Here is a 72,089-nt window from a genome sequence, read left to right on the forward strand (position 1 = left end):
AGGCCACACCTGGACTTCCATATCATATCATCATGTCATAACATATGAGGGCTAATGGATCATTCAACATTCATCCACATCAACAACATATTATGCAATGCAACATATTCGTGATTTCTAATGCAAGCATCCTAAAATATCACATGGCATCTGTGATGCATGAACATGCTCAAAACTGATTTATTTATTTAAAAGCATAAGAGTCATTCCACTCACCTCTGGCTAGCTCTGACACTGACAGAAACAGCTGACTCACTGCTGGGGTCCTCGGTTCCTCGGGTCCAAACCTACACAGGTGGACTCAAATGAGGGACCAACATACTAAAACATAACTCTAAAAACATCCCCCAAAAATCCCCTAAAACATCTCAAAACATCCATGCAAAACATGCAAAGAAAGGCTGGACAGGGCACTTTCGGCGGCAGGTTCGGCGGCCGAAAGTCCCTCCAGAGCCGAAAGTCAGGCAGGTTCGGCGGCACCTTCGGCGGCCGAAACTCCCAGACAGAGGCGAAACTCATGCATGTTCGGCGGCACTTTCGGCGGCCGAAACTCCCAGACAGAGACGAAAGTCCCCTTTCGGGGGCAAGCTTCGGCAGCCGAAAGGCCTGCCTCCCCAGCCATGTTCGGCGGCCGAAAGTTCCTTCGGCTGCCGAACCTGGTTTCTGCCAAAGGGCAGAAACTTGGCTCTTTTATGCACATTTGCCTCCCACAACTTCCAATCATGCATATAACTTATCCAAAACATGCAAATATACATACATTGGCTCCTAGGGGCTTCAAACTAACTTAAACCCCAACTACAACACACAACAACAACACAAATCCAACATACATGCTCAAAACATAACATTAACTCAAAAACCTAACTATGAGCTAAACATGCATTCTACCCCATAGATCTTGCATAAAACTTTCTTTAAACATGAAATGAGCTTAAGATCGGCTCTTACCTCTTGAAGATCGAGAGAGAGACGTCCTAAACTCGGAGGTGGGAGATTTTGAGTTCTTGAACCTCAAAGCTCCAAAACTTGCTCAAATCTCTTCAAAACGACATAAACCTTGTTAAAACATGAGGGATTGAAGGAAAATCATCAAAAACGAACCATGGAGGAGCAAGAACTCACCGTGGCCGAAAATGGGGAGAAAGCTCGCCCGTTTCGGCCATGGAGCTCTTATATAGGGGGCTGGCCAGTTCACGTTCGGGGGCCGAACGTGCCCCCACATCTCATGTATGTTCGGCGGCCGAACATGAGGTTCGGCAGCCCAACCTGGTTTCTTTCAAACCAAACTTTCGGAGGCCAAAAGTGCTCCCAAAACCTATCCACGTTCGGCGGCCGAACATGACTTTCGGCGGCCGAACCTGGTAAAGGTTCCATGGTCTTTTTCATTTGAAAACTCAAATTCATTCTTACTTAAAAATCATTAAAACATGAAAACATTTGTGAAAACATGATTCTACCCTACTAGAGGCTTCCGACATCCGAGATTCCACCGGACGGTAGGAATTCCAATACCGGAGTCTAGCCGGGTATTACATTCTCCCCCCCTTAAGAACATTCGTCCCCGAATGTTCCTCAACTAACACATAGCATGGCATACACACATCATACACATAAAACACATGAAACAATTCCGAAACTAACCTTAGAAAAGATAAGGGTATTGCTGGAGCATGGACTCCCGTGTCTCCCAAGTGCATTCTTCCAAATTGTGGTGGTTCTATAGGACTTTCACCATCGGGATTTCCTTTTTTCTTAGCTTTCTGATCTGGGTGTCTATGATCCGCACTGGCTGCTCAACATAAGTGAGATCCTCTTGGTGGCTCCGGGGTGAATGTTGTATCTTGCATTATGAGCCTCTCTCATAATGTCTCCTTTTAGCCCTATGTCATCTGGTACACACAAACGACTCCCATAGCGGAGGATCCCCTTATTGTCAAATCTGAACTCACTGTCCTTGCCTGACTGAACAGTCCTGGCAATCTTTACTAACTCTAGGTCCTCATGCTGTTTCTGAGCCACTTGCTCCAGAAACACAGGTGTCACTTTCATCTGAGCAACTAAAGCACCTGTACCAGACAACTCCAACTGTAGACCTTCATCAATGAGCTTGTAAAACTCCTTCACCACTGGTCTCCTCTCTGCCGTGATGTGGGATAGACTGCCTAGTGACTTCCGGCTTAAGGCGTCCGCCACGACATTCGCCTTACCCGGATGATACTGAATCTTGAAATCATAGTCACTCAGCAGCTCCACCCATCTCCTCTGTCTCAAGTTCAAGTCTCTTTGACTCAGGATGTATTGCAGGCTCTTATGATCTGTGAAGATCTCACATTTTACCCCATAGAGGTAGTGCCTCCACATCTTGAGTGCAAAGATTACTGCTGCCATCTCAAGGTCATGTGTGGGGTAATTCAACTCATGCTTCTTCAGCTGCCTAGAAGCATAAGCAATCACCCTCTCATTCTGCATCAGTACACAACCCAGTCCCACACGGGACGCATCACAAAAGATTGTAAAGTCCTCATCACTAGATGGCAAAGCTAAAACTGGTGCTGAAGTCAACCTCTTCTTAAGCTCTTCAAAACTCTCGGTCCACAGAAACTTCTGATTCTTCCTGGTTAGTCTGGTCAGAGGAGCTGCTATTTTCGAGAAGTCCTGAACGAACCTCCTGTAGTAACCTGCCAAACCCAAGAAAATCCTGATCTCCGTCACTGAAGTGGGTCTAGGCCAGTTAGCCACAGTTTCTGTCTTCTTGGGGTCCACCTCTATCCCATTCTCTGACACTACATGCCCCAAGAATGAAATGCTCCTCAGCCAGAACTCACACTTGGAGAACTTGGCATACAAGCCATGTTCCCTCAAGGTCTGTAGAACTAACCTAAGATGATGGGCATGCTCCTCTGCATTCCTAGAATACACTAGGATATCATCTATGAAGACAATAATAAAGTGATCCAGGTACTGACTAAACACACTGTTCATGAGATCCATGAATGCTGCAGGGGCGTTAGTTAACCCGAACGGCATTACAAGGAACTCAAAATGCCCATATCTGGTCCTGAAAGCCGTCTTTGGCACGTCCTCATCTCTGATCCTCAGCTGATGGTACCCAGATCTCATATCTATTTTGGAGAAACATCCCGCTCCTGCTAGCTGGTCGAATAGATCGTCGATCCTTGGCAAAGGGTACTTGTTCTTGGTAGTGACTTTGTTCAACTGTCTGTAGTCGATACAAAGTCTAAGGGATCCATCCTTCTTTCTGACAAACAAGACTGGAGCACCCCAGAGTGAGGTACTCGGTCGGATGAAGCCCTTGTCTACCAGCTCCTGTAACTGCTCCTTCAACTCTTTCAATTCTGCTGGCGCCATCCTGTAGGTAGGGATAGAGATCGGTCGGGTTCCAGGCATTAGTTCTATCTCGAACTCTATCTCCCTAGCAGGTGGTAAACCTGGCAGCTCGTCTGGGAAGACGTCTAGAAACTCTCTAACCACTGGCACCGAGGCGGGCTCTCTAACCTGACTGCTAAGCTCTCTCACATGAGCCAAATACCCCTGACATCCCCTCCTAAGCAACCTACGAGCCTGAAGAGCTGATACCAGACCTCTAGGTGTACCCCTCCTGTCTCCTCTGAAGACAACCTCAGACCCATCCTGACCTCTGAACCTGACTACCTTGTCCCTGCAGTCCAAGGTAGCACCATGGGTAGATAACCAGTCCATCCCTAGAATGACGTCAAAATCTGTCAAGTCTAGAACCACAAGGTCGGCGGACAAGCATCTTCCCTCAACAAACACAGGACTACACTGGCAGACTGACTCTGCCACTGATGGATCACACTTGGGTCCACTGACCCAGAGAGGACACTCTAACTCAAAGATCATCAACCCTAACCTCTGGACGGCTCTCGGTGTAACAAAAGAATGAGATGCACCAGGGTCCATCAAGGCATACACATCTGAACAACCAATGACTAAGTTACCTGCCACCACGGTGTTAGATGCATCTGCCTCCTGCTGAGTCATCGTGAAGATCCGTGCTGGAGCTGATGGACCTTCACCTCTGAAACCCACTGAAGAAGAGGTTGCCCCTCTCCCTCTGCCTCTGCCACTGGCCTGCATCATGGCTAGAGCTGCTGGCTGCGGTACACTGCCTGAAGCTGTCTGCTGGGACTGAGCCATCGGGGCTGCTCTTGGACATTCTCGAGACATATGCCCCTCCTGACCACATCTGTAACAGGCCGTCGTCCCAAACCGACATACTCCTCTGTGTGGCTTACCACACCTTGCACAAACTGCATTATCCGCACCAGAGCTTGAGCCACTCCCTAGTCCCAGACTGGATTTAACCTTGTTCCAGAACTTGTTCTTCTTAGACTTCCTGGGACCTCTGTCCCACTTCTTGCTACCTGAAGTTGCTGCACTCATTGAAGAAGAGCCTGGGGTCTTAGAACCAGAAGGCTGTGCCACTGACTGTTTAACTGTCCCCTGAACGATGGCACTGGCCTCCATTTTCCAGGCCATATCCACTATGGCATGGAAGCCCTCCCTATCTGCTGACTGGATCAAGGAGGAATATCTGGAGTGGAGTTTCATGATATACCTCCTTGACCTTTTCTGGTCTGAGTCAAGGCTTTGCCCTGCAAAAGGCAACAGCTCCAAAAATCTGTCTGTGAACTCCTCCACACCCATCTCATCAGTCTGCCTTAACTGCTCAAACACTATCATCTTCAGCTCCCTTGAACTATCTGGGAAAGCCCATCCTGCAAACTCGTTTGCAAACTCTTCCCAAGACATGCTATCCACTTTCGGGTTCACATAATTCTTGAACCACTCTCGTGCCTTCTTGCACTTAAGTGTGAACCCAGCCATCTGAATGGCTCTACTATCATCAGCCCCAATCTCATCTGTGATCACCTTGACCCTCTCCAGATACATAAACGGGTCATCCCCTTTTTCATACTGGGGAGCACCCAACTTCATGTAGTCGGTCATCTTGACCTTGCTCCCACTGGCTGAGCTAGGTCTAGGAGGTTGGGTAACTGGGGCTGCTGTTTCTGCTGGAGGAGGAGGAGGTGCAGCATCCCCTGGGGTAGGGTTTGCTGGATTTGGATAGTAAGGTGGAGGTGGATACATTGGGTACTGTGAATATGGTGGGTATGGCATCTGTGTGGGATAAGGGCTAAAGTTGTGGTAGTCCGATGTGCCTCCCATTGAATACCCAAGGTTTTGTGAGAAGGGTGGGTAGTAAGGTGGCTGAACAAATCCCGAGGCCTGAGTGCCTCCTTGGGATTCTCCCATTCCTTCTTCTGACATACTGACTCCCAAACTGCCATCCCTCCTCTGCTCTACATCCATATCATCCCCCATGTCCTCTGACGCTCCTCCCTGAACTGTTCCTCTGACTGATCTGCTTCTACCCAGATCCAAAGACCTTCTAGGGTCTCTCACTGCTCTTTCTCTGCCAGACCTACTAGACATTGCCCTAGCCAATGCTGGAGGACGGGCGCTCGTGCCCTCATCCTTAGGTGGTACTCCAGTCAATCTTGCTGATCGACGAGTTCCTCTCATCCTGTTTTCTGAAAACAGTACACATCACATAAACATTAGCATCATATGGTTCATGTGGGCACACATGAACCCCCATCACACATCATAGCATATCATTCATATCATAGCGTTTCACATCATCATGTAAGACAGGACTCCACATCCTATCCTAGTGGACATGACCTTTCCTACTGTGCTTGACCTTCTATAACGTCTATGAGCCCGACACTCTAGGTCCGACCATATGAACCTAGGGCTCTGATACCATTCTGTAACGACCCAAAAATCGGACCGCTACCGGCGCTAGGATCCAGATCGGCTTAAGGCCGCCGGGACCCGTAGCAAGCCTGACATGCAACCTGTAAACCTGTTTAATCCCATACATGATCAACAAACATACATAAAAATTTAAAACTTTTCTTTCATACATTCTATCAAAAGCCAAACTCAACCTGTGCATGCACTGAACATATACATAATCATGAACTTGACCCCTCTGTGGGATCTCATCACTGCCCCCAATGGGTGGCAATACATGTGTTGAGTTAGCTAAACATGGACATCAATAACATTAAGATCATGATTCAAAAGGGATTACATCATACCATGGTCAAGCACACTTCTAACCTCAATATCATTACATTACATATCTATACATCATTATACAATCTGTCATGTCCACATTCTAACTATTACATACATAAGACTTCATTACTCTTCTTGACTTCTCTGTCTAACCCGCACCTGCAAACCTGGGGAATTTGGGAGAGGGGTGAGCTACTAGAGCCCAGTGAGCAGAATAGTAAAGCATTTAAAAACATATGATAACATGAAATGCATCACATCACAACTAATCATATCAAGGATGAACTTGTCACCATTTAGCCCTCTACATAATCCAATCATGCCAGGGGTGTAGTGCAGGCCACACCTGGTCTTTCTCTTATACATAACATAACATAACATACATAATCCATGATGCCGAGGGCATAGTGCAGGCCACATCCGGTCTTTCTCTTACATAGTGCCAGGGGCGTAGTGCAGGCCACACCTGGACTTCCATATCATATCATCATGTCATAACATATGAGGGCTAATGGATCATTCAACATTCATCCACATCAACAACATATTATGCAATGCAACATATTCGTGATTTCTAATGCAAGCATCCTAAAATATCACATGGCATCCGTGATGCATGAACATGCTCAAAACTGATTTATTTATTTAAAAGCATAAGAGTCATTCCACTCACCTCTGGCTAGCTCTGACACTGACAGAAATAGCTGACTCACTGCTGGGGTCCTCGGTTCCTCGGGTCCAAACCTACACAGGTGGACTCAAATGAGGGACCAACATACTAGAACATAACTCTAAAAACATCCCCCAAAAACCCCCTAAAACATCTCAAAATATCCATGCAAAACATGCAAAGAAAGGTTGGACAGGGCGCTTTCGGCGGCAGGTTCGGCGGCCGAAAGTCCCTCCAGAGCCGAAAGTCAGGCAGGTTCGGCGGCACCTTCGGCGGCCGAAACTCCCAGACAGAGGCGAAACTCATGCATGTTCGGCGGCACTTTCGGCGGCCGAAACTCCCAGACAGAGACGAAAGTCTCCTTTCGGGGGCAAGCTTCGGCAGCCGAAAGGCCTGCCTCCCCAGCCATGTTCGGCGGCCGAAAGTTCCTTCGGCTGCCGAACCTGGTTTCTGCCAAAGGGCAGAAACTTGGCTCTTTTATGCACATTTGCCTCCCACAACTTCCAATCATGCATATAACTCATCCAAAACATGCAAATATACATACATTGGCTCCTAGGGGCTTCAAACTAACTTAAACCCCAACTACAACACACAACAACAACACAAATCCAACATACATGCTCAAAACATAATATTAACTCAAAAACCTAACTATGAGCTAAACATGCATTCTACCCCATAGATCTTGCATAAAACTTTCTTTAAACATGAAATGAGCTTAAGATCGGCTCTTACCTCTTGAAGATCGAGAGAGAGACGTCCTAAACTGGGAGGTGGGAGATTTTTAGGTCTTGAACCTCAAAGCTCCAAAACTTGCTCAAATCTCTTCAAAACGACATAAACCTTGTTAAAACATGAAGGATTGAAGGAAATCATCAAAAACGAACCATGGAGGAGCAAGAACTCACCGTGGCCGAAAATGCGGAGAAAACTCGCCCGTTTCGGCCATGGAGCTCTTATATAGGGGGCTGGCCAGTTCACGTTCGGGGGCCGAACGTGCCCCCACATCTCATGTATGTTTAGCGGCCGAACATGAGGTTCGGCGGCTGAACCTGGTTTCTTTCAAACCAAACTTTCGGAGGCCAAAAGTGCTCCCAAAACCTATCCACGTTCGGCGGCCGAACATGACTTTCGGCGGCCGAACCTGGTAAAGGTTCCATGGTCTTTTTCATTTGAAAACTCAAATTCATTCTTACTTAAAAATCATTAAAACATGAAAACATTTGTGAAAACATGATTCTACCCTACTAGAGGCTTCCGACATCCGAGATTCCACCGGACGGTAGGAATTCCGATACCGGAGTCTAGCCGGGTATTACATTCTCCCCCCTTAAGAACATTCGTCCCCGAATGTTCCTCAACTAACACATAGCATGGCATACACACATCATACACATAAAACACATGAAACAATTCCGAAACTAACCTTAGAAAAGATAAGGGTATTGCTGGAGCATGGACTCCCGTGTCTCCCAAGTGCATTCTTCCAAATTGTGGTGGTTCCATAGGACTTTCACCATCGGGATTTCCTTTTTTCTTAGCTTTCTGATCTGGGTGTCTATGATCCGCACTGGCTGCTCAACATAAGTGAGATCCTCTTGGATCTCCACATCAGGCTCACTAAGAACCTTGCCCGGATCTGACACAAATTTCCTCAACATTGAAACATGGAAAACCGGATGGATTCTTGCCATTGAAGCAGGCAAATCTAGCTTGTACGACACATTCCCAATCTTCTGCAAGATTTCGAAGGGTCCGATGTATCGCGGAGCTAGTTTACCTTTCTTCCCAAAGCGAACCACTCCTTTCATTGGAGACACCTTGAGCAATACCAGATCTCCCTCCTGAAACTCTACCTGTCTTCTGCGGATGTCTGCATAACTCTTCTGTCTGCTTGCAGCAGTCTTGATTCTCTCTCTGATTATGGGTACCACCCTGCTGGTGATCTCTACTAGCTCAGGCCCTGCCAAGGCCTTTTCTCCAACTTCCTCCCAGCAAACAGGTGACCTGCACTTCCTCCCATATAAAGCTTCATATGGAGCCATCCCGATGCTAGCATGATGGCTGTTATTGTAGGTAAACTCCACCAAAGGTAGATGCTGCCTCCAAGAACCGCCAAAGTCCAGCACACACATTCTAAGCATATCCTCGATAGTCTGGATGGTCCTTTCGGACTGTCCGTCCGTCTGGGGGTGGAAGGCAATACTGAAATCCAATCTAGTACCCATGGCATTCTGCAGACTCCGCCAAAACCTGGAGGTGAACTGGGGCCCTCTATCCGACACTATCGAAACCGGAACCCCATGCAGCCTGACGATCTCATCCACATATACCTGCGCCAACTTGTCCACAGAGTAGCCACTCCTGACAGGGATGAAGTGAGCAGATTTGGTGAGTCTATCCACAATTACCCATATGGAGTCCACTCTGTTGGATGCTGCCGGTAACCCCACTACGAAGTCCATAGCTATATTCTCCCATTTCCACTCTGGAATAGGTAGCGGGTTAAGCATTCCAGCCGGCTTCTGATGTTCCAGCTTCACCCTCTGACACACTTCGCAGGCTGACACAAACTGTGCCACTTCTTTCTTCATTGCTGGCCACCAGTAAACCTTTTTCAGATCCTGATACATTTTGGCGGCTCCGGGGTGAATGCTGTATCTTGCATTATGAGCCTCTCTCATAATGTCTCATTTTAGCCCTATGTCATCTGGTACACACAAACGACTCCCATAGCGAAGGATCCCCTTATTGTCAAATCTGAACTCACTGTCCTTGCCTGACTGAACAGTCCTGGCAATCTTTACTAACTCTGGGTCCTCATGCTGTTTCTGAGCCACTTGCTCCAGAAACACAGGTGTCATTTTCATCTGAGCAACTAAAGCACCTGTACCAGACAACTCCAACTGTAGACCTTCATCAATGAGCTTGTAAAACTCCTTCACCACTGGTCTCCTCTCTGCCGTGATGTGGGATAGACTGCCTAGTGACTTCCGGCTTAAGGCGTCCGCCACGACATTCACCTTACCCGGATGATACTGAATCTTGAAATCATAGTCACTCAGTAGCTCCACCCATCTTCTCTGTCTCAAGTTCAAGCCTCTTTGACTCAGGATGTATTGCAGGCTCTTATGATCTGTGAAGATCTCACATTTTACCCCATAGAGGTAGTGTCTCCACATCTTGAGTGCAAAGATTACTGCTGCCATCTCAAGGTCATGTGTGGGGTAATTCAACTCATGCTTCTTCAGCTGCCTAGAAGCATAAGCAATCACCCTCTCATTCTGCATCAGTACACAACCCAGTCCCACACGGGACGCATCATAAAAGATTGTAAAGTCCTCATCACTAGATGGCAAAGCTAAAACTGGTGCTGAAGTCAACCTCTTCTTAAGCTCTTCAAAACTCTCTTCGCACTGGTCGGTCCACAGAAACTTCTGATTCTTCTTGGTTAGTCTGGTCAGAGGAGCTGCTATTTTCGAGAAGTCCTGAACGAACCTCCTGTAGTAACCTGCCAAACCCAAGAAACTCTTGATCTCCGTCACTGAAGTGGGTCTAGGCCAGTTACCACAGTTTCTGTCTTCTTGGGGTCCACCTCTATCCCATTCTCTGACACTACATGCCCCAAGAATGAAATGCTCCTCAGCCAGAACTCACACTTGGAGAACTTGGCATACAAGCCATGTTCCCTCAAGGTCTGTAGAACTAACCTAAGATGATGGGCATGCTCCTCTGCATTCCTGGAATACACTAGGATATCACCTATGAAGACAATAACAAAGTGACCCAGGTACTGTCTAAACACTCTATTCATGAGATCCATGAATGCTGCAGGGGCGTTAGTTAACCCGAACGGCATTACAAGGAACTCAAAATGCCCATATCTGGTCCTGAAAGCCGTCTTTGGCACGTCCTCATCTCTGATCCTCAGCTGATGGTACCCAGATCTCATATCTATTTTGGAGAAACATCCCGCTCCTGCTAGCTGGTCGAATAGATCGTCGATCCTTGGCAAAGGGTACTTGTTCTTGGTAGTGACTTTGTTCAACTGTCTGTAGTCGATACAAAGTCTAAGGGATCCATCCTTCTTTCTGACAAACAAGACTGGAGCACCCCAGAGTGAGGTACTCGGTCGGATGAAGCCCTTGTCTACCAGCTCCTGTAACTGCTCCTTCAACTCTTTCAATTCTGCTGGCGCCATCCTGTAGGGAGGGATAGAGATCGGTCGGGTTCCAGGCATTAGTTCTATCTCGAACTCTATCTCCCTAGCAGGTGGTAAACCTGGCAGCTCGTCTGGGAAGACGTCTAGAAACTCTCTAACCACTGGCACCGAGGCAGGCTCTCTAACCTGACTGCTAAGCTCTCTCACATGAGCCAAATACCCCTGACATCCCCTCCTAAGCAACCTACGAGCCTGAAGAGCTGATACCAGACCTCTAGGTGTACCCCTCCTGTCTCCTCTGAAGACAACCTCAGACCCATCCTGACTTCTGAACCTGACTACCTTGTCCCTGCAGTCCAAGGTAGCACCATGGGTAGATAACCAGTCCATCCCTAGAATGACGTCAAAATCTGTCAAGTCTAGAACCACAAGGTCGGCGGACAAGCATCTTCCCTGAACAAACACAGGACTACACTGGCAGACTGACTCTGCCACTGATGGATCACACTTGGGTCCACTGACCCAGAGAGGACACTCTAACTCAGAGATCATCAACTCTAACCTCTGGACGGCTCTCGGTGTAACAAAAGAATGAGATGCACCAGGGTCCATCAAGGCATACACATCTGAACAACCAATGACTAAGTTACCTGCCACCACGGTGTTAGATGCATCTGCCTCCTGCTGAGTCATCGTGAAGATCCGTGCTGGAGCTGAAGGACCTTCACCTCTGAAACCCGCTGAAGAAGAGGTTGCCCCTCTCCCTCTGCCTCTGCCACTGGCCTGCGTCATGGCTGGAGCTGCTGGCTGCGGTACACTGCCTGAAGCTGTCTACTGGGACTGAGCCATCGGGGCTGCTCTTGGACATTCTCGAGACATATGCCCCTCCTGACCACATCTGTAACAGGTCGTCGTCCCAAATCGACATACTCCTCTGTGTGGCTTACCACACCTTGCACAAACTGCATTATCCGCACCAGAGCTTGAGCCACTCCCTAGTCCCATACTGGATTTAACCTTGTTCCAGAACTTGTTCTTCTTAGACTTCCTGGGACCTCTGTCCCACTTCTTGCTACCTGAAGTTGCTGCACTCATTGAAGAAGAGCCTAGGGTCTTAGAACCAGAAGGCTGTGCCACTGACTGTTTAACTGTCCCCTGAACGATGGCACTGGCCTCCATTTTCCAGGCCATATCCACTATGGCATGGAAGCCCTCCCTATCTGCTGACTGGATCAAGGAGGAATATCTGGAGTGGAGTTTCATGATATACCTCCTTGACCTTTTCTGGTCTGAGTCAAGGCTTTGCCCTGCAAAAGGCAACAGCTCCAAAAATCTGTCTGTGAACTCCTCCACACCCATCTCATCAGTCTGCCTTAACTGCTCAAACACTATCATCTTCAGCTCCCTTGAACTATCTGGGAAAGCCCATCCTGCAAACTCGTTTGCAAACTCTTCCCAAGACATGCTATCCACTTTCGGGTTCACATAATTCTTGAACCACTCTCGTGCCTTCTTGCACTTAAGTGTGAACCCAGCCATCTGAATGGCTCTACTATCATCAGCCCCAATCTCATCTGTGATCACCTTGACCCTCTCCAGATACATAAACGGGTCATCCCCTTTTTCATACTGGGGAGCACCCAACTTCATGTAGTCAGTCATCTTGACCTTGCTCCCACTGGCTGAGCTAGGTCTAGGAGGTTGGGTAACTGGGGCTGCTGTTTCTGCTGGAGGAGGAGGAGGTGCAGCATCCCCTGGGGTAGGGTTTGCTGGATTTGGATAGTAAGGTGGAGGTGGATACATTGGGTACTGTGAATATGGTGGGTATGGCATCTGTGTGGGATAAGGGCTAAAGTTGTGGTAGTCCGATGTGCCTCCCATTGAATACCCAAGGTTTTGTGAGAAGGGTGGGTAGTAAGGTGGCTGAACAAATCCCGAGGCCTGAGTGCCTCCTTGGGATTCTCCCATTCCTTCTTCTGACATACTGACTCCCAAACTGCCATCCCTCCTCTGCTCTACATCCATATCATCCCCCATGTCCTCTGACGCTCCTCCCTGAACTGTTCCTCTGACTGATCTGCTTCTACCCAGATCCAAAGACCTTCTAGGGTCTCTCACTGCTCTTTCTCTGCCAGACCTACTAGACATTGCCCTAGGCAATGCTGGAGGACGGGCGCTCGTGCCCTCATCCTCAGGTGGTACTCCAGTCAATCTTGCTGATCGACAAGTTCCTCTCATCCTGTTTTCTGAAAACAGTACACATCACATAAACATTAGCATCATATGGTTCATGTGGGCACACATGAACCCCCATCACACATCATAGCATATCATTCATATCATAGCGTTTCACATCATCATGTAAGACAGGACTCCACATCCTATCCTAGTGGACATGACCTTTCCTACTGTGCTTGACCTTCTATAACGTCTATGAGCCCGACACTCTAGGTCCGACCATATGAACCTAGGGCTCTGATACCATTCTGTAATGACCCAAAAATCGGACCGCTACCGGCGCTAGGATCCAGATCGGCTTAAGGCCGCCGGGACCCGTAGCAAGCCTGACATGCAACCTGTAAACCTGTTTAATCCCATACATGATCAACAAACATACATAAAAATTTAAAACTTTTCTTTCATACATTCTATCAAAAGCCAAACTCAACCTGTGCATGCACTGAACATATACATAATCATGAACTTGACCCCTCTGTGGGATCTCATCACTGCCCCCAATGGGTGGCAATACATGTGTTGAGTTAGCTAAACATGGACATCAATAACATTAAGATCATGATTCAAAAGGGATTACATCATACCATGGTCAAGCACACTTCTAACCTCAATATCATTACATTACATATCTATACATCATTATACAATCTGTCATGTCCACATTCTAACTATTACATACATAAGACTTCATTACTCTTCTTGACTTCTCTGTCTAACCCGCACCTGCAAACCTGGGGAATTTGGGAGAGGGGTGAGCTACTAGAGCCCAGTGAGCAGAATAGTAAAGCATTTAAAAACATATGATAACATGAAATGCATCACATCACAACTAATCATATCAAGGATGAACTTGTCACCATTTAGCCCTCTACATAATCCAATCATGCCAGGGGTGTAGTGCAGGCCACACCTGGTCTTTCTCTTATACATAACATAACATAACATACATAATCCATGATGCTGAGGGCATAGTGCAGGCCACATCCGGTCTTTCTCTTACATAGTGCCAGGGGCGTAGTGCAGGCCACACCTGGACTTCCATATCATATCATCATGTCATAACATATGAGGGCTAATGGATCATTCAACATTCATCCACATCAACAACATATTATGCAATGCAACATATTCGTGATTTCTAATGCAAGCATCCTAAAATATCACATGGCATCCGTGATGCATGAACATGCTCAAAACTGATTTATTTATTTAAAAGCATAAGAGTCATTCCACTCACCTCTGGCTAGCTCTGACACTGACAGAAACAGCTGACTCACTGCTGGGGTCCTCGGTTCCTCGGGTCCAAACCTACACAGGTGGACTCAAATGAGGGACCAACATACTAGAACATAACTCTAAAAACATCCCCCAAAAACCCCCTAAAGCATCTCAAAACATCCATGCAAAACATGCAAAGAAAGGCTGGACAGGGCGCTTTCGGCGGCAGGTTCGGCGGCCGAAAGTCCCTCCAGAGCCGAAAGTCAGGCAGGTTCGGCGGCACCTTCGGCGGCCGAAACTCCCAGACAGAGGCGAAACTCATGCATGTTCGGCGGCACTTTCGGCTGCCGAAACTCCCAGACAGAGACGAAAGTCTCCTTTCGGGGGCAAGCTTCGGCAGCCGAAAGGCCTGCCTCCCCAGCCATGTTCGACGGCCGAAAGTTCCTTCGGCTGCCGAACCTGGTTTCTGCCAAAGGGCAGAAACTTGGCTCTTTTATGCACATTTGCCTCCCACAACTTCCAATCATGCATATAACTCATCCAAAACATGCAAATATACATACATTGGCTCCTAGGGGCTTCAAACTAACTTAAACCCCAACTACAACACACAACAACAACACAAATCCAACATACATACTCAAAACATAACATTAACTCAAAAACCTAACTATGAGCTAAACATGCATTCTACCCCATAGATCTTGCATAAAACTTTCTTTAAACATGAAATGAGCTTAAGATCGGCTCTTACCTCTTGAAGATCGAGAGAGAGACATCCTAAACTCGGAGGTGGGAGATTTTGAGTTCTTGAACCTCAAAGCTCCAAAACTTGCTCAAATCTCTTCAAAACGACATAAACCTTGTTAAAACATGAAGGATTGAAGGAAAATCATCAAAAACGAACCATGGAGGAGCAAGAACTCACCGTGGCCGAAAATGGGGAGAAAACTCGCCCGTTTCGGCCATGGAGCTCTTATATAGGGGGCTGGCCAGTTCACGTTTGGGGGCCGAACGTGCCCCCACATCTCATGTATGTTCGGCGGCCGAACATGAGGTTCGGTGGCCGAACATGAGGTTCGGCAGCCGAACATGAGGTTCGGCGGCCGAACCTGGTTTCTTTCAAACCAAACTTTCGGAGGCCAAAAGTGCTCCCAAAACCTATCCACGTTCGGCGGCCGAACATGACTTTCGGCGGCCGAACCTGGTAAAGGTTCCATGGTCTTTTTCATTTGAAAACTCAAATTCATTCTTACTTAAAAATCATTAAAACATGAAAACATTTGTGAAAACATGATTCTACCCTACTAGAGGCTTCCGACATCCGAGATTCCACCGGACGGTAGGAATTCCGATACCGGAGTCTAGCCGGGTATTACACAAAAACACCTTTATTTATTTCCTTTCAGATATGTCATAAAGTAAGAGTAGCCAGGGTCAGTAACCGAGAGCCCTCTATGTCCATCTGAAATCTTTTCAGTAAGGCTTCCCATCATATTGCAAAACTAAGAAAGCCCACAGGATCAGGTTTATAACCACAAGGACCAATGAGCCAAACTGCATGAGCATGTGGGCACCAAAAGAAAATATATTCCAAAGTTTCGAAGGAAGATTGACAAATGGAACACTTGAGATCTTGCAAAATACCTCACTGAATCAAATTAATAGAGACTGGTAATGCATTATGAAGAAGTCGCCAAAGAAAAAATTTTAATTTTAAAGGAACCTGAAGAGACTATATGTGCTTTCACGTACCTGGGTGTAAACTAGAAGAAGAAGAGGGTATAGATATTATCTGTTGAGTAGGAAAGCTACTCATGAGTCGTTTATAACTGGATTTTATATTGTATTACTCATTACGTGCATATTGTCATACAAGAGAATATGATGTACCAACAGGGGCTACCGGGATAAATAGAATAGCTATAGCCTGGCGATGAGTGAACAAGTGCTTCACTGCCTGATGATTCCAATCCAATACCCTATGATCAATTAAGTCAACCACCCTAACCATGCCCACCGGTCACTTTGCTAGACTAGGTAATCTGAAATTATCTAACCTGAGCACCCAGGGATCCGACCAAATAGAAGTACTTCGACCATCCCCTATATTCATTCAAGTATCCAACTGAAGAATATTTCTACTAGCCAACAGACTTTGCCAAATCCATGAACTATTGTGCTTTTTACTGGCCTGCCAGAAAGAAGATCGTGGAAAGTATAACCTTTTCAAAATCCATACCCATAAACGGGATGGATTATGGAGAAGCCTCTAATATTGTTTTACTAAACACACAAGGTTGAAATTTTCAAAATCTTTAAATCCTAAGCCACCCTAGAACTTTGATTGGTAGGATTTCTGCCAACTAGCCCAATGCATTTTTCTAATTTCATCTGTAATACCCGGCTAGAGTCCGGCATCGGAATTCTACTTTCCGATGGAGTTTCGGATGCCGGAAGTCTCTAGAAGGGTTCGATTTATGTTTTTCTCAAATGTTTTGGTATGTTTCATAGTTTTAAAGCATAAGGAAATGAGTTTTTGAGTGAAATGAACCAAGGCAGAAAAGCCAGGTTCGACCGCCGAAGTTGAGGTTCGGCCGCCGAACATGCAGGGCTTTCGGTTTCACGTGTGGCCGCCGAAGGTGGTCTGGCCAGCCACCTATAAAAGGCCCTCAGTCGGTTGAAATGATAAGATCACCGTTTCTTTGACCTGCTGAGGTGAGACCCTGTCCTTTTGAGAGTTTTCTTCATGTTTTCATTAAATCATGCAAAGATTTGATTGATTTTTATGTTTTCTGAAGGTTTTATGAGGTTATGGGAGAGAGTTGCATGAATAGGGTTATTTTTGAGATTTTGGTGATTTTTTGAGAGAAGCTTGTATATGTGGTGTATGTTTGTGTTGTTGGGGTTTTAAGGTAGTTTTTGACCCCTTTGAGCATATACTTGGGTATATGCAAGTTGAGGGATTGAGGTGTTTGAGATGGGGAGATGTGTTGTGCTTTTGGCGAGAGGCAGAGCAAGTTTCTGCCTTGTGGATGAACTCAGGTTCGACCGTCGAAGGTACATTCGGCCGCCGAACCCATGAGGAGGTGGCTTCGGCTGCCCAAGCTTGCCCCCAAGCTTTTGGACTTTCGGATCTGGAGGGGAGTTCGGCCGCCGAAGGTTAGAGACTTTCGTCTCTGGAGTGCCTTTCAGCTCCCGAAACTTGCCCCCGAAAGGGTTCGGCTGCCGAAAGTAGAGCTTCGGCCGCCGAAGGTGCATGAGTTTTGTCTCTGGAGAGGACTTTCGGCCGCCGAACCTGCCGCCGAAAGTGTCCTGTCCAGCCTTCCTTTACATGCTTTGCATGGATGTTTGAGTGAGTTTAGGGGGATTCTTGGGGAGTGTAATAGACTAGTTTGGTCCTTCATTTGAGTTTATCTGTGCTTACACAGACTAGAGGAACCAGAAAGAGCAGCAGTGAGTACTGCTCTAGAGTGTTCAGAGCCTGCAGAGTCAGTCCAGATAGCCAGAGGTGAGTGGAACTAAACTTAATTCTTTAATTGAGAAATGGAATGTTTTTAGCATATATCATGCATCATGGTTATGTAATAGGTTGATTGCATTAGAATCCACGAATATGTTGCATTGCATACTTAATTGGGGATGTGGGTGAATGCTGAATGATCCAATAGTTCCAGACAGGTAGTCTAGGACCCCATTCTACGGAATGGCAGGTATAGGAAAGTCCAGGACCCCATTCTACGGCCTGGCAGGTATAACCAGGTGCCCAGTCTATGCCCTGACAAATGGTAAGTATAGGTGTTATATACACATATACATATACAGTACAGAGAGACCAGGACCCCAGTCTACGGCCTGGCACAGAACAGTTACTGGGGCTATGTGGTGACAGGTTTACCCTTGATGTGGATTGTCTGTGATATGATGCATTCCATGAGCTCATGTTTTATGACTTGTTTTACTGTTCTACTCACTGGGCTATAGAGCTCATCCCACTCCCTTCACCCCAGTCTTGCAGGTTCAGTGTACAGTGTACAGGGGAAGTCCAGCAGAGTTCAGGAAAAGAGAAGAGCTGTGTAATAGAATATAGTGGACATGTAATATTAAAGAGATGTAATAGTTGTGTATAAAGTTAGAATTGTGCTTGACTTAGTGGTGTTTGTGTTATAAATCTTTTGTTATGTACATGATCTGTTGTATATGTTTTACAGAGTATGTGAAAAACCAGGCTTAACAGGTATGAGTTAACCCATCTAGAGCAAGCTCTAGTCAGGGGGTACAGAGTACAGAGTACAGAGTACAGAGTACAGAGTACAGAGTACAGAGTACAGAGATAGTGCATGCACAGGTTAAGCCTTGGTACAGAAAAGAGTTTTTATTTTCACAGAAAAAGTATGATCATGTATGAGATTTACAGGTACACAGAGAGTATAGCAGGCTTGCTACGGGTTCTGATGGCCTTAAGCCGACCTGAATCCTAGCGCCGGTGACGGTCCATTTTGGGGTCGTTACAGATTGGTATCAGAGCCCTAGGTTCATATGATCGGACCTATAGAGAAAGTGTCGGGCTCATAGAGGTTAGAGGAAGTCAAGCACAATAGGAAATCATGTCCACTAGGATAGGATGTTGAGTCCTGTCTATTTGATGCTATGAAATGCCATGATATGCATGTGCATTATGATTGAGATATATGTGAGTTAAATATATGCTGATATGCTATGTGTTGTTTTCCAGAGTTAAGATGCGAGGAACTCGTCGATCAGCTCGATTGACTGGAGTCCCACCAGATAGTGAGAGAACAGCTGCTCGTCCTCCTGCATTGCCAAGGGCAAGGTCTCAGAGATCTAGCAGGGAAGGTACGTCAATAGACCCTAGAAGGTCTGTAGACGAGAGCAGAAGAGGTACAGTTAGAGGAGGAAGATCAGAGGAAGTGAGGGAGGCTATGGAAATTGACCAGTCTATAGATGAAAGCATGGGTATGGGAAGATCTGAAGAAGGGATGGGAGAGTCTCAGAGAGGCGCTCAGGCCTCAGGTTTTGTTTATCCATCCTTTCCTCAGGACCCAGAGTATCCGATGGGAGGTACGTCGGAGTACTCTAGTTTTGTCCCATATCCTCCATATATGCCATATATGCCTTATCCTCATTATTACCCACCATATCCTATGTATCCACCCTCCCCTACCCATCCAAGTGCAGCACACCCAGAGTTATATGACTCAGTACCTCCACCACCACAACCAGAACCAGTAGCCCCTGTTGTTGACGCACAACAACCTAGCTCATCTGGGGGAAGTAAGGTGAAAATGACAGAGTACCTGAAATTAGATGCTCCCAAATATAATACGGGAGATGATCCATTTGAATACCTCAGATCAGTTAGGATGATAACTAGTGAATTGGGAGCAGATGATAGCAGAGCCATAGAAATGGCGGGGTTTACACTGAAGTGTAAGAAAGCTCAAGAATGGTTCAAGAACTATATGGAGCCTAGGATAGACAGCATGTCATGGGGAGAGTTCGCCAATGAGTTTTCAGGGTGGGCTTTTCCTGATAGCTCCAGGGAGATGAAAGTAATAGAATTTGAGCAGTTGATACAGACAGACGAGATGAGTGTTGATGAAAATTGCCAGGACTGTTCAGTCAGGCAACAGTGCAGAGTTCAGATTTGACAGCAAAGGGATCCTCCGTTATGGGAGTCGACTTTGTGTACCAGATAGGAGCAGTGTGAAGGAAGACATTATGAGGGAAGCTCATAATGCGAGGTATAGTGTTCACCCAGGAGCCACCAAGATGTACCAGGATCTGAAAAGGGTCTATTGGTGGCCAGCCATGAAGAAAGAAGTGGCGCAGTTTGTGACAGCCTGTGAGGTTTGCCAGAGGGTGAAACTAGAGCATCAGAAACCAGTTGGAATGCTTAACCCACTGCCGATTCCAGAGTGGAAATGGGAGAACATAGCTATGGATTTTGTAGTGGGTTTACCAGCAGCGTCCAACAGGATAGACGCGATATGGGTGATTGTGGACAGACTCACGAAATCTGATCATTTTCTTCCAGTTCGGAGTAACTATTCTGTGGATAAGTTGGCATAGGTCTATCTGAATGAGATAGTGAGATTACATGGAGTTCCAGTGTCTATAGTCTCAGACAGAGGACCGCAGTTTACCTCCAGATTTTGGCGAAGTCTGCAGAGTGCGATGGGCACGAGGTTGGATTTTAGCACTGCTTTCCATCCACAGACTGATGGACAGTCAGAGAGGACCATCCAGACTATAGAGGATATGCTTCGATTGTGTGTGTTAGACTTTGGCGGTTCTTGGAGGCAGCATCTACCTTTGGTTGAGTTTGCCTACAATAACAGCCATCATGCTAGCATAGGGATGGCTCCTTATGAAGCTTTGTATGGGAGGAAGTGCAGATCCCCTGTTTGCTGGGAAGAAATAGAAAAGAAGGCTCTTGCAGGGCCAGAGTTAATAGAGATTACCAGTAGAGTGGTGCCCATGATCAGAGAGAGAATCAGAACAGCTCAGAGCAGACAGAAAAGTTATGCAGACGTTCGCAGAAAGCAGTTAGAGTTTTAGGAGGGTAATATGGTAATGCTGAAGGTGTCTCCAATGAAAGGAGTGGTTCGTTTTGGAAGAAAAGGTAAGTTAGCTCCACGATACATTGGACCCTTTGAGATCTTGCAGAGGATCGAAATGTGTCGTATAAGCTGGATTTACCTGCTTCTATGGAGAGAATTCACCCAGTATTTCATGTTTCTATGCTACGGTAGTTTGTGTCAGATCCGAATCAGGTTCTGAGTGAGCCTGAGGTGGAGATTCTTACAGATCTCACCTATATAGAGCAGCCAGTGCGGATTCTGGACACACAGATCAGACAGCTAAGGAACAAAGAGATCCCAATGGTGAAAGTTCTGTGGAACCACCATAATCTAGAAGAATGCACCTGGGAGACGCGGGAGTCTATGCTCCAACGTATCCATATTTGTTTTGAGGTTAGTTTCCTCCTTTTTATGTGTTAATTGTTTGTTTTAGGAACATTCGAGGACGAATGTTCTTAAGGGGGGGAGAATGTAATGCCCGGCTAGAGTCCGGCATCGGAATTCTACTTTCCGATGGAGTTTCGGATGCCGGAAGTCTCTAGAAGGGTTCAATTTATGTTTTTCTCAAATGTTTTGGTATGTTTTATAGTTTTAAAGCATAAGGAAATGAGTTTTTGAGTGAAATGAACCAAGGCAGAAAAGCCAGGTTCGGCCGCCGAAGTTGAGGTTCGGCCGCCAAACATGCAGGGCTTTCGGTTTCACGTGTGGCCGCCGAAGGTGGTCTGGCCAGCCACCTATAAAAGGCTCTCAGTCGGTTGAAACGATAAGATCACCGTTTCTTTGACCTGCTGAGGTGAGACCCCGTCCTTTTGAGAGTTTTCTTCATGTTTTCATTAAATCATGCAAAGATTTGATTGATTTTTATGTTTTCTGAAGGTTTTATGAGGTTATGGGAGAGAGTTGCATGAATAGGGTTATTTTTGAGGTTTTGGTGATTTTTTAAGAGAAGCTTGTATATGTGGTGTATGTTTGTGTTGTTGGGGTTTTAAGGTAGTTTTTGACCCCTTTGAGCATATACTTGGGTATAACAGAGTACAGAGATAGTGCATGCACAGGTTAAGCCTTGTTACAGAAAAGAGTTTTATTTTCACAGAAAAAGTATGATCATGTATGAGATTTACAGGTACACAGAGAGTATAGCAGGCTTGCTACGGGTTCTGACGGCCTTAAGCCGACCTAAATCCTAGCGCCGGTGACGGTCCATTTTGGGATCGTTACATCATCATTCTCACCCCATCGAAAATTTGACAATAAGCAATTAAGTTTTGTTGAAAACTACTTAAAATACTAAAAAATAGCCATCGAGTAAGTAGGAATAACAGATAAAACAGAATGAACCATTATAGATCGATCTGCCTGTGATAAAAATTTATGTTTCCAAGCCTGAGTTGTAATACCCTGCTAGACTCCAGCGTCGAGATTCCAGCCTTCTGATGGAATCCCCGTTGGAATCCGGAATTTCGGATACCGAAACCTCTTAGAAGGGTAAAATAAGTTTTTCACAAAATTAATTTTATGGTTTTACTGTTGGTTTTTGTGTTAAAGAATTTTCTAAAAGAAAGAAAAATATTTTGGAAGGAAAACTCAGGTTCGGCCGCCGAACATGGTGCTGTTGCGGGAGCTCTCCTTTCGGCCCCCGAAGGTGGTCTGGCCAGCCATCTATAAGAGGCCTCCAGTCCGAAAATGGGAGAGTTTCTCTCTCCATTTTCGGGCAAAGGTGAATTCTTGCCCTCCCATTGTTGATTTTGTTGTTTTTTCTTCAAATTCTTCAAAATATTCATGAGTTTTTCCTCGTTTTTGAAGATTTGAGCTTAAATCTGAGTTTTGAAACCTTGGAGACCTCCAGAGACCATTTGAACTCATCTCCATGTCAGGATTGCTGTCATTCCTAGATCTCTAAGAGGTAAGCCTAGATCTTTTCTTTTCTTATGTTTTAATCAAATTTTAAGAAGGGGTAAAGGGTAAAAAATGCATGATGCATTCCATGAGCGCATGTAATTAATGAACTGTTTTTATTGTTCCTCCTCACTGGGCTCTAGAGCTCATCCCACTCCCTTAACCCCAGTTTTGCAGGTTCTGAGATAGCTATGGGAAGTCAGAGTCAGCAAAAGTAAAGAGGAAAGATATGCATGAATGGATGTTTGTAATAGCATAGTGGACATGATGTAATTAACAGATTAGTTGTAATGTAATATATAGATATGTACTGTCATATACTGGATAGACTTGTGCTTTCCCTAGTGTCATTGCTATAATGTGATGTATGATTAATCCCTTGTACATGAATCCTGTTGTACGTTTCTTGATGAGAAATGTGTGAGTTAGGCTTAATGTATGACTTCGATGAGATACCAGTGGGATGTGTTACAGATTAACAGGGTTTCAATCCCTTGAACCACAGCAGATAGTAATCCCTGGTATAGGCCCTGAGGGCCATTTCAGATTGACATATCTGAGTAGCAGTAGTTAAGCCTACAGAGTTTTACAGGATTATTGAGTCGTTTTGTATCATGCATGGGATTTATCAGGTACACAGAGAGTATAGTTGGCTAACTACGGGTCCCGGCGGCCTTAAGCCGATCTGGATCCTAGTGCAAGTGATGGTTCGGGCCGTTACAGAGGGGTACCGGTTTTCAGGTCGTTACATACCTTGGCCAGGTATTTCTGCATGATGGGGTTCTTTGCTTGGTACGCCCCCGTTATTTGATTGATTACTAGCTGGGAGTCGCTACTTATTTTGAGGTCGGTTGCCCCTACTTCCGACGCTACCAGCATCCCATTTATGAGGGCTTCGTACTCTGCCATGTTATTTGATGCATTTACATCATCATTAGAGGCTGTAAACTCCAGGCACAGGGCGTAGCAAACCTTGAATCCCTTTAGGCCCTTCAAAAGTATTCCGGCTCCACTGGCCCCAGCGCTGGATGCCCCATCCATAAATAAATTCTAGCTAAACTCTCATGGCGATTGGTCTTTATCCCTTCCTTTGGCTGGGCTTGGCAACCCTTTGTTATGTTCTTGTTGTTCTATATTGAATGAGCACTCGGCTATGAAGTCAGCCAGGGCCTGGGCTTTGATGGTTGTTCGAGGTCAGTACTCAAGGTAGTATGGGCTTATTTCGACAGACTAGGCCAACATCCATCCTGAGGTTTCAGGTCTGTGTAGGATTCTCTTCAGGGGCTGATCTGTCATACTCCCTGGTGGCTTTCAAGATATACTCTGAATTCCTCATCGCCAACAATAAGGCAAACGCCAGCTTCTCTATGTTCATGTACCTGACCTTGGCATCTTTGAGCACCTTGTTGACATAAAAGACTGGCTTCTGCTCTCCCCCTTCTTCTCTCACTAGTACGGCGCTTATCGCTTATTCTGAGGCTACTAGATATATCAAGAGTTCTTCCCCGGCTAGAGGGCTACTGAGCACATGCGGTGAACTAAGGTATTGCTTGAGGTTTTTGAAGGCCTCTTGGAAATCCTCTATCCATTCGAAGTTTGGGACTTTCCTCAGCTTTTTGAAGAATGGCAAGCACCTTTCTATGAACTTTGACATGAATTGATTGAGTGCTACCACCCTTCCTATGAGCTTCTACATATCCCTCACACAGGTCGACTTTGGCATCTTCAATATGGCTTCCACCTTCTCTGGATTTGGCTTAATGCCCTTGCTGCTGACCATGTAGCCTAGGAATTTGCCCTCTCTGATAAAGAAAGCGCACTTCTCGGGGTTCAATCTCATTTTGTACTACTCTAGCACCCCAAATACTTCTTTTAGGTCGGCCAAGTGCTGCTGAAAGGTTTGGCTCTTCACCACCATGTCATCAACATATACTTCTACGTTTCTTCCTATTTGGCCCTTGAAGATTTTATTCATTAGCCGTTGATATGTTGCCCCTGTATTTTTCAGCCCGAAGGGCATGGCTTTGTAGCAATAAGTCCCATCTTCGGTTATGAACAAGGTCTTCTCTTCATCCGACCTGTCCATAGGAATTTAATGATACCCATACATAGCATCAAGGGACAATATATAATCAAAACTAGCTTTAGAATCAACCATTTTATTTATGTCGAGAAGGGGATAACAATCTTTGGGGCAGGCCTAGTTTAGGTCGGTAAAATCTATACTCATTCGGTATTCGCCATTGGCTTTTTTAACTAACACAGGGTTTGCTAACCACTGTGGATACATTACTTCCCTAATGAACCCAGCCTCCTCTAGCTTTTGAACTTCTTCTCGGGTAGCTTGTTGTTTCTCCTTCCCAAACACCCTCTTCTTCTGCTTTATTGGTTTTGCTCCGGGGAGGACGTTGAGCTTGTGGGTCATCACCTCGAGGTTTATTCCCCACATGTCCGAAGGCTTCCAGGCAAAGCTTGAGGCATGTCCTCTGATAAAAGCCATCGCTACCGCTTTCTGGTCTCTGTCAAGGCTCGGGTTGAGGCTGAAGACTTTGTTAGCTTCTTCTTTGGATAATGGAAATGTCTCTAGCTCATCAACGGGCTCCGTCCTGGCCTCCTTCTTTTCATCCTGGACCTCCATGACCTCCGGATTCACCTCCTCAGCTGCTGTGCTTGGCTCTACCACCGTGGCCAGATACATTGCCCGGGCTTTTTCTTGTCTCCTTCGAATTACTCTCACCCCTACCTCAGTGGGAAATTTCATGGTTAGGTACTGGATACTGGTTATTGCTTCAAAATCATACAGCACCGGCCTTCCCAGAATGGCATTGTAACTTAAGGGGAGCCTCACCACCAGAAAAATTGAATAGTCAAAGCGTGACAGGGATGGTTCTCCCAACGTTAGAGCCACCTTTACCTTCCCTTCTATTGCTACTGGGATTCCCCCTATCCCCTTGACCGAGGCATGATCTCTCACCAGCTGCTCCTTTAGTATGTTCATCTGCTGAAAGAGTTTGTAAGGCAGCAGGTTCACTTTACTCCCATCGTCTACCAGGATCTTGTGGACCCTGAAGTTGTGAATGATGGCCTCAATGACTAAGGCATCGTCATGGGGCATCTGGATCACGTGAGCATCTTCAGGAGAAACAGAGATAGTCACTGAGGAGTGCTCTACTTTCTGCAGGACTTCATTGCTGCTCCCCTCTTTATTCTGGCTTCTCTTCTTCCCTCTTCTGCTCATCCGACCTCCAGTTCCTCCCACAATCATGTTAATGGTTCCACTGGAGCTGTCATTCACAGGCCCTGCTCCCTGTCTACGGGGTCTCTCCGCCACTGCATTTTGCTAGGGTCTCTCTCCTTCTGGTTTTTTCACGAAATTTCATAGGTGCCCCCTCTTGATCAACCTTTTTATTTCATTGATTAGCTGGTAGCAGCTATTAGTATCGTGGCCATGAGTCCGGTGGTATTGGCAGTATTTATCTGGATCCCTTCGCCTAGCCTCAGCTCTCATGGGTTTAGGCCATTGGATGAAGTCTTTGTCTTACACTGCCATGAGCACTTCGGCTCTGGATACATTCAGAAGGGTGATGGCCTCAGGGATCCATGGCTGGTAAGTTCTTTGCTCTCTTCTGTCCCAGGGTTGTCTGTTCATTTCAAGTCCCCGATTCTGCTTCCTCTCCTGCCTCTCAGCCCTTCTCTCCTTCACAGCCTTCCCCCTGTCTCTAGCCTCCTTGGCGAACCTGCTGGTAGTTAAGGCGTCATCTTGCCTTATGTACTTCTCTGCTCTCTTCATAAGCTCCGCTAGGGTAGTGGGTGGCTTCCTACACAGCAATCCAAAAAACTTAGGGGATGTAGTTCCCTTCTGTATAGCCTCCACTGGTCTTGCCTCATCTAGCTTGGAGATCTGCAAGGCCTCTGAGTTGAATCGGGCCACGTACTCTCTCAGAGATTCATTCTTCCTTTGTCGGACCTTCTCTAGGTAGCTGGTCTTCCTCTCAGTCGAGACCCCTGAAATGAACCGGCTGATGAATATGTTAGCTAGGTCTGCAAAGCTCTTGATGCTCCCTACCTCCAGGCTATTAAACCATGCCCGAGCTGGTCCTGTGAAGGTAATGGGGAAAACTTTACACATCAGGGCGTTTAAGAGAGTTTGGAGCTCCATGAACGTCTTATAGTTCAGGATGTGCTTCCGGGGGTTTCTTGCTCCGTCATAAGCCATCATCAGTGGCATCATAAACTTCTTCGGGATGGTCTCCTACTGGATCCATCTTGAAAATGGTGAGGATGTGGGTAAGAGGGTCTGGCTGTTATCTCTTGCCCCCAATTCAGCCAGGAGTTGTTCCTTCATTCTTTGTAACTTTCGATCCACATTTGTCTCATCCTGCCTTGGCCTTTTCTCTAGGTGATATCCTCCCTCCCACTCTTCGCTTTATGTCCTCCCTGTTGGCCACGCAGAATAGCTCTCTGCTTCATCATTCTCAATGAGCTCTCTCACCCTCCGGCCTCTGACTCTGACTGCAGGCTCATCTTCCCTAGCGGCACCTCCACTTCTTTCTCCTATTCTCCGGCTACTCTATTGGGAGATTTGGTAGTTGAAGGTGGGTTAGGGTTCAGTGGCATTCTTTAGCTATAGGAGGTACGTTCAACGGGGTATTAAGGCCCCTCTATTGCAGCATCTGCCCTAGTAAGTGGACGGTATTCTGTAGCTGAAGAGCCATGGTTTGTAGCTCTTGGTCAGACAAGGTGGTTTTGGGTGCGTTCCTTGTCGAACTCGGCGATGGATTAAACAGTACAGGTGGTTGATTTGATGGGGTTGTGGGATTGGAAAATGAAAACTACTGACCTTGCTGAGCAGAGCTCAGGTCGTTTAGGGTATTGCTGGTGTGATTTTCGTTGTGGTTAGCCATGTGGATCTTAGTGGTTGTTATGGAAATGGAAACTTCGGTGATGGAAAGATCTTCTTCATTCCCACAGACGGCGCTAATTGATGTTTTGAAATCTGGAGAAAACAGGGTTTACAAGTGTGTGTTAGCTTAGTCAGGGAGGATCATGTATCCCCCTTGATTCCCTTTTTCTTTGTCCTCAAGTGATGCATAACCGCCACCTTACTATAGTGCCACCTGTCCTTGTCACACAGTCTCGTACGTACGGACATAACTTCTTACCCATTCTCGTCAGGCGGCCATTTAATTTCCCTTCGGCGCGCGTGCTAATAGGGTCGTGGTATAGCCAAGCCTACTCTCCTACCTCCTGTCACATCCCATGAGGTAGGCTCTTCTCTAATGGGTCTAGACTTTGGGCCAGTCTGGCGTGCTTTGGTCACGGGATGAATGATGCGCTGATAAGATGGCTTGCTTAGGGGATTCTACTGACCTTTGGGCCTATTTATTTCTTCAAAACCCGACCTCAGTCCGACGATCATCAATTCACATTTCTCATTTGCAAGATACTTGTCACTTGATTCTATTCTGTAGTGACAACACATTTTACGGTTTACTTTTTTGTGTATAAATGAAATAACTGAGTAATAATAAAATTCATAATACTCTATTTATCTCATTATTTTTATTTAATTTATTATATATATATATATATTAAAAAATATAGTTTTTTATTAATTTTTTAATTATACCATTTTAATTATATTAATTTTATTAAATATTAAAAAAATATTTTAAGAAGTTTTTTTTTAAAAAAGAATTATAGTAATTGATGATCTGAGATCCAGAAAATGGGGTTTTATAATGGTCCTGTAAAACTGGATAAAACTTATCCCTAGAGGAGAATATTTCTCCTTTTATATGTTTTCTTTTGTCCGCTAGTAACGTGTAACAGAATGTGTGTCATTGGGCCACCTGTTCTTGTCACGTTGATATGGACGTACGAGGAAATCAGATCGCTGCCCCATGCGTAACGGCCCCTGATTCTCCCAGACGCGCGTACGGGTGGGCCCACCAGGCGAGTGGGCTGGTCGCCTTTCTTCCTCTGGGCTAATCTGAAAGATGGGATTAGAGCCGGGCCTAGAGAGGATCTGATCGTCGGGCCATAAAGGCTGGGTCGGCCTGATTGTGGAGTCGGAATAGAGCCCGGTCTCAAGGCTGAGCGGGCTGACGGGCTGGGCCTGGATCATAAGGGAGACTTGAGGGCCTTCAAGTAATGGGCTGATATCATGGGCTTGGCCCCAGACCGGGGTGGAGAAATCCAGCAGCCATCAATTGCCCCTTTACCTTCTCGTCAGTTATTGTCCGACTGATGAGGGGGTAAATATCGAGAGTAATAATGACTGCGCCGCCCCAGGACAAAACTGCTCAAAACATCTTTTCGGCTCTTCATTGTTTCAAATTTCATTTCCCGTCAGTCTTCCCAGAACATTGGCTCTTCTCTGTTCTACTGCTCTCTTTGCTTCCCTCTGCTCATTTGCCCTAATCGCTTTTCAGGTACGCCTCTTCTCTTACCATGGATAGTTCTAGCCTCCTCGATGTCGTCAACCAGGAGTCTAGCATCACTCCGTCCAACATTAGGAGTTTCATCTTTAGGGAATATCTGGATACCCCTCTTTTTCACATCCGGGCTCCTTACCAGAATGAGAGGATTGTTCTTCCTGATCCTTCTCCCCCTGGCCTAATTGACCCTCAAAGAGACGTCAGTCTAGTCTTCTTCATCAAACAGAGGGAGTATGGTCTATCCTTCCCCTTTTCTCCTTTCTTCAAAGAGGTCTTCCAGTATTTCGAGATCACCCCTCGCATGCTAACCCCTAACTCCGTTCTTTTCATGTCTTGCTTTGAATCCGTGTGCCTGAGCTGGGGGTTCACACCCACAATTCATCTATTTGTCAGCTTCTTTAGGCTGGTCAAGGTGAGCCAAAAATTTTATTACTTTGCCCCTCGCGGAGGGTTGTCCATTTTCATGGGTTATAAAGACTCCATCAAGGGCTGGGTAGAGGTTCTGGTGGTGGAGTTGAAGAAGAACATAGGGTTGGCTTGGAAACTCGATCTCGCCTGGGAGGATGTCTCTCTGGGCTGCAATGACCTGCCCCAACTGAGCCTTACCGAAGAGGTCAAATTCCTTCGATCGACTTCTGTGGATAAGAAGTATGACGTCAAAAAGTGTTTGTTCGTGTCCAACCTTAGGGATATTAAGGACGCGGGCACCTTATTCTATCTGCCTGTGTTAGTGTTTGGCTTATGCGATCTTTGTTGAGAACTGTTCTGATTAGCTTTGATTTTTAATTTCGCAGCCTCCGAGGTGAAGATGGATCAGATTAAGCCTCCCAAGAATCTCATACTATCCCGGGAGAGCATGGACACTGCTCTGGATGCTCTCTTGGCTGGGCAATCTGTGAAGGAGGCTACTCAAAGAGTAGCCGAAGCTATTTCTTCCAGGTTGGTTACTCGACCTCCTCCTCCCCCAGCATCTTCTCAGGCTCCCAGACTAAGTTCCCAACGTAGCAAGTCGTCTCGGCCTTCCAGCCGTAGCAGATCGAGCTCGGCTCACCAGTCCTCTCAAGCCCCCCGGCCTCGACGCTCTTCTACTGAGAGGACGGAAGAGACTCCAAGAGTTATTTCTGAGGTGGTTGAGGAAACCGGGCTGGTGAGGATGGATCCTATCCTTCCTCCTGTGGATGCTTCTGCTGTGGGACTTGAGGTCTCCATTACTGAAGAGGAAGCTTCAGGAAAAAGAAAGGAGGTTATTCTTGTAGATGAAGATGTTCAGGGGGTCCCTACCGAGGATGCCCCTGCTCCTGATGAGGTTGGATCCAGCCCTGCTAATGAAGGTGGTGTCACAGAGAAGGCCGGGGACAAGCGTCCTGCCCCCCCCCCCCCGAAATGCCCGTCCCAGCTCTTGCTCGGAAGAAATCTAGGGCTTCCATGGGATCAGCTCCAGCTCTCCCTCCTCTTGAAAAGAAGAAGGATGTCCCTGTGATACCCCTGTTGTCTGCTCCTGACAACGACATTTTGAATGCAGAGGACATCACTCACCAGTCTCCCGCAAGTGTTGTCGCCGAAATTATCAAGGTGCGAATGTTTGGTGGCGTCGCAGAGGCTTTAGATCCACGCTTGCTTGCCCTTACCGGTCTTCTAGCCAGTTCCACTAGGGAGCAGGTTGCGTTCCGATCTCGACCTCGAGGGGAGCTTGGAGATACGATCAGGGAAATGCTCTTGATGGCAAGTTAGTCCCCTTTTTATTTTCGCTTTAGCTTTCTTGGATTCTTTATCTTGATGGTTGTCTTTTTGTATCAGGTGATGGGCCTCTTTATGGAGGTGGATGCTCGCAACCACTCTCTCCGGGAATCTGTAGATCGTCGGATTGAGGAGGCACGCCTGGAGGAGAATCTGTCTGCAACCAGTGATGCTAGAGGCAACCTTGCGGCAGCTCGGGAGCATACTAGTTCCCTCTAGATAGAGCTGCATGCAGCACTGGAGGCCTTAAAAAGGGCTGACGGGAAGACTGCCGAGGCGCAGGAGCATGTCAAGTCCTTGGAAGCGGAGTTATCTCACACTCGAAGGGTTCTTAAGGAATCTAACGAGAGGGCAGCTGCCGCTGAGGTCCGCTGTGAAGAAGTCTTGAAGCAGCTGTCCTCCATGGTGGAGATCCTTCGTGAAAAGGATGAGGCCATGAGCCAGAGGGACAAGGTCCAGCGCCAGTATGATGCCATGAAGGCCGATCTTGAAGGAGCTCAAGCTCGTTTTGACAAGATGAAGGCTCAGAAGGAGGGGGCACTAGCTCGGGTCGAGGTTCTCGAGCAGGAGTTGAGTAAGAGTTCAGATCGCATCAGAGATCTGGCCTCGGCGGCAGAGGAATCTAAACTTCTCAATCAAAAACTCTGTCACGAGGTCGAGACTTTGGAGCATAGATGTTCAGCCCTGCTCGAGGATGCCAGACTCGTTGAAGACAGGGTCCAGCTGGAGTGTGAGAGGTGTCTAAGGGAGTATAAGGAGTCCCCCGAGCTGAAGAAGGAGATCCAGCAGGCCGGTGAAGCTCGTCTCCAAGATTATAAAAGTTCTTCTGAATTTAAAGCCAAGACAGCTGAGGCCTGTGAGAAGCGACTTGCGGAGTTCCAGGGCTCTGATGAAATGAAAACTGCCGTATGGAATAAGGGCTTCCGCATATTCATCTCTGGGTACAACCGAGGCTTGAGGGAGGCCAGACATAACCCGTCCATCCCATTGGCTAAACTCCGAGCTGCAGAGGAAGACTCTGATGGAGAGGAGGTGCTTTACTGGGAGGATGACAAACCTTTGCCCAAAAAGGCTCCTCGTACTGCAGTTGGGCCTTCTGAGGTAGGCGCCGAGCTGGGAGATGGAGATGCTGGGTCTCGGGGGCTGGAGGTCGTGCCTTTTGTGGGCATTGGGGGGTCTGAGCCAGAAGGTGTTGGGCCTCCCATAGACAGTAATGTAAATAATGTAAATGTAGATAGTACAGAAGGTAATGTAGATGTTAATGCCCCTAGACATGTAAGTCCTTTAAGGACTGTTTTTCCTTCAGTAGAGTACACTATAAAGTAGGTTGTAATTACTTTTCTTTTTAATGAAATTTAATTTTTGTGTTTGGTATTTTGAGTTATTTTGATTTGTTATTTATTTCTCTGGCTTTATTCATACTTGAGCTGTTCTTACCTCCTCACCGGGCTACTTATTCTGTCTAAACAGTCTAACTTGTTTAATTTTAAAGATTGGCGAATAAAACCTTTAGGAGGTATTTAATAAATCTTGTAAGGAATTGACTACATCGCCTTTCATTTCTTGCCCCTCAGTTAATCAGAGCTGAAAACTTAGCAAGAGACTTAGTCTCTAACTTGTAAATTTATCTATTTTACTAAGGCATTCTTATCTGTAAGCTCTTTCCGAGCTGGACTAGCCGTACCCGTGAGCTCTGTTTTTAACAGTGGGCTGAACTCTCAACCTACGAGTTTTTATGATTCTTGTAAGGACATCCTCATTTTTCTCTTATTACTTCGTTACTATGAGCTCGGGTGTAACGACCCGGAAACTGGACCGCTACCGGCGCTAGGATCCAGATCGACTTAAGATCGCCGGGACCCGTAGCAAGCCTAACATATATCCTGTACAACTGGTGTAATCCCATACATGATCAAACATAAACGTAAAACTTTTAACTTTTCACATCTACCAAGCTTGACCTGAACATGCATAAAAACTGAAAACATAAAACCCCTTACTGGAGCCCTCAACAAATGCTCCAGTTGGGTCCACATATCATACGTCAAGCTTGGTTCATCATATCTCATTATAGCCATACATAAAGATCATGTGTAACAGGGACAAACCATAAACATTAGGGCTAGGCACAATACTAAACCTCAATACATTATTTTACAATACAACTCTTTTACATCATTACATAACTTTACATTACATCATGTCCACTACTATTCTATTACATAACATAACCATAGCCATAACCTGCTGACCTCCTGAACTATCTCTGACCCTGCAAGCCTGGGGTTAGGGGAGAGGGGTGAGCTATAAAGCCCAGTGAGCAGAACAATAATAAAAATCATTTAAACATATGCTTTCATGAAATGCATCACATCACAAACACATCACATCAAGGATGAACTTGTCACCAATAGCCCTCTACATATCGTAACATGTCCAACTGTGCCAGGGGCGATAAGGCCACGCCTGGTCTTTTCTTACATAGCTCACATCATAACATGTCCAACTACGCTAGGGGCGATTAGGCCACACCTGGTCTTTCCATCTCATGCCATATCATATCATATCATATTGTACAGAGGGCTAAAGGATCATTCAATATTCATCCACATCATCTTCATCGTATTATGCAATGCATCATATTCGTGAATTCTAATGCAAACAACCTATTACATAACATGGCATTCATGATGCATGAACATGCTTAAAACATTTAGTTTATTTTAAAACATAAAGTTCAGTCCTACTCACCTCTGGCTAGCTCAGGACTAACTCTGAAGCAGCTAACACTGCTGACCACCTCGGTTCCCCAGGTCCAATCCTACACAGGTGGACTCAAATGAGGGACCAAACAACTCTAACATAACACTAAACATCTCCCCAAAAACCTCTCTAAAACACCTCAAAACATGCATGCAAAACAGACAAAGGAAGGCTGGACAGGGCACCTTCGGCGGCCGAATGCTCCCACAGATCCGAAAGTCAGGCACTTTCGGCGGCAGGTTCGGCGGCCGAAAGTCTCCTCCAGAGACGAAAGCCAGGCACTTTCGGCGGCCGAAAGTCCCTTCCAGAGCCGAAAGTCCATTTTTGGGGGCAAGGTTTGGCGGCCAAAGATTGCTTCCACAGGCAGGTTCGGAAGCCGAAACCACCTTCGGCGGCCGAACCTGGATTCCCCAGCAAGGCAGAACCCGTTTCCACCTCATGCAATCCGCCTCCAAAACCTCTCACCCTCACATCCAACACTTCCAAAATATGCACAACTCATATAATAAGCATATATGGGTCTCAAACTAGCCTAAACCCCCAACAAACATCACATAAACATGCATTAACACACTTTTATCATAAAGGGTATCAAAACCCAAACATGCACATCCATACAACTCATGCATTCCTAGCCCTTAACCCTTCATAAAACTCACTCAAAACATCATAAAAGATAAAGATCTACACTTACCTCTTGAAGATCGAGGGTTGGTGCGACCCAAGCTTGAAGGTATGGAGAGTCCAAGCTCCAAAAGTCTCCAAGCTCTCAAAACTTTGATCAAAGCTTAAAACTCTTCAAAGTAAAGGTAAAACTCATGAAAACTTGAGAGATTTGAAGAAAAAGCATAAAAACAACTAAAGGAGAGCATGAACTCACCTATGCCCGAAAAGAGAGAGAAAACTCATCCATTTCAGGACACAGGGCCTTTTTATAGGTGGCCGGCTAAACCTCCTTCGGTGGCCAAAGCTGCTGCTAAAACTTCACCATGTTCAGCGGCCGAACCTGGGGTTCGGCGGCCGAAAGGAAGCCACCTTCGGAAGCCTAACGTGCCTCCTAAACTATCCCATGTTTGGCGGCCGAACTTGACTTTCGGCGGCCGAACTTGGTTTACTTCACTCAAAACCATTGGAAGCCTAAAGCACTCCTGAAACAGCCCCATGTTCGGCGGCCGAACTTGACTTTCGGCGGCCGAACCTGGCAAATGCCTCCTTGGTCTTTTCTTTTCAAAACTCAATTTCTTTTGCATTAAAACTATAAAATCATATGAAAACATTTTAGAAACACATTTTACCCCTCTAGAAGACTCTGACATCTTCAGAATTCCAGATTCTAACGGAGCTTCCGCCGGAAGGTAGGGATTCCGATGTCGGAATCTAGCCGAGTATTACATCGGGCATACAGTCTTTGCTTAATAACAATAAGTCAGATCATGTACCTTTAAAGGTGATGAGTAGGGCTGGCCTTTTTGCTTTTAGTTCTGATTTGACAGGAACTGAAGCTGGGGTCTCATCTGCTCACGCCATTGGATTTCTCCTCGGGATGCCCCTTTACCTCCTTAGCATTTATTACATGAGTGGTGAGGGGGTAAATCCCTGGACTTTATTTGTAACTGCGCGACTTCATTTTAGACGATTTTACCTCTCTTTCTGGTTATGAGCTCGGATATCTGGTCCCTCTAGAAGTGAGCCTTTGTCAGTCGGTGCGGTCTGGGCTGTGTGCTCCACTGGGATGGGGAGTTCAGCTTTTTTGTCGTTTTCCTCTCCCAGGGTCACTTTTGCTAAGTGTTTGTTTATTGTGAGTTAATATGAGCTGTGGGCTAGGTCTCTTGCTTTTGTTGTGAGTCCATCCATTCAGCTGATTAAGGAGCTCGGATTTTTGTTCTTTGCTTAGGCTTTTGTGCCATCTATGTTACGGGCTCAGGAGCTCGAAATTTCGTCTCCCTCACTGTGAAGTCAAATATTTAATTTCTTGCTTTCTTGTTGAGCATTATATGAGCTGTGTTTTTGCTCCAGGAGATCTTACAGGATCCTGGCCGTTTTTGCTCCAGGAGATCTTACGGGATCCTGGCCGTTTTTGCTCCAGGAGATCTTGGTGATCTCGCCGGCCGTTTTTGCTCCAGGAGATCTTACGGAATCCTGGCCGTTTTTGCTCTAGGAGATCTTACGGGATCCTAGCCGTTTTTGCTCCAGGAGATCTGACGAGATCCTAGCCGTTTTTGCTCCAGGAGATCTTACGGTATCCTGGCCGTTTTTGCTCCGGGGAGATCTTGGTGATCCCGCCGGCCGTTTTTGCTCCAGGAGATCTTACGGGATCCTGGCCGTTTTTGCTCCAGGAGATCTAACGAGATCCTGGCCGTTTTTGCTCCTGGAGATCTTACGGGATCCTGGCCGTTTTTGCTCCAGGAGATCTTACGGGATCCTGGCCGTTTTTGCTCTGGGGAGATCTTGGTGATTCCTCCGGCCGTTTTTGCTTCAGGAGATCTTACGGGATCCTGGCCGTTTTTGCTCCGGGGAGATCTTGGTGATCCCGCCTGCCGTTTTTGCTCCAGGAGATCTTACGGGATCCTGGTCTTCTACCTTCAGGAGGTCTCTATGTCTCACGGAGGTCTTCTGATATTTGTTCTTTTCTTTTTCTGAGAGGGTTAATACTCACAATAATAGAGATAATCATTGCATTATTATAAGATGGTGTTATGTCATTTATTCATGTTTTCATAGTACAAGAATTTTCTTTTCCTAAATATTCTAAGGAAAGTACCTCTTCTGCTGCACCAGCTTATTCAACCTTTTGTTCCTCCAACGATCATGTTGATGGTTCCACTGGACCCATCATTCACTGGCCCTGCTCCCATTCTCCTGAGTGTTTGCGCTGCTGGGTTCGGCTAAGGCCTTTATCCTTCCGGTTTCTTTATAAAGTTCTTGAGGTGTCCCCTCTTTATCAACCTCTCGATCTCAGCAATCAACTGGAAGCAGTTATTGGTGTCGTGGCCGTACGTGCGATGGTACTGATAATATTTGTCAAGATCTCGCTGGTTTGCTTCCGTTTTCATAGGCCTGGGCCATTGGAGGAACTCTTTGTCCTGGACGGCTATGAGCACTTCGGCTCTAGAGGCATTGAGTGGGGTCGGCTTCTCTGGGACCAACGGAGGGAGTGGCCTCTGTTCAGAGACCCGAGGAGGGAGAGGTCTTTGGTCCCTTCGCTCCCAGGGTTGTCTGTACTGTTCATGCCTCTTTCCATGCTTTTTCTCGTGCCTCTCCGGCCTCCCTTCCTCCGATGCTTTCCCCTTATCTGTTGCTCCCTTGGCGAACCTGCTTGTCACCAAGGCATCATCCTGCCTTATGTATTTTTCAGCTCGCTTTATCAGCTCGGCCAGTGAGGTCGGAGGCTTCCTGCTCAATGAGCCAAAGAACTCAGCCGAGGTCGTCCCCTTCTGCATGGCTTCTACCGCCCTTCCCTCATCGAGTTCGGGAATCTGCAGGGCCTCCGTATTGAAACGAGCAACGTATTCCCTAAGCGGTTCATCTCTTCTCTGTCTGATCGTCTCTAGGTAACTCGTCTTCCTATCTGCGGGTACCCTGGCGATAAACCGGCTAATGAAGCGAGTGGCCAGATCTCCAAAGCTACTGAGACTTTCGACCTCAAGGCTGTTGAACCACGCTCGTGCAGGCCCCGAGAGCGTTGTTGGGAATACCTTGCACATTAAGGCATCTAAAAGAGTTTGTAGCTCCATGAAAGTCTTGTAGTTCAAGACGTGCTCATGGGGATTCCCGGCTCTGTCGTACCGGCTATAGGCGGCATCATAAACTTCTTGGGAACGGTCTCTTGCTGCACCCACTTCGAGAAGGGTGAAGAGGTGGGCAAGAGAGTTTGGTTCTGATCCTTCGCTCCCAGCTCGGCCAAGAGCTGCTCTCTCATCTTTTGCAGCTTTTGGTCTACGCTCTCCTCCTCCTGCCTGGGTTTCTTCTCCTGTCGGTATTCCTCCTCCCATGTCTCGTCCCCCATTCTTCCGGCTGTTCCTGCGGAATAACTGTCGACTTCATCATTCTCAATCAACTCCCTCGCCCTCCTTTCGTGAACCCTTGCTTCTGGTTCTACTTCTCCGTCCGCTCTCCTGCTTCTCTCTTCCATTTCTCGGATGGTTGTTTGAGGGGGTTTGAGGGGGATTGAGGGTAGGTTGGCGAGGTTCATCGGTTCTGGGTTCTTCTACCACTGGCAACACATTTACCGGGGTGTTAAGGCCTCTTTGTTGCATTATCTGCCCCAACCAGTGGGCGGTATTTTGTAGTTGGAGGGCCATGGTTTGAAGGTCCTGGTTGGATATAGCAGCTCCAGGCAGGCTCCCTTCCAGGCTTGGCGAGGGGTTGAAGAGGATTGGTGTTTGGTTGTTTGGTGTTGTGGGACTGGAAAAAGAGAACTGTTGTCCCTCCTGAGCGGAGCTCAGGTCATTTGGAATGACGTTGTTTTCGTTGTGGTTAGCCATTGTGGTTAGCCATTGTGGATCTCAGTGGGTATTGCAAGAGTGGAACTCCGGCGATGAAAAGATCTCCTTCGTCCCCACAGACGGCGCCAATTGATGATCTGAGATCCAGAAAATAGGGTTTTACAATGATCCTATAAAACTGGAAAAAGCTTATTCCTAGAGGAGAATATTTCTCCTTTTATATGTTTTCTTTTGTCCGCTAGTGACGTGTAACAGAATGTGTCATTGGGCCACCTGTCCTTGTCACGTTAATATGGACGTACGAGGAAATCAGATCGCTGCCCCATGCGTAACGGCCCCTGATTCTCCCGGACGCACGTACGGGTGGGCCCACCAGGCGAGTGGGCTGGTCGCCTTTCTTCCTCTGGGCTAATCTGAAAGATGGGATTAGAGCTGGGATTAGAGAGGATCTTATCGCCGGGTCATAAAGGCTGGGCCGGCCTGATTGTGGAGTCGGAATAGAGCCCGGTCTCAAGACTGAGCGGGCTGACGGGCTGGGCCTGGATCATAAGGAAGACTTGAGTGCCTCTAAGTAATGGGCTGATATCATGGGTTTGGCCTCAGACCGGAGTGGAGAAATCCAGCGGTCATCAGTAATTAATTTAAATATTACTCTAGTTTACCAAAAAATAAATCATAATTTAAAAAAAAAATAAAAATTATGAAAAAAATTATATTTTAAAAAAAATACTAATTAATTAAATATTACATTTTAAAAAAATTACTAATTAATTTTTATAATACGAAAAAATTCATTTATTAGTTTTTATAACTTTAAAAATTCACTTATTCAAATTTAATTTTAATTTTACTATATTAAATAATAAAATTCTACTTTATTTCAATTTTTTTGAATTATCTTAAAATTATTGTATATTTTATCTTTTAAAATTATAATAATATAAATAAATTATTATAATTTAATTTAATTTAATTTTTAAAATAATTAAAATATTTATTTTTGAATATTATTAAAAATTAGATTCAATTAATCGCACCATTACAGAAGTAAGTTTAGGAAGGAATGTCCAATGAGATATCATGAGCGTAAATACCGATAATTGAGATACTGACAGTAAGTACAAAAGGTTTCTTCTAAAGGAAGACAAGAAGCGCATTGCATGCTAACACAGAGATTCAAATACAAGAAGCCGGCGTTTCTCCTCCTCTGCTCATTGCATGCTAACATAGAGATTCAAATTCAAAGATGGCGTTTTGGGGTTTGTTGTTTGGTTCTACTCTTATTTCTATATGTATCTTCTTCTCGGTAATTGTATTGAGAGTATGGATAATCGATTCCTTGTTTCTCAAGTTTTCAATTTTGTTGTATTTTTGAGAAGGGATTTCAATACCGTACGGTGGATCCATTACTCACCGCAGTGAAAACCCTCCAAGAAGGCTTCGAATTACACAGGTTAATTATTTGTATTTTTATTTTCTTTCAAAGTTGCTCATATTTTGTTGATGCTCTGATGGGTCTAATACTCGTGTATTCAATTATGTTTCTCTGCTAGGGATGACTCAATTCTGAACTGTTTCTAGTTTCTTGCATTAGAACTTTCACATCAGAAAATGGTTATTTCTTTCCCACATGTTATAGAAAATCAATGAAATATTAAAAGATTCATGGGTTTTACATGAATTCGGCTTATAATCAGTTTGTGCAGTTTAGGTGCATGTAAGAAATTTCTGCTTAGAACAAATTGTATCAAATGAAACGCGTCAATAGAAAATAGAGTAATAGACATACATCGGGAGATTATGCACAACTCTCTTGTTACATGCTTCCTTAGTGGTAATGCATGTCTCCCATCTCTAATATATGAAGAAAAATTATAAATTTATATCTTGGGGAGCAGTTAAAAGTAGTACTTCCAGTGTATTGATTAATTAGCCCATATATATGTATAGTTTCATCTCACAAAATCACATACATATAAAAATCTTTTAGTAACTAGAAATATCCACGTCTAGTTTTCATTAATTTAACATTTTATATAGGAGTTCACAATAAAATTCTCATAAACTATCAGTTTTTTTATTATATTCATTTAGTTTTCTTTTGTGAGTACACAGGCAACCTTGGTGGAGCGATCAGATGTTTACATTAACAGTTATATGAGTTATGTAGATTGCAAAATTGGAGATAAAGCCCCAATTTACATATGTTCATTGAACAAAGGTTCGATTCCCCTTGAGGTTGAAATTGAAGTGTCTGAAGATATCACTTTCAGGGTCATAGGTTATCGAGGAGTTCATCTTTCTGGTTATTATATCAGTCAGATCACAAAAGCTAAAACGTATCCTTTATAATCCCTTTTGCTGTTTTAACTTTAACATAATTATGCACTGAGTACAAGATAAACTGCTCAAATACTTGGTTTTCATGTAATCTTGTCAGAATTTGTTATCTTTTACTATTATACAATCACCTAGTCATTTGTGTGAATTGAAAGCTGCTGAACATGCTAGAAGTGATGACAATGCTCTCAGGCTGTTCAAGTGCATGGGAACTTGTACAAGCAGGGGTATGTTTTACCTTCGTGGACATAGTTTCGAATAGTTAATTTTTTTTTAAGAGGCAAATGATTTCTGTGTTTTTTCTTTATTAACATGCAATTTAGCCTTTTAAAGTTATTTTTTCTGTCTTTTACTTATATTTAGTTCTAGATTCAGCTTTCCTTTTCGGCGTGCATGTGTGTCAGTGCACACACACATTATATTATGTTCAGTGGTATTTTGACCTTTAATGTATTGTGGGGATTACTGTTATTTCATAGTACAAGTCACAGTATTATTGTGGATGAATGGCACAGATGATTGATTGGGTAGTGCTACATGACTAGTAACAATGGTTAGTTAGTTAGTTGTTGGAATAGTAGAACTACACTATTTTTTTGCTAACAGTGCCAACCCTTACAAATTTAAGTTGATAAATTGTATTGTAATTCTAATATTTGACAGGCATTGAAGAATAAACTTTTAAGGTCAACTCAAATTTTACAGTTTTGCTATGCATGGGTAAAGCATGAAAACATTAATGAACTTCTAAGGGATTGCAGACTGTGCAGATAGAAGAGATAAGGAAGTGTAATTTAAGTGAACATTTCGGGAGATTTTTATACGCTAATTACAACAGACTATTAAAAACTAGTTGCTTTTTTTCCATGGTACAAGGATTTAATGCTGAATCTTGTTTTGTTAACCTCCTACTCATCTCTCTATGAAAGTAAAAAGAATTATTCTACTATGGTCAAATAATCTAGTTTTTAAACGATAGCTGCCTCAATAAGTAGCATGGTTAAACAACAATGAAGAATGTAAGTTTTAATCCAAAAAAAGGGTGGTTCTCGTTTCAAATAATTAATTGAAGGTTTTGGTCCAAGCAGGAAAGGAAATGGGGATGGGAGATCAAATAAAAAGACAGGTTGGGTTGGCTCTGGCCAGTTTTAGTATAATATAAAAAAAATTATATCATAGTATGTTTTAATTATAAAATTAGTCTTTGTTTCTGTTGGGATCTGTAACGATACTTGGTGTAAATAGCTTGATTACCTGCTGAAATTAGGATACTAATTAACTTAATTAGTTGCTATAAATATTCTTTCTTGCATATCTTCCTTTTTAGTGTATTCTGTAAATTCTATATACACCTCAATCAGCTTGAGGGAATAAATCAAGTTGCTTGTTACACAAATCTCTTTTCTTCCTCTTAGTTCTCATGGTATTAGAGCCTAAAAAAAGGTATGATTTATTTAGTTCCACTGGCAACAGTGCACAGTTAAGGAACCTTTTCTACGTTGAAGCCAAAAACTTCCTCAAAAAAGCTTAACGACCAACAACTCATGAGCATATTCAAAACACCCTCACAAAGCACTAGAATATAAAACAACTCTTAGAATTGCACTTCCCTCTCCAAAGGCAATACTAGTGAGAAAACATCATAAATTTTCTCTCCAAAGGCAATGCTGGCAAGGAAACATCATTGCAATGCCCTCTCCAAAGGCAACATCAGCAAGGAAATATCAAAACAAAGTCCTTTTTAAAGGTAATTCAGGCAAGGAAACAACACAAAATAACTCATAGGATTACACAAACCACACCAATCAAATACAGAAAGTACATGTGAATGGTGCCCGTAAACAATACCAATAAATAGTGTACATGAATGGAATATGTGAACTGTGCTAATAAATAACGGTAGTAATAGTTCTCGTGAACAGTACCTAAGGCCTAAGGAATTGAAAGGTCTAATACCATGTTAGAGTTAGAATGATAGAAGAGAGAGAAAGAACACAAGAAGAATTGTGTGGTTAGGCTATGAGAGCCTGCATCCACGGATGCAACCTCAAAGGTCTACATTTTTTTTGAATTGGATTCTGTCACTGGTATACAAAGGCTTCCCTATTTGTAATAGAAGATCCAGGACATGTTTGATATGGTACTATAAATCAAAGTATTCTCCAACTGTATTAGGAATATATCAAATTCCCTTATTTTAAGAATATATAGACACACAACATTCTATTGCAAATCCTGCATTAAATAGGAATAAGTTTCCATAACGCTCCCCCTTAATCGTAGGTTAGAATCTCAGCAATTCTAACAATTGTAATTATCAATAAAATAATTTCTAATATATCAAATTTCCTTTCTTTCTTTTTACATCCAAATCCCTGTCCATTATTGAAAACCAACTCGAATTTAGCTGGAAAAGTATATTAAATTCTTTGTCTATACACCAACTTATAACCTTGACAAAAGTATTTCACCCAAAATCTTGAGCCAAGTCATTTGCAAATTGAAAATAAAAAGAAAAAAGCGTAGAAAATTCACAAAGCCAACACCATCTCTTCAACAACAAATCTAGTAAATCTTTATTCAGCATCTCCAAAATCCAAACCCTAATAGATGTGCTGGATTTGAAGTTGATGGAATTAAGGATGTAAGGGTTACCATGGGATCATTGTTGAGGTGGTAAGGAAGTTGGAGGGCGAGAAAATATTTTATGTTATAATTACTTATGCTCCACCATGATTCATATTACGCAGTCGTAGGGTTGTCTTGAGTGTTGCAGTTGTGTCCCACTAGGAAAGTTTTACCATTGTCTTAGTATTTTAGACCATTAGATGCAAGTGATTGTGTTTCAGTTCACAAGGAAACCTATTACTTTGCAAATTACAAGTCGCATTAATTCTTGATTTAAATCACAAATGTAGAGCTAGATCATAAGACATCAAGAGAATCAATTATTCAAGAACATAGATAAACAAATTCTCTATCAAAGCAGAACATTATTAATTTTCATTCCAATTTGCTTTACTCCAAGAAATCAAGAAAACATAACTTTTTGAATGCATTTGATGGATGAAAAAGACCACAAAGTTGAAAGAGGTTGAGAAATCTAACTTGAACTTGCTCATATACAATGTTTATGTAGAGCTACAAAGAAAACATAACAAAATTCTGTTGATTCTCAATTGACGAAGTATATTGAAACTCTTAAACATTAAAGAATTCTTTTTAGGACTTGTGTAGAGAATAAACCCTAGCTCTAATGAGAAAGTCAAATACCAAAATATCTAAAATATATTATTTTCTAATTTGTTCCTAAAATAAGTAAATGTAAATTTTTATTAGAAGCTGGCCCCAAATTGCAATGCCTTCTCATTCATTATATCATTATTGGTTGTGTTCTTTTAGTACATCCTAACTTTCTAAAGGTTACAGACGTGCTGGTAGTGTCTGGTGATTGAATTACTGATATTTCCTAATCAATTATTGTGGTACTTGCTAAATACCAACTTTGGTTGTGTTTTGTGTTTATATTGTACAAACTTATGAAAGCTGAAATAAAATTATGATCTAATCTAATAGTAACTAAAATCAATTGCTTTTTAATCGCATAGAGCTTTTTCCTTGCAATAGTCTTGAATATTAATTTCTTTAAAATGAAAATTTTTATTAGGTTGTCCTTTCTTTCTTGAACTCAGATACATGTGCCAAAAATGGATGCATATCTCTATGTCTGACTAATCAACTTTCAAAATAAAACATATGGGATATGGATTTAGATTTAGACACAGGTGCTTGGATATGTTATGATATATAAAATAAACTAGAATAAAAAATATAAATTTATATAGTAATAATTATAGTCTAAATAGATGATCAAATACAAACAAATACAAAATTCAAAGGATAACTAAATAACTATTTTTATCTAAATACAACTCTTCATTTTAACAGAAAAGAATGCTTTATTAACTATATTGAATATATCAATTAAGTGTCCGAGACTCAGAGTGCATGAATATGAGTTGGACACATATTCTATGTTGTATCCCATAAAGTGTCCTATCGACACGGATATGCATTTCAATATGAAGAGTCAAGAGTATCAGAGTTTATGTCATATAATTATCACTAAAAACTAAAAAAGAGGATTTAACTTTACATTCATAGGCAAAAAGATTTAAGTTTGAACAAGACCTTGTTTAGGAATTCAAGAAAGGAAGAAAGATATACCTTACTTTCATATTGATTATCTTATTACCAAAATTAAAAATCCTTGATGCTTAATTTATATTTGCTTTTATAAATTTCATTTGTCTTTTGATGTTAAAATTTATAGTGCATTCATTGTATTGCTTTGTTGCTAGTATGATGCTTGAGCTTTTTACAAATTTAATATGAACTTTTTATTACTCACACCTTTATCTTGTCTTATTTTTGTAATGTAGATAAATTTTTTATTTGATATGTTTAAATTTATATTTCAGTTGTTGTCCCGTTAGAAAATGAGAATGTTGCAAGCATCAAACATTTTGAGGATGACACTGGCATTAATTTGGAAGGTTTACAACAACAATTTAATATTGTTGAGAAAGCATGTGAAAGTCAAAAAGATGCAGTTGTCCAGGATAGTGAGATTTCAGAGCCTCCTGGTCATTATTTACCATCCTTTAAAGCTACAATACTGACAACATGTCTTCTTTTTAATTTTTTATTTTACTTTTAACTTCATGTTCAATTTATTTATATTTTCTTGGTTGTTATGGATATGTTTATCTATTGATATGTTTGAATTTGACATTTCAGCTATGATTGAGTTTGAAAATGAGGAAGTTGCAGGTCCTAAATATCATGGGAGTCATGGGGAGGGAATCACTAGTAACATGGAAGGTTCTCAACAACAATTTAATATTGTTCAGAAAGCATGTGAAATTCAAAAAGATGCTGTTATCCAGGATACTGAGATTTCAGAGCCTCCTGGTCATTACTTACCATCCTTTAAAGCTACAATATTGATAACATATGTCTCTTTTTTTTTTTCTAAACTTTATGTTCAATTTGTTTATATTTTCTCGGTTATTATGGATATGTTTATCTGTTGATACTTGATATGTTTGAATTTGACATTTCAGCTATGATTGAGTTTGAAAATGGAGAAGTTGCAAGTCTTAAGTGTCATGGGGAGGGTATCACAAGTAACATAGAATGTTCTCAACAAGAATTTAGTATTGTTGGTCATATAGGCTATGTTCAAAAGGATGAAGCACTTAAGCAAGATGATAAGATTTCAGAGCCACTTGGTTAATTTTCTTTATCCTTGAAGCTATGATTTTAATATCTTTGTTTATTTTGTTAAATTTATTTTTACTTTTGTGTTTGAGTAATATGTTCAATTTTCTTGTATGATGCATTTCATTATAATAGTGTTGCAAAGTGATAAGGTTGCATGCGTCAACAATCTTGAAAAGGGCATTGACAGCAATATGGCAGGATCTCAGCAACAAAATAATTTTGAGAGAACAAGTGATTTTCACAAAGGTACAGTTTGCCAAGATGCTAAGATTTCAAAAGCACTTGCTCATTATTCTCCATCCTTGGAAGATGTCTTTTAAAAAAAAAGGAAAATAATTTTTAATACCAGCTTATTTTTGTTAGTATATGGAATTATTGATAAGTTCCTCATTTGATATGTTTGAAATTGAATTTCAGTCACAAATGAGTTTTGGAATGATGATGGTACAAGTATCAGGCATCTTGAGAGGGATGTTTATAGTGATATTCAAGGTTCTCAATCTCAACACCAACTTGATATTGTTGAGAGAATATGTGCTGTTGAAAATGATTGAGTTGTCCGTGATGCTAAGATTTCAGAACAACTTGGTCATCATTCAAATACCCCGAAATTGAAATTTGTAAAATTTCTCTTTTTTGTTAAATTATTCTTTCTTCTTTTTTCATGTGATATGTTTGATTTGAAATTGACATTTCAGCTACAATCTCATTAGAGAATGATAAGGTTGTGAACACTAAACATCCTGTGGAGGATGGTGCTGGTGATACAGAAGTCTCTCAGCAACAACTAGATATTGTTGAAAGAACTCATGATATTCAAAAAGATGAAACAATTGTGCATGATGCTGAGAATTTAAAACTGCCTGGTTATCACTTGCTATCTTTTGAAAACATATATTTATTTCTCTATATTTATGAAATTTAAACTTGTTTTTATATGAATAGTTTGTATAATTTTGTCATTTGATATGTTTGAAATTGATGTTTCAGTGATTGTGGAGTTTGAAAATGAGAAGGTTGCAACTATCATGCATCTTGAGGAAAACATTGCTGGTAATGTGAAATTATTAGCAATTTAGTATTATTGAAACAATGTTATATTAAAAGGATAACAAATTACCAGATATTTGGATTTCAGAATAGCTGGGTTTTGATTCATTTGTATGTTGAAGATGCATCTTTTATACATAGTTTTATCTTTTGTTAATATTATTTGTTTTCTTGTTGCATATTAGTGATATAGCGAAGTGTTCCAGTTGATGTTTTAAATTGACATTTCGTTGAGTTAGAAAATTTTAAGGTTGTAAGCGTGAAGCATGAGAGCATGTGATATATCAGTTATCTTATGTTGAGGTTCAAATCACTTGGTGATAATTCCTTCTCCGTTGAAGCTGCCTTTTCTAAGAGAAAACATCTTTTTTTTTTCAGAAGAAATTGTATCTTGGATGCTGGTAATTTGGATAGTTATTTGTTTGATATGCTGGAAATTGACCTTTCAGATATAGTTGACTTCAAAAATGAAAAGTTTAGGCACAACCTTCTTCTTGAGGACAGCATGCCTCTTATGTTGAATTTTAATGGCAATAATTTGTTATTCTTAAGAGTTAAGAGAATATGTGATGTTCAAAAGGATGTAGTGGTCCAATATGTTGGTAATTGGTATTTCAGAGCCACTTGGTTATCTTCACTTCCTTATTACATTTCTAGAAGAAAATCCCTTTTATTTTTCAGTTAAATTTATATCTAATTCAGTGGGCATGAATAATTTAAGTACTTTTCTTTTATTGATTTGCTTGAAATTGACATTTAGATATAGATGAGTTAAGAAATGAAGAAGGGGTTTGTATCAATTATCTTGAGGATATTGTGAGTGATTCCGAAGGTTCTCCACAAGAATTTGTTATTGTAGAGATGCCATGTGATGTTCAAAAAGATGTGCAAGATGTTGATATTGGAAAGTTAGTAGGGGAATTTCTGAACAAAGATGATATTGAAGCTTTGCCTAGTGCAGACCCTGAAAGGTATGAGTTTACCCATGGTTAGATTAGTTTATTTTTTTAAGAAAATTAATTATTATTATCAATATCATTATTATTATTTTGCTGCTTTGATGTCAATTCTACTATGGGAATTTTTCCTTTTCAATTTCATGTCACAGTTTTGTCTTATTTTAGAATCATTTCATGTATTTACTCGCATATAAAACATATAGCAACTGCAGTGCTTGACACTCCAATTTTCAAGCTTTCTGACAGTGGGTTAGAGTCTAGTATTATGGAATTGCACTTTGCATTGTTGATTTGGTCAGCAAATAAAATGCAGCAGTTCTATGATTGACAGAAAACTATTACCGCCTTTGAAATCCAAAGGCAAATATGTCAAATTTTTTCTATGAATAGGAACCTTGGTAGTTAAGACTCAAATTGAAAAAGTGGGATAAAAAAATTGTTCTGCTTCTTAAATAACTTCAGAACGAACAGAAAGAAATTGAACGTCAATTATATTTTTGGTAGTCATCCCAATAAGCATGAACCAATCATAATAAACCAATAGAAGGGCCAGAGACCAAGAAATCGAGTTTTTCTTTTTGCTATGTAGTTGTTTTCACTGGCTAGAGTATTAATTGACAAAAAGAAGAATAGTTTCATTTTCACTGGTGTGTTGTATCATATGCTGGAAGCTCATTTTTTACTGTTCTATATTAGTGATTCATGTGATGAAGAAGCTGGCATTTCAGAGAGGATAAGTGATCCCAGACAAAAGAACCTTGAAGGTATGAGTTACATTATCGAATTTTGTCCATGTTACTGCAGTCAGGATCTTCTTTAATCCTTTTGAAATTTGAGGTCTGCATGATTTGGGTGTTTGCCATGCTTCTTGGTATCATATAATTACCTTGTCATAGATTATACTGAATCTCATCATCATATCTATGATGAAGAACATTGAGCAAGGACTGATTCTATGTTCCTATTTGCCAAAGAAGAATTTAAAGTCTTTGTATTTATTTTTCTTTTTTATGATTATACTTTCTTTAACATCACTTCTCGTTTGCTTTGGTTGAGATGTTAATGGCTTGCTTTTGCTTCTTTTCCTCTTTGTGGATTCACTGGTTATTCTTTGCATTAGGCTTTTGTAATGTGGTCTCCATCACACCTGCTCTGATTATGAAGATGGTATGATGGGATTGTGGGTTTAAATTTCTTTTCTTTCTTTGATCCCACTAAATTGATATTCCTGGTTGATGTCGCATGAGATGGCATGAATTTGTAAATTTTGAGAGCAGACAGCATATTTTTCTTATGGATATAATGTGTCATTATGAGGAATAAAATGTATAAAAGAACATGGGATGTTCAAAGAGATAAACTACTTGTCCTAGATGCGTGATATTTCAGAACCACTTAGCCTCTTAGAGTAAGATAAATAATTTTCTCATTTCGTATTATTGAAATTGACATTCAGGTCTAGCCAAGTTAAAAAATGATGAGATGGTTTGTGTCAATCAACTTGAGGAGGACATTGCAAGTGATATTGAAAGTTCTAAACAACAATTTGTCATTGTCAAGAGGACATGTGATGTTCAAAACAATGAAGTTGCCAAAGATGATGGCATTCTTGGAAATTTGGGAGAGGGACTTCTGAATAAAGATGAGTTTGCTGTCTTGCCAAATGCGAACCTTGAAAGGTATCTTTCTTGCTTTTTTTTAAAAAAAAAAAAAATTTTTTTGCTGCTTTTATGTTCATCTACTTCGAGTTTCTAGAGTCCAGACTTCCTTAGCGATGGATTGGACTCTGTAGTATTATGGGCAATAGTTCTATTATAATTAGGAAAAACTTATCCTCTCTGGAAGCTGTAAAGTTAGAATAATGGAAGAGAGAGAAGAAAATAATATTTAGAAGAATTAAGTGGTTCAGCTTTGCGAGCTTGCATCCACATACACAAAGCCTCAAAGTGGATCTATATCTAATAATGCAAATGCTTCCCTATTTATAATGGTAGATCCAAAACATAAATGCTATAATACCGTAAATTAAAGGATTCTCGATCTGTATTAGGAATATATCAAATCTCTCCATTTTAGGAAAATATAAATATATATTATTCTATCTATTTGGGAATATAAATCCTATATTAAATAGAATAACTTTCTATAATATTCCCCTTTAATTGTAGTATAGAATCTCATTTATTCTAACACTCTTGCTTGATAAGATTCTACGTAAAATCTAAAAATCACACAAAGGCACTCACACAAAATGCCAAAATATAAAACAATCCTTATAGTTACACTTTCCTCTCCAAAGACAAAAAACCGACCGAATCGAATTAATTTGAAAGTTCGGTTCGGTTTTTTATTTATTTCGGTTCGGTTTAGATTTTAATTTTAAAAATTTTAGTTATTTCGATTCGGTTCGGTTTTGATAAAAAAAAATTGTAAAAACCGAACCGAATCGATTAGTGATAATAATATATTATTTTCAATAATATAGATAGATTAGATCATATTAAGGTTAAAATATTTCAATTAAATTTTAAAATATTAAAATTAAAGTGTAAAAAATAAAAAAAATTATTAAAAATAAAAACCGATTAAACTGAATCGAACCGAATCGAACCGAATCAGACCGGTTCGGTTTGATTCGGTTTCTGACCAAAATCAGTTCGATTCAATTTTTTAAAATACTCAAATTTCGGTTTTCGGTTTATTCAGTTCGGTTCGGTTTTGAACCTAACCGACTGAGTGCTCACCCTTAGGAAACATCAACACAAAATCCCTTTCTAAGGCAAGACTGGAAAGGAACCAAGAACAAAAAACAATATGATGAATAATGCCAACGAACAATAGCAGTGAATAGTATCCAAGCCCCAAAGAATTGAAAGCTTTGATACCATGTAAAGTTAGAAATAAAAGAAAAAAAAAATAGAACGAGAATACGTGGTTTGGTTACGAGAGCCTATATCTACGGACACAAAACCTCTAAGTGGATTCTATATCTAATAATACAAATGCTTCCTTATTTATAAGGAAAGGTTCAAAACGTATATTGTATGATACTATAAATTAAGAGATTTTGAACTATAATAGGAATGGATCAAATCTCACTGTTTTAGGAATATATAGATATATTATTCTATCTATTTAGGAATGTAAATCTTGTATTAAATAGGAATAACTTTCTAGAACATCCTTTCTCATAGGTAATGAAAATAGGGCTGTAAAGGTCATACACAGTGGTAATGGCATGGCGCCATACAAAATTTTCAAATCAATTTGCAAAGCTTATAAAATGAAATGAGATCAATAAATTTAATTCAAAATAATATATACAAATGCATAATAAATATAAATATATTAAATGTAAACTATTTAACTAAAATTTAACATCATATAGAAAAATATTAAGCTCACCACCACAAAGAATGTCTTACAGGTTTGTGGATCAAAGCTAAATAAGGAATGATTCATATCAATAGGATCATTATAAGTAAGTTGTAAAGAGTATGAGAGGATGATGAAGCTGAATTTGTTACTAACAGGATAATACGTAGGATAATTGGTTGGATATAGCATACCTTGAAATTGGCCATAGAACCCATGATTTGATGAAGTCACAACTTTAGTTATGAGCTACTTTTCCATAATTTGATGAATCAATTGAAACTTTTCTCCTTATATCCAACACCTTTACCCCTTGGTTGGATATTGCATCACCACTAGAACTTTAAGATACCTTTGTTCTTTGATATGTATGTTATGTTGGTGGAGATGGTTCTAAATAAATTCTAATTCCACCGTGTCTTTAACTAGGTCGATCTTGTGAACTACAAGCTACCACCTCCTTCAATTGAGATTCCTCCTCCACCTTTGTTACCATCATCATCATTCATCATTAAAGCTAGATAAAACAAAAAAATCATCGCTACCACTTTGTTGCCCTTGAGTTTGAGTGGCAAATTTAATTTGCGATGGAGCATTTTTGCTAATAGTATCATCTTCATGCTCCAGCCATAGATTTCATTCCCATAAACAAATATCAAATAAAACTTATGTATATAGTTTTATATAATTAATTTAATAATCTAATTTAATAAAAATAATTTCTGAAAAATAGTTTAATAATAAAAGCCACACACAATCTTTATATATCAGGTAAACTAATAGCGCTCAAAGTACAATTTTAATTCAAAGCTAACGCTTTAATCCACAAAAATTAAACAAAAAAAGCAAAATAGCAATAGAAAATAAAATACATAAAATTTAGCTCACCAAGCTTGGAAATGCAGTAAATGTATGTTGGATCTAAGCTTGTAGCCTTTGAAACTACTAGAATGAGTGAAAACCAATAAAATTGTGAATGGGCTAGTGTTGTTAAAGGCGTCAGGCGAGGTGAGGCGTCTCTCTCTGAGGCTCTCGCCTCAGGGAAAGACGCCTTGCACTATGCAGGTGGGCGTCGTCTGGCACCATTGCCTGCACATTTTTGTTCTCAATAGCGCAAAAAAGAAGAGCAAAAAGTGGTCTGTGGGAAGAAAAAATCAAAGAAGAAGGAGGATGTGGAAGAAGATTCCTCGTTGGAATAGAAAGTAGTATAATAATATTAAAAAGCCACTTCTCTTTTTTTGGGAGAAGAAGAGATGTAATCTTATTTTTGTCTTTAGCATTAGTAACATATAAAAGATTCTACTAGTATATTTATATGGAAATAGAATATTAATATTTGGGATTAGTAATTTATAATAAATAATATTTATGTATTTATTTATAAATAATATTTAATTATAGAAAATTAATATTAATTTCTTTAGTTATATTTATATACTTTATTATTATTTAATTTTTTTGTTATATATATTATATTATTATTTTATATTCTATATTAGAATTATATTTTATATTTCTATTCTATATCAAATATTATTATTATTTATTATATAGATTATTCTATTATTATTTATGTATTTATATATCAATTTAATCATATATTATATATAATTATAATAATTATAATTTTTATATTTGTATTAATTTTATTTATATATATTAAGAAATTAATATTAATCTCCTACACATTATATATAGATGTGTACATTTAAAATATATCAAAAATGGCTTGGTTACCTTTTTTAAAAGGTATCGCCTCACCTCTCGCCTAAGACTTTAATAAAACCACTAATATCTCATATATGTTTTCTTAGAAGTGAATATATGCTAGCTGAAACAAACCTTCAAATTTTAAGACAAAAAATGCCCAGTTTTACTCTCTTCTTCCAATATTCTCTTTTCCAATATGGAATATTGAAATTCTTCTTTTGGGTTGGCATTCTTCACCTTAATTAGAAATCCTCTTAGTTTGTTCAAGTCCAAACTCATATTTCCATTCATTGGTGGAAAGGAAAATGAAGGCTAAGTCGCATAGAGCAAAAGACTTGTATCACCATGTCTAATGACAAAAGAATAAAAAATAGAATTTGAAATTTTTGGAGTAATATACATAAATAATTTTTCTACTAACTATTGTTAAGGAGAATTGTTTTACAAAAATTAAAATTATTAATCATTTTTTAATTATTTAAAATTGTTTTTCTAATGGTGGTTGGTTGACGTAGTATAACTTGTAGATCTTGAAATTAATGTTGAAATTTGAAGCTTTGTGAATGGTATGATTGGCAGATATTTGAGGGGAAAATTTAGGGTCTTATGAAAGGATGAGACTTGAGAGATATAGTTTGTGAATAGTAATAAAAGGTTTAGAAGGGTATAGGTCCTATAGGACCTTTAAGTAACTTCAATACATGAAGTAGGGTTCTTCGATCTATTTGAAATTTTGAATTATGTAAACTGAAGAATAAAATTGTTCGGGTTTAACAACTTAATTTCCTTAAAGTAATGTGTGTTTCATTGTCTTGGAAAACTAACAAGTCTTGGAAATTGAATTTAATGATTGATCATGTGAAGTTTGTCTTTTGTAACTATTGGATCATTTTGTTTGATAAGAACATTATTCACCCTGATCTTCTTCTTGGTGGATAATCTATTGTTGAGCATGCTATATACTGAATCTTTAATCTTCAGGGACAAGGCAGAGTTAATAAACAGAAAGGCAGATATCAGCCCAACCATGACAATTGAACAATGTCAGGCTGTTTCCATTTCATCAACTGTGACTGTGATTAAAGCAAGTTCCTATGAGAGGGAGAAAAAGAAGAAAAGCAGGAAGCAGAAGTCTAGAATTGTTGGGTTGATTAGCAATGAGAATCAGGATCAAGTTAGGGGCAACAATGGTGGCACTTGTTCAAATGATTATGACAGGTTTATCATTTAAATTTTTACAATTATAATATTGTGACTAACGAAATTTTAACTAATGAGCACTACAGTTAAAGAAATTTGTACCTGCCATTCACAAAATCACTAAGGTTGTTGTGGAAGAACAAAGGGACAATGTTCTTAGCATTGAGATTTTGTTCTTTCAAATCCTTATTTTGTACAAGCTAAATGCGGGGTTAATGGGAATTCTCTATTTGTTTTACCTAATTAATCTGGATATATCTTTGAGTTTATGTTACAATAGTGGATTATTTTCATGAGCAGGCAGTTTGATGGTGATTTGGACCTCATGGAGAAGAGAAATGTAGATGCAAGTGTAAGCATGTGTAATGATAAGATCAATGATGCATCTGTTCCATATACAGAGTTGGATGTCAGAAACAGACAGCTTGAAAAGAAGAAAAGGAAAAGAAAGCATCAAAAGGTGAAAAGGGTTGGGGACGATTACAAGATCAGGTGCTATGCTTACTTCTTGTCATTTACAAAAACAGCGCAACTAATATTGTGGAAGTCTTCTATCATGTCTGGTTACAACCATAGTTCTGTTTATCTTTGGAAGAAGTATGATAATGATGGTCAAGTTATGGAATTTATAGCTGATAAATGTCACTGAAAAGTCCTTTTTTTTACTGTCTTTGGAAACGAACCTTTTTTTTTTGGGGGGGGGGGTTGAAATTAATTTCGGTTTTCCCTCAAATCATTATATCCATCTTGATGTTGTATTTAAAGTGTTTGTATTGTTGGTCAGGCATGTTGATGATGGTTTGGTGCTTGAGGGGATGAGTGAGGGGGAAGTTGGTGCATGCATGACGCATGACAAGATTCATGATGTATCTGGTCCTCATTCTGGCATGGATGGTGGAAACATGCAAAAGCCTGAAAAGAAGAAAAGAAAAAGAAAGCATCAAGATATGAAAAACGTTGAGGATGATTGCAGGGCCAGGTTCTGTGTTTAATTTATGCAGTTTATAAGGATAGAACAATACTGTAGGAATTCTCTATCTAGTCTCATTAACATCAATGTTATGTTTACATTATCTTTGGTAGAACTATAGCTGTATGTTGTTGTAATAGTGGAAATTAACCCTTGATAAAGATAACTTCAAAGTTCTGTTTTTATTCATGTTGTCTTTTGAACTTGCCAATTGATCTTACATTTACGATGACTTAGTCTCATGCAGTGATTCTTTAAGCAGTTGCTTTTTTTGGAAGTGAGAAAGAGAGGCGGGGGGCTATAAAAATTCTCAAACTTATCTTGTTAACATCGTAGTTCCGTTTCCATTATTTTCTGTAGAATTATAAGAGTCATGTATGTCGGAGTAAAATTGTGGAAATTACAGCTGATAAAGATTGTTGTAAATTCATTTTGTGCTTGGTAATTATTCTTCAATTTATAACAAGTTAACCTCATGCCTTGCACATTTTCCTTTTCTTTTTTTTTTTTTTTTCAAGAAAGAGAGAAGAGATGGGGCATGTTTGAGTTGAAATTAATTGGGGGTTTCCCTCAAACCAATTTCATCCACACCTTAGTTTGTTTTTAAAGTAGTTTGTTTTCTTGTTCAGGCATGTTGGTGATGATTTGGCTTTGGAGGAGAAGGGAGAGGTTGAAGTTGGTGTGCCTGATGACAACATACATCATTTATCCTTTCCGTCTACTGAGTTAGATGTTGGAAACATGCAAAAGCCAGAAAAGAAAAGGAAAAGGAAGCATCAAGATGTGAAAAGCCTTGAGGATAATTGCAAGATGAGGTTATGTGCTTAATTATGCAATTTATAAAGATAGGACAACTAATATTGTAGAAATCTTCAATCTTGTTCATTACAAACATTATTGTTGTTTTCATCATCTTTGGTATAATTATAACAGTTATGTGGTGGTAAAATTATATAAATTGCAGCTGATACTGGGACATATCATTCTTATCAATATTGTCTTTTCAACGTGCAAATTAATCTTAACTTTACCAAGTTATCCCTCAGCTTAAGCAGTTCCTTTTTTTGAAGAGGGAATAAAAGGGTGGGAGGTTGAGTTGAAATTAATTTGGGCTATCCTGTCAAACCATTTGCATCCATCTTAGTTTTGTTTTTGAAGTAGTCTATTTTCTTTACCAGGCATGTTGATGATTTGCTCCACAAGGAGACGATAGAGGTGGAAGTAGATGTGAGCATGATTAGTGAGAAGCTTAATCATACATTTGTTCCATCTACTGGCTTGGATGTTGGACACATGCAAATAGCTGAAAAGAAGAAAAGCAAAAAAAAGCATCAGGATGTGAAAAGCACTGGGGATAATACCAGAATCAGGTTTATGTTTAATTGATAACGTATTGAAAGATGAGCATAACATTAGTCTCATTACCATCATAATACGTTTTTATACTTGAACGCTTGTAGTTATACATCACCATGTTCTGAACTTGAATGTTCATCTTACATTTACTACAAATTCAGTACATGCTTTTCTTATATTATTGTCTCAAGGGATAATATAGAGAAAAGGGAGCCAAGTGGGTAGGCTTTTTCCTTTTTTTTTTTTTTTTTCCAAAGGGCACGAGGTGGATAGGTTGGCATACCTTGAAAATGGTTCCCTTGTTTCCCTAAACCATTTGGATCCACCTTGATTTAGTTTTGAAGTAGTTTGTTTATTGACCAGGCGTGTTGATGGTGATTTGATCCTCAAGGATAAGGGAAATGTGGAAGCAATTGTGATCAATGATATATCAGTTCCACTTGTGAAGTCGGAGGTCGGAAATATTCAAAAGCTTGAAAAGAAGAAAAAGAGAAGTGCTCAACAAGATGTGAACAATGCTGAGGATGATTGCAGAAACAGGTTTATGTTTAAATGTGCCTTTTATAATGACATTCTAATCTTAGATTTACAAGTTGATTGCATACCTAAACTGTGTTTGGTTTAGCAGGGAAGTTGTTGAATCTTCAGTCTTAGAAAAAAAAGGTAAAATAAAGAAAGGAAAATCAAAGATGAGAAGAAAACTTGAGGAGCACAATGGGGTTGCCAGTTATTCAAATGCTCTAGATGCTCCAACCGCCATTGTATCAGAGTCAAAATCAGAACATAAAAAGGAAAAGTGAGTTTTTTTTTTTCCATTCAACGTTCACTAAGCATATGTTTCACCTTGATTTTGTGTTTGAAGTAGTTAATTTTTCTTGAATAGGGATTCTGATAGTGATGTGGTCCACAAGGAGAAGATACAACTAAACAAGAGAATGACAGCAGAAGTCACTGTGAACATGACTAGTGATAAGCTCAATGACACATCAGTTTCATCTACAAACTTGGAGGTTGGGAATGTCCAAAAGCTTAAAAAGAAGAAAAAGAAAAGAGGGCACAAGGATTTGAAAAACATTGAGGATGATTGCAGAAACAGGTATTACTTCTAATTATTGCAAATTGTGCGAATAGGGTCTACTGTAGAAATCTATTTTAATTAGCATCGTTTACCTAAAATCCATAACAAGAACAAGAAGCATGAGCTTTCTGATGTCCTATTAAATTTGAGAAATAGGCAATGCAAAAAATGAATGACTTGCCTCTGGACTACTTTTATTTTCTCTGCAAATACATTATTCAATTTAACAGGAAATTAGTTGATTCTGGAATTGTTTCTTGGAATTGTAGAGAGGAGATTTCACAGGAGCAAAAAGTCGTGGCGGGGAAGATGCATGGTAAATCCAGTGAGGGACAAACTAATTCACGGCCAATTGTTCTTGCTCTTTGTAATTCACAAACTAGAATTCACAAGAAGTGAGGGCTTTTTGCGTTCTTGATGTCTGAAAAATGTTGAGAGTTTCACGATTCTTCAACAGATTGGAACATAAGCACAAGCCATCGAGGAACACCCTTATTCGGAATTACTTCAAGCATGGACTTCATAGAGAAGTATTTTAACACCACTTGTGAATCATTGAGCAGTGTTTATAATCATATGCATAGTTGGTTAGTATATTTGCTCTCAAAACTCTCCCCCCTTCCTTGAACTCCATGAAATTATGATGATTTGTGCCCTTGTACTTGGAGTTTTGAATTTTAATATCTTCTTTTAAAATAATTATATCGTTTCATAATTTTTATTTACCCTATTTTTTAAATAATTTATCATAAAAATAGTAAATTACTTTTATGTATTATTATACTAGTGGAATACCGTGCTATTCACAGGCATAATGTGTAGTTTTTTTATTTATTTTAAATTTTAATTCTAATCGTTAGAAAACTTACTGTTAAAAGATAACTATTAAGGTAAAGACATTTCTTTCTATAAAAAAACAAGTTCGTTATTTTATGCTTTGTTTCAAATAATAATAATAATAATAATATTACAATAACAATAATAATAATAAATAAATAAAATGATTATAATTATATCAAAAAGAAATTTTAATAAAAAATGAAAAATTATATTAAATTAAATTAAAATTTAAATAATAATAATAATAAATGGAGACACGCATCAACAATATGTCTGGCATCTACCTTGATATCAATATTGGAGTATTCCTATTCTTCACCCACTATAAGGTTGTACAAAAGCCATTGCCTTTGCTAAATGGAGAAGAATAAGTCTTGTAGTAAACTCAGACAAACCGATAGAGAAGGCTCTATCTCCATCCCTTAACACAACTGCAAATGATATATTGTCCCTTCGAGGATGTAACTTACTAAAACTCACCCAACAAGCTATTAGGCACATTAAGAGAACTTTTGGCTCCTTAACATCTGATGACCCGCGTTAATCAATTCCTATGCAGGAGACCCATTCCACACTCCAGAGGACCACACAAATTTTCTCCATAAGTCGGAAATCTATTGAATCCAAAAATTGTGAAAGTATTTAGAGGCATAAGTAAACACTGGCAGAGACTATAAATCGATATCTTTTGTACGAAAAATACCTCGTAAAGCACTCCATTGCTAAGTGATATCTAGATTTAATTAAATATTTGTCTATCTTTATAAAATGCCAAATCAAATGATCATTATGCCCGAACTACTAAGACAAATTTTACAAATGTACTCAACGTCACTCGGCCCAATAACTCACCTAACACTTGCATATTCCAACAAAGTACCATTACGATTCATTAGACTTACAATAGTAAGATCCTTTGAGTCCTCACTAACAAGAGCCTCAATGAAAAATTGTCATCTCTAATCAACCATGTATCTCTCTAAACTCTGACACTCTCACCATTTTTAACTTTTCATCGCACTCCTAATTTAAGCGCTTCCCTGGCCTGTAAGAGACTGCTCTATATAATCTTTGGATTAGCATCCAACTTTGCATTCAAAAAATCTCTTCTATAAAAATATTTAACTTTGAAAAATTGAGAAACAAAGGAATTAGAATAAAAAAAAAATTGTAACGACCCGAAAACTGGACCGCTACCGGCGCTAGGATTCAGGTCGACTTAAGGTCGCCGGAACTCGTAGCAAGCCTAACATACAACTTGTCATACCTGATAAAATCCCATACATGATCATGCATATACGAAAAAACTTAAACTTTCCATAAAACCAAATTCAACATGTGCATGCATCATAAACTTAAACATAAAACCCATACTAGAACCCTTATCAAATGCTCCAGTATGGTTAACATCCATGCCTCACTTGGTTCAACATATCATAAATATAAAATATTTTTCATAAAGATCATATACAAAAGGGATTACAACTAACATTAGGGCTAAGCACATTCTAATCCACAATACATTACATTACATGTCCACTACTAATCTATTACATAACATAAACATCACCCTTGCCGACTTTCTGTGCTACCTGCAAACCTGGGGGTTAGGGGAAAGGAGTGAGCTACTAAAGCCTAGTGAGTAGAACAGTAAAACAATTTAAATAACATATGCTTCCATGAAATGCATCACAACACAAACAATTCACATCACGGATGGACTTGTCACCTGTAACCCTCTACATAATCCAATACATGCCCGGCCCTCGACAGAGCTCCTCAAGACTTCCTCTTAAACATAACATAACATATCCAACTGTGCCAGGGGCGTAGAATGGGCCTCGACCTGGACTTTCTCTTACATCGTGCCAGGGGTGTAGAATGGGCCTCGACCTGGACTTCCATATCATATCATATCATATCATATCGAGGGCTAGTGGGTCATCCAATATCCATCCACATCAACAGCAAATTATGCAATGCATCATAGTCGTGAATTCTAATGCAAACAACCTATTATATAACATGGCATTCATGATGCATGAACATGCTTAAAAATTTAGTACTTTAAAATTTAGAGTTCAGTTCTACTCACCTCTGCCTAACACTGGAACAGCTAACTCACTGCTGGTCTCTTCAGTTCCTCGGGACCGATCCTACACAGGTGGACTCAAATGAGGGACCAAACAAACTCTAACATGACACTAAACATCTCCCCAAAAATCCCTCAAAATATCATAAATTATGCATAGAAAACAGGCAAAAGAAGGCTGGGCAGGGGACTTTTGGCGGCAGGTTCGGCGTCCGAAGGTCCCTACAGATCCGAAAGTCAGGCACTTTTGGGGGTAAGGTTCGGCGGCCGAAAGCCTTCATAGACCCAAAAGTCACTAACCTTCGGGGGCAAGTTCGGCGGCTGAAACTCCCTTCCAGAGCCGAAAGTCCATTCTTTCGGGGGCGAGTTTAGGCGGCCAAAGCTGCCTCCTCAGGCAGGTTCAGTGGCCGAACCTTGCTTCGGTGGCCGAACCTGGGTTCTCCAGAATGGCAGAACCCAATTCGCCTCACACATTTCAGCCACCCAAACCTCTCAAAACATACATCCAACTATTCTAAAATATGCATACACATTTCAACATGCATAAGGGGCATAAAAACTAGCCTAAACCCCAACAAACAACAACAACACATAACATTAAGCATAAAGCTAACATAAACCCTAACATAACTAATCTACTAAAAACATGCATTATATATCCTTAACCCCTTTTAAAACTTACTTAAAACATGTAAAAAGATATGGATCTACACTTACCTCTTGAAGATCGAAGGTAGGCGTGACCCAATTTGGAGATGAGGAGGAAACGAGCTCCGGAGGTCTCTAAGCTTCAAAACTTTGGTCTTAGCTTAAAAATCTTCAAAATAAGGTAAAAACTTATCAAAAACTTGAAGGATTTGAAGGAAATCATAAAATCAACCATGGAAGGGCAGAATCTGTAACGACCCGGAAACCGGACCGCTACCGGTGCTAGGATCCAGATCGACTTAAGGTCGCCGGGACCCGTAGCAAGCCTAATATACATCCTGCATACCTGTTTAATCCCATACATGATCAAACATATACATAAACATTTTGAACTTTCTCTTTCATTCACCAAGCTTAACCTGTGCATGCACAACTCATAACCATAAACATCAAACCCCACACTGGAGCCCTCAACAAATGCTCCAATGGGGTAACATATCATACATAAAGCCTGGTTTACATTGTAATACCCGGTTAGATTCCGGCATCGGAATCCCTACCTTCCGGCGGAATCTCCATTTGAATCAGAAATTCTGAAGATGCCAGAGGCTTCTAGAGGGGTAAAATGTGTTTTCTAAAATGTTTTTACTGATTTCATGGTTTTAAATGGAAAAGAATTGAGTTTTGAAAAGAAAAGACCAAGGAGGCATTTGCTAGGTTCGGCCGCCGAAAGTTAAGTTCGGCTGCCGAACATGGGAAGGTTTCGGGAGCGCTTTTGGCCTCCGAAAGCTTTGTTTGAACGAACCAAGGTTCGGCCGCCGAACATGCATGAGTTTAGGGGGCACGTTAGGCTGCCGAAGGTCGTTGACCAGGCCACCTATAAAGAGCCCTCAGATCGGAAATGGGCGAGTTTTCTCCCCATTCTCGAGCTCAGGTGAGTTTTTGTACTCCTTTGGTCGTTTTCATGCTTTCTCTACCCATCCCTCAAGTTTTTCATGATTTCTACCCTTGTTTTGAAGTTTTGAAGGTTAAGTAGGAGTTTTGGGAGCTTGGAGACTGTTGGAGCTTGGATCCTCCACACCTCCGAGTTAGGGATCGCACCACCCCTCGATCTTCAAGAGGTAAGTGTAGATCCTTGCTTTCCTTGCGTTTTAACGAAGTTTTAAGTAAGTTTATTGATGTTTTGATGGTTGAGTATGGGTAGATATGCATGTTTAGGTTTATGTGGATTTTATGCCCAATGTATGTTATGTGATGTTTGTGTTGAGGAGTTTATGTTAGTTTATGCTCCTTTATGCATGTGGAAGAGTGTATGCATGATTGGGAAAGAGCAAGTGAGGTTTTGAGTAGTTTTGATGGTTTTGGCTTATGTGGGTCATAAGCTCTTTATGTATGCTTTATGATGTTCTTTGTGGGAGTTTAAGCTTGTTTAAGCTCCTTTGTACATGGTTAAGGGTTTATGCATGTTTTTAAGAGGTTGGGTGCTTGTTTTGGGGTGTTTGGAAGGTTTGGGAGGCTTGTATGCATGAGAGGCTGAGTTCTGGATGAACTCAGGTTCGGCCGCCGAAGGTAGTTTCGGCCGCCGAACCTGCCTGTGGATGCATGGTTTGGCCGCCTAACCTTGCCCCCGAAAGTTGTGTTTCGGATCTGGAGCAGACTTTCGGCCGCCGAAAGTGATGTTCGGCCGCCGAAAGTGCCTGACTTTCGGATCTGGAGTGAGGCTTCGGCCGCCGAACCTGCATGGCTTTCGGCTCTGGAAGGGACCTTCGGCCGCCGAAAGTGCCCTGTTCAGCCCTTTCATGGTTGTCTTTTATGCATGTTTTGAGGATGTTCGAGGGGGTTTTTGGGGAGTTGTTTTGAGTTGTTTAGAGTGTGTTTGGCATCTCATTCGAGTCCACCTGTGTAGGATCGGACCCGAGGGACCGAGGAGGCCATCAGTGTTAGCAGTTGCAGTGTCAGTCCAGCGTCTGCCAGAGGTGAGTAGAACTAACTTAATCTTTTATTTTACGAAATCAAATGCCTAAAGCATGTTCATGCATCATGTTTATATGTAATAGGTTGATTGCACTAGTTACACGAATATGACGCATTGCATTATTTACTGTTGATGTGGATGGACCAAGGCGACCCCAATGGCCCACGATCTGTCATGACAAGAGAAGTCCTATGGAGCTCCTTTGAGGGCCGGGCACCATGTTATGTAATGAAAGTCCTGTGTGAGCTCCTTTGGGGGCCGGGCACCGACAGAGGGAGCTTTGGAGGTCATGTCCAATCCGTGATGTGAATTGTTTGTGCTGTGTCGCATTTCATGAAAACATGTAATTAATGAATTGTTTTCTTTGTTTCTACTCACTGGGCTTTTTAGTTCACCCCTCTCCCCTAACCCCAGTGTTGCAGGTATGAGGTCGTTCGAGAAGTCTCAAGAGTTAAGGTTATGCTTATGTAATAGATTAGTGTTAGTGTAGACATGTAATGTAAACCGAGATAATGAATTGTAATGTAAAGTAAAGTAGAGTTATGTTATGTATTAGTACTGTGCTTGGCCCTAAGACTTGGTTAGTCCCTTTTTAGTACATAATGTATGTAATGGTTTAATGTTGAGTTGTGTTGGAACTAAACTTGTGGCATGTGTTGTTTACCACGCTAGAGTTTGATGAGGACTCTAGTGGAGGTTTTATGTTTATGGTTCTGATGCATGCACAGGTTAGGTTCTAGTTCTTTGGATGTGGTCCCAGCTTGATGTATGTTATGTTGACCCAGCTAGAGTTTTTGAGGGCTCTAGTAAGGGGTTCTTTATGTTTCCAGTTATGTTGCATACAGGTCAAGCTCGGTATTTACATCAGATGTTTAAGTTTTTATGTTAATCTTTTGATCATGTATGGGATTTGACCAGGTGACAGGATGTATGTTAGGCTTGCTACGGGTCCCGGCGGCCTTAAGCCGATCTGTAATGATCCGAAAATCGGACCGCTATCGGCGCTAGGATCCGGGTCGACTTAAGGCCGTCGGGACCCGTAGCAAGCCTAACATGCATCCTGTGAACCTGCTTAATCCCATACATGATCAACAACATACATAAAAATTAAAACTTTTCTTTCCATTCATATGCCAACTCAACCTGTGCATGCACTATAACATAATCATAACATTGATCCCTCAGTGGGATCTCATCAGTGCCCCCAAATGGGTGACATAACATATGTCGAGTTGGTTTACATAAACATCATAAAATCTCTAAGATCATGTATTAAAAGGGATAACAACATTCTATGGTCAAGCACACCTCTAATAATCCATAAACATCATTACATAACTATACTGTACTATTACATTACATCATACTACGATTTGTCATGTCCACATTCTAACTATTACACAAACAAGCTTTACTCTAACCGACCTCCTCTTCTATCCTGTACCTGCAAGCCTGGGGTTAAAAGGGAAAGGGGTGAGCTAAAAGCCCAGTGAGTAGAACTATAAAACATATTAACACTATGCTCCAATGAAATGCATCATAACACAGACAATTCACATAAGGGTTGGGTGAACTTGTCACCAACTAGTCCAAGCTAACTCTGTGCCAGGCCGTAGCATGGGGTCCTGGTCTTCCTGTCATAACATACATTACTTACCGTTTGCCTCAGGGCCTCCTCTGGGCTCCTGGTCTTCGAGTCCCATAACCGTGCCAGGCCGTAGAATGGGGTCCTGGTCTTTCCTTACATAGTGTCAGGCCGTAGAATGGGGTCCTGGTCTTCCTGTCATGGACTAATTGGGTCATCCAATATTCACCCACATCAACAACAATCGATGCAATGCGGCATATTCGTGGAAACTAATGCAATCATCCTATTGCATAATCATGATTCATGAAACATGATAAAACATTTAATTTAAAAGATTAAGTTTAGTTCCACTCACCTCTGGCTGACTCTGACAACACCGAAGCAGCTGAACTCACTGCTGGGGTCCTCGGTTCCTCGGGTCCGAACCTACACAGGTGGACTCAAATGATGGACCAAACATACCTGAACATAACTATAAACTACTCCCCAAAAACCCCCTAAAACATCATGAAACAACCATACAAAAACATGCAAGGAAGGCCTGGATAGGGCACTTTCGGCGGCAGGTTCGGCGGCCGAAAGTACCTCCAGAGCTGAAAGTCAGGCAGGTTCGGCGGCACCTTCGGCGGCCGAAACTCCCAGACAGAGACGAAACTCCCAGACAGAGACGAAACTCATGCATATTCGGCGGCACTTTCGGCGGCCGAAACTGCCAGACAGAGACGAAAGTCTCCCTTTCGGGGGCAAGCTTCGGCAGCCGAAAGGCTGCCTCCCCAGCCATGTTCGGCAGCCGAAAGTCCTTCGGCTGCCGAACCTGGTTTCTGCCAAAGGGCAGAAACTTGGCTCCCTTTGCACATTTCGCCTCCAAACCTTTCCAACATGCATCAAACCTATTCTACAACACACAAACACAAGCATACATGTTCCTAGGGGCCTCAAACCAACATAAACCCCATCTACAGCACATCAAGAAGCTCACATTGTTCATGAACATACATTTATACCCATAAACTCCAAAAACATAACCATAACCTAAACATGCATTCTAACCCATAGATCTACTGAAAACTTACTTAAAACATGCAATGAGCTTAAGATCGGCTCTTACCTCTTGAAGATCGAGAGAGAGACGACCTAAACTCGAAGTTGGGAGAGATTGGGTTCTTGAACCTCCAAGCTCCAAAACTTTGCTCAAATGCTCAAATCTTCAAAATAAAGTTAAAACAAATGAAAACCTTGAAAGATCTAGAGGAAAGACGCCAAAGATGGGTGAGGGGCGGCGGAGACTCACCTTGGCCGAAAATGGGAAAAAAGCTCGCCCGTTTTCAGCTAAGGGACCCTTTTATAGTGGCTGGCCAGACCACGTTCGGGGGCCGAATGTGCCTCCACATGCATGCCATGTTCGGCGGCCGAACTTGGGATTCGGCGGCTGAACCTGGACTTCCCTCACTTATGCTTTCAGGGGCCTAAAGCACACCCGCAATGCATGCATGTTCGGCGGCCGAACTTGAGGTTCGGCGGCCGAACTTGAGGTTCGGCGGCCGAACCTGAGTTTTCCTCCAAAGCTATCTTCATGCAAAAACTCATTTTCTTTCATGCTTAGAACATAAAACACATTAAAACATTTTAGAAAAATATGGTTTTACCCTACTAGAGGCTTCCGACATCCGAGATTCCACCGGACGGTAGGAATTCCGATACCGGAGTCTAGCCGGGTATTACATTCTCCCCCCCTTAAGAACATTCGTCCCCGAATGTTCCTCAACTAGCACATGCAAGGCATACAACATATTATACACATAAAACACATGAAACATATAAGAACCCAACCTTAGAAAAGATAAGGGTACTGCTGGAGCATGGACTCCCGTGTCTCCCAGGTGCATTCTTCCATATTGTGGTGGTTCCATAGGACTTTCACCATCGGGATTTCCTTGTTTCTTAGCTTTCTGATCTGGGTGTCTAGGATCCGTACTGGCTGCTCCACATAGGTGAGATCCTCTTGGATCTCCACATCAGGCTCACTAAGAACCTTGCCCGGATCTGACACAAACTTTCTCAACATGGAAACGTGGAAAACCGGATGGATTCTCTCCATTGAAGCAGGTAAATCTAGCTTGTACGATACATTCCCAATCTTTTGCAAGACTTCAAAGGGTCCGATGTACCGCGGAGCCAGCTTACCCTTCTTCCCGGACCGAACCACTCCTTTCATTGGAGACACCTTGAGCAATACCAGATCCCCCTCCTGGAACTCTACTTGCCTTCTGCGGATGTCTGCATAACTCTTCTGTCTGCTTGCAGCAGTCTTGATTCTTTCTCTGATTAAGGGTACCACCTTGCTGGTGATCTCTACTAGCTCAGGCCCTGCCAAGGCCTTTTCTCCAACTTCCTCCCAGCAAACAGGTGACCTGCACTTCCTCCCATATAAAGCTTCATATGGAGCCATCCCGATGCTAGCATAATGGCTGTTATTGTAGGCAAACTCCACCAAAGGTAGATGCTGCCTCCAAGAACCGCCAAAGTCCAGCACACACATTCTTAGCATATCTTCTATGGTCTGGATGGTCCTCTCTGACTGTCTGTCTGTCTGTGGATGGAAGGCAGTGCTAAAATCCAACCTGGTACCCATGGCATCCTGCAGACTCCGCCAAAACCTGGAGGTGAACTGGGGTCCTCTATCTGACACTATAGAAACAGGAACCCCATGCAGTCTGACTATCTCTTCAACATACACCTGCGCCAGTTTGTCCACAGAATAGCCACTCCTGACAGGGATGAAGTGAGCAGATTTGGTGAGTCTGTCCACAATCACCCATATGGAGTCCAATCTGTTGGACGTCGCCGGTAACCCCACTACGAAGTCCATAGCTATATTCTCCCATTTCCACTCTGGAATAGGTAGCGGGTTAAGCATTCCAGCCGGCTTCTGATGTTCCAGCTTCACCCTCTGACACACTTCGCAGGCTGACACAAACTGTGCCACTTCTCTCTTCATAGCTGGCCACCAATAAACCCTTTTCAGATCCTGATACATCTTGGTGGCCCCGGGGTGAATGCTGTATCTTGCATTATAAGCCTCTCTCATAATGTCTCCTTTTAGCCCTATGTCATCTGGTACACAAAGTCTGCTCCCATAGCGGAGGATCCCTTTACTGTCAAATCTAAACTCACTGTCCTTGCCTGACTGAACAGTCCTGGCAATCTTCACTAACTCTGGGTCCTCATGCTGTTTCTGAGCCACTTGCTCCAGAAACACAGGTGTCACTCTCATCTGGGCCACTAAAGCACCTGTACCAGACAACTCCAACTGTAGACCTTCATCAATGAGCTTGTAAAACTCCTTCACCACTGGTCTCCTCTCTGCCGTAATGTGGGATAGACTGCCTAGTGACTTCCGGCTTAGGGCGTCTGCCACGACATTCGCCTTACCCGGATGATACTGAATCTTGCAATCATAGTCGCTCAGCAGCTCTACCCACCTTCTCTGTCTCAAGTTCAAATCTCTTTGACTCAGGATGTACTGCAGGCTCTTATGATCTGTAAAGATCTCACATTTTATCCCATAGGGGTAGTGCCTCCACATCTTGAGTGCAAAGATTACTGCTGCCATCTCTAGGTCATGCGTGGGGTAATTCAACTCGTGCTTCTTCAGCTGTCTAGAAGCATAAGCAATTACCCTTTCATTCTACATTAGTACACAACCCAGTCCCACACGGGACGCATCACAAAAGACTGTAAAGTCTTCATCACTAGATGGCAGAGCTAACACTGGTGCTGAAGTCAACCTCTTCTTAAGCTCTTCAAAACTCTCTTCGCATTGGTCGGTCCACACAAACCTCTGATTCTTCCTGGTCAACCTGGTCAGAGGAGCTGCTATTTTCGAAAAGTCCTGAACGAACCTCCTGTAGTAACCTGCCAAACCCAAGAAACTCCTGATTTCTGTCATTGAAGTGGGTCTAGGCCAGTTAGCCACAGCTTCTACCTTCTTGGGGTCCACCTCTATCCCACTTTCTGACACCACATGCCCCAAGAATGAAATGCTCCTCAGCCAGAACTCGCACTTGGAGAACTTGGCATACAAGCCATGTTCCCTCAAGGTCTGTAGAACCAACCTCAGATGATGGGCATGCTCCTCTGCATTCCTGGAATACACTAAGATATCATCTATGAAGACAATAACAAAGTGATCCAGGTATTGACTAAACACTCTGTTCATGAGATCCATGAATGCTGCAGGGGCATTGGTTAACCCGAACGGCATTACAAAGAACTCAAAACGCCCATATCTGGTCCTGAAAGCTGTCTTTGGCACATCTTCTTCTCTAATCCTCAACTGATGATACCCAGATTTCAGATCTATTTTGGAGAAACAACCCGCTCCTGCTAGCTGGTCGAATAGATCGTCGATCCTTGACAATGGGTATTTATTCTTGGTAGTGACTTTGTTCAACTGCCTGTAGTCGATACAAAGTCTAAGGAATCCATCTTTCTTTCTGACAAACAAGACTGGTGCACCCCAAGGTGAGGTGCTCGGTCGGATGAAGCCCTTTTCTACCAACTCTTGCGACTGTTCCTTCAATTCTTTCAACTCGGCTGGAGCCATCCTGTAGGGAGGGATAGAGATCGGTCGGGTTCCAGGCATCAGTTCTATCTCGAACTCTATCTCCCTAGCAGGTGGTAAACCTGACAGCTCATTTGGGAAGACATCTAGAAACTCTCTAACCACTGGCACCGAGGCGGGCTCTCTCACCTGACTGCTAAGCTCTCTCACATGAGCCAAATACCCCTGACATCCCTTTCTAAGCAACCTATGAGCCTGAAGAGCTGATATCAGACCTCTAGGTGTACCCCTCCTGTCTCCCCTGAAGACAACCTCTGACCCATCCTGACCTCTGAACCTGACTACCTTATCCCTGCAGTCCAAGGTAGCACCATGGGTAGATAACCAGTCCATCCCTAGAATGACGTCAAAATCTGTCAAGTCTAGAACCACAAGGTCAGCGGAAAGGCATCTTCCCTCAACAAAGACTGGACTGCACTGGCAGACTGACTTTGCCACCGATGGATCACACTTGGGTCCACTGACCCAGAGAGGACACTCTAACTCAGAGATCATCAACCCCAACCTCTGGACGGCTCTCGGAGCAATAAAAGAATGAGATGCACCAAGGTCCATTAAGGCATACACATCTGAACAACCAATGACTAAGTTACCTGCCACCACGGTGTTAGATGCATCTGCCTCCTGTTGAGTCATCGTGAAGATCCGTGCTGGAGCTGATGGACCTTCACCTCTGAAACCCGCTGAAGAAGAGGCTGCCCCTCTCCCTCTGCCTCTGCCACTGGCCTGAGTCACGGCTGGAGCTGCTGGCTGAGCCACACTACCAGAAGCTGTCTGCTGAGACTGTGCTCCAAAAGCTGCCCTAGGACACTCCCGAGCCATGTGTCCCTCTTGCCCGCATCTGAAGCAGGCTGCTGTCCCAGCCCGGCATACTCCCTTGTGTGGCCTACTACACTTTGCACAAACTGCATTATCCGCACCAGAGCTCGAGCCACTCCCTAGTCCCAGACTGGATTTGACCTTGTTCCAAAACTTGTTCTTCTTGGGCTTCCTAGTGGTATTACTCCACTTTTTGCTACGTGAAGCTGCTGCACTCAGAGAAGAAGAGCCTGGGGTCTTGGAACCAGAAGGCTGTGCCACTGACTGTCTGACTGTCCCCTGAACGATGGCACTAGCCTCCATTTTTTGGGCCATATCCACTATGGCATGGAAGCTCTCCCTATCTGCTGACTGGATCAAGGAGGAATACCTAGAGTGGAGTTTCATGATATACCTCCTTGACCTTATCTGGTCTGAGTCAAGATTTTGCCCTGCAAATGGCAACAGCTCCAAGAATCTGTCTGTGAACTCCTCTACCCCCATCTCATCAGTCTGCCTCAACTGCTCAAACTCTATCATCTTCAGCTCCCTTGAACTATCTGGGAAAGCCCATCCTGCAAACTCGTTTGCAAACTCCTCCCAAGACATGCTGTCTACTCTCGGGTTCACATAATTCTTGAACCACTCCCGTGCCTTCTTGCACTTAAGCGTGAACCCAGCCATCTGAATGGCTCTACTGTCATCAGCCCCAATCTCATCTGTGATCACTTTAACCCTTTCAAGATACACAAATGGGTCATCCCCTTTTTCATACTGAGGAGCACCCAGTTTCATGTAGTCGGTCATCTTGACCTTGCTCCCACTGGCTGAGCTAGGTCTAGGAGGTTGAGTAATTGGGGCTGCTGGTTCTGTAGGTGGTGGAGGTGGGGGTGCAGCATTCCCGAGGTGGGGTTTGCCAGGTGAGGATAAAAGGGTGAGGGTGGATAAGCTGGGTACTGGGGGTGAGGTGGATAGAAAGGTGGATAAGGCATGTAGGTAGGGTAGGGGTTAAAGCAGGAGTAATCCGATGTGCCTCCCATCGGATACTTTGAACCCTGTGGAAAGGGTGGATAATGGGGTGGAAAACCATACGCCGAGGCCTGAATGCCTCCTTGTGACTCCCCTGTCCCCTCTTCCGTCATGCTGACATCCAGATTCCCATCCCTCCTCTGGTCCTCTTCCATAACCTCCCTCACATCTGAAGAACTTCCTCCTCTATCTGTCCCCCTTCTGCTAGCATCAAAAGACCTTCTAGGGTCCCTTGACACTCTTTCTCTACTTGATCTATATGACATTGCCCTAGGCAATGCAGGAGGACGGGCGCTCGTGCCCTCATCCTCAGGTGGTACTCCAGTCAATCTTGTTGATCGATGAGTTCCCCTCATCCTGTTTTCTGAAAGGCAGCACATAACAAGCAAACATTAGCATCATATGGTTCATGTGGGCACACATGAACCCTCATCACATACATCACATATCATTAATGCACATGCATATAATCATGGCATTTCACATCATCAAACAAGACAGGACTCCACATCCTATCCTAGTGGACATGATCTTCCTATTGTGCTTGACCTTCTATAACATCTATGTGCCCGACACTCTAGGTCCGACCATATGAACCTAGGGCTCTGATACCAATCTGTAACGACCCAAAAATTGGACCGCTACCGGCGCTAGGATCCAGATCGGCTTAAGGCCGCCGGGACCCGTAGCAAGCCTGACATGTAACTTGTAAACCTGTTTAATCCCATACATGATCAACAACATACATAAAAATTAAAACTTTTCTTTCATACATTCTATCATACACCAAACTCAACCTGTGCATGCACTGAACATAGTCATAATCATAAACTTGACCCCTCTGTGGGATCTCATCAAC

General features: G+C 42.1%; 1 protein-coding gene across 9 annotated transcripts; it reads left to right on the forward strand.

Annotated features, from left to right (window-relative positions):
* Positions 1–39,409: 39,409 nt before the first annotated feature.
* LOC110605782 lies at positions 39,410–58,230 on the forward strand. Of its 9 annotated transcripts, none has more exons than XM_021744413.2 (23): positions 39,410–39,571; positions 39,692–39,765; positions 40,428–40,651; positions 40,788–40,879; positions 45,134–45,298; positions 45,453–45,626; positions 45,779–45,946; positions 46,071–46,184; positions 46,356–46,430; positions 46,637–46,804; positions 46,929–46,991; positions 47,749–47,959; positions 48,644–48,711; positions 49,404–49,626; positions 54,014–54,250; positions 54,533–54,724; positions 55,017–55,211; positions 55,832–56,017; positions 56,381–56,572; positions 56,922–57,098; positions 57,184–57,354; positions 57,442–57,654; positions 57,906–58,230. In XM_021744413.2, exons 1-23 carry the CDS (start codon positions 39,559–39,561, stop codon positions 58,033–58,035), a joined length of 3,525 nt encoding a protein of 1,174 aa, XP_021600105.1. In that variant the 5' UTR covers positions 39,410–39,558; the 3' UTR covers positions 58,036–58,230. The 9 variants fall into 9 exon arrangements, with proteins under 9 accessions (XP_021600105.1, XP_043809533.1, XP_043809535.1 ...); XM_043953598.1 differs by having other exon boundaries at positions 39,411–39,583; XM_043953600.1 differs by having other exon boundaries at positions 39,411–39,583; positions 47,755–47,959.
* Positions 58,231–72,089: the final 13,859 nt, after the last annotated feature.

Source organism: Manihot esculenta, chromosome 18 (genome assembly GCF_001659605.2).
Source record: "Manihot esculenta cultivar AM560-2 chromosome 18, M.esculenta_v8, whole genome shotgun sequence".
Lineage (NCBI taxonomy): Eukaryota > Viridiplantae > Streptophyta > Magnoliopsida > Malpighiales > Euphorbiaceae > Manihot > Manihot esculenta.

Coding starts and splice junctions, on each gene's coding strand:
- LOC110605782 (XM_043953598.1), top strand. CDS start 39,559: ATGGCGTTTTGGGGTTTGTTGTTTG. Junction 48,712..49,403: donor CAGACAAAAGAACCTTGAAG/GTATGAGTTACA, acceptor ATTGACATTCAG/GTCTAGCCAAGTTAAAAAAT. Junction 57,355..57,441: donor TCAGAACATAAAAAGGAAAA/GTGAGTTTTTTT, acceptor TTTCTTGAATAG/GGATTCTGATAGTGATGTGG.